General features: G+C 34.0%; 3 protein-coding genes and 2 long non-coding RNA genes across 6 annotated transcripts; 3 read left to right on the forward strand and 2 right to left on the reverse strand.

The window, feature by feature from the left end:
- Window positions 1-17,418: 17,418 nt before the first annotated feature.
- LOC107894157 (uncharacterized) lies at window positions 17,419-19,117 on the forward strand. The gene is made up of 2 exons (XR_001683174.2): window positions 17,419-18,252; window positions 18,533-19,117. It is a non-coding gene; the product is annotated as an uncharacterized lncRNA (long non-coding RNA).
- A 5,185-nt stretch (window positions 19,118-24,302) lies between these two features.
- On the forward strand, window positions 24,303-27,469 carry LOC107894156 (universal stress protein PHOS34). Its single transcript, XM_016819377.2, has 3 exons — window positions 24,303-25,145; window positions 26,114-26,155; window positions 27,104-27,469. The coding sequence occupies exons 1-2, from the start codon at window positions 24,419-24,421 to the stop codon at window positions 26,134-26,136; spliced, it is 750 nt and encodes a 249-aa protein (XP_016674866.1). The 5' UTR covers window positions 24,303-24,418; the 3' UTR covers window positions 26,137-26,155; window positions 27,104-27,469.
- Window positions 27,470-27,872: 403 nt separating this feature from the next.
- On the forward strand, window positions 27,873-30,212 carry LOC107894155 (uncharacterized). 2 transcript variants are annotated; one of them, XR_001683172.2, is made up of 2 exons: window positions 27,873-28,642; window positions 28,738-30,212. It is a non-coding gene; the product is annotated as an uncharacterized lncRNA (long non-coding RNA). The 2 variants fall into 2 exon arrangements; XR_001683171.2 differs by having other exon boundaries at window positions 28,751-30,212.
- A 13,894-nt stretch (window positions 30,213-44,106) lies between these two features.
- LOC107894154 (zinc finger protein CONSTANS-LIKE 1) lies at window positions 44,107-45,492 on the reverse strand. The gene is made up of 2 exons (XM_016819376.2): window positions 44,729-45,492; window positions 44,107-44,634 (listed from the first exon to the last, which is right to left on the reverse strand). Exons 1-2 carry the CDS (start codon window positions 45,350-45,352, stop codon window positions 44,425-44,427), a joined length of 834 nt encoding a protein of 277 aa, XP_016674865.1. The 5' UTR covers window positions 45,353-45,492; the 3' UTR covers window positions 44,107-44,424.
- Window positions 45,493-45,873: 381 nt separating this feature from the next.
- Window positions 45,874-46,643, reverse strand: LOC107894945 (uncharacterized). Its single transcript, XM_016820106.2, has 2 exons — window positions 46,354-46,643; window positions 45,874-46,156 (listed from the first exon to the last, which is right to left on the reverse strand). Exons 1-2 carry the CDS (start codon window positions 46,484-46,486, stop codon window positions 45,969-45,971), a joined length of 321 nt encoding a protein of 106 aa, XP_016675595.1. The 5' UTR covers window positions 46,487-46,643; the 3' UTR covers window positions 45,874-45,968.
- Window positions 46,644-72,089: the final 25,446 nt, after the last annotated feature.

A 72,089-nucleotide genomic window follows, 5' to 3' on the forward strand; every position in this document is an offset into this window, starting at 1 on the left:
ACATTGGCAATTCAAGAAAAAAAAAAGGTAGTTAAGGATTTCAGTAAAAACTTGTGGCATGATTTTTCTCAAAATACCCCTTTGTATGACATGTATACGGACTCACTTAAAAATTCACAGTTTAAGTTTAAAAAATCTAGGCTCTGATACCACCAAATATAACATCTCCAATCCAGCCTAGACGTTAAACCTAAATTCGAAAGACTACATTGACCACCGAAATGGCCTAGCAGAACTATTAGAGTTTAAAACAATTGGTTAAAACATCTATTTTACTTTCTGAAGAAAAGTTAGCAGGTTTCAAAATATTGTAATTTAGTTTCAAAACTAATTGCTTTTAACGATTAATTTATAAAAGTGTTTGTCAAGTTAAATATTTTTCAAAACCTACTTACGTAATAATGCAGAGAAAAAGTGATGTTCAACATAGTTCTAATAAAAACCAAATTTTATGCATAAATAATTAGAATCCATCATATTTTATGAATAAATTTAACACTCAAATATTTATAAACTTCCTCAAATTAACTTTGTTGAAAATCTATACCAATGCTACAGAGACAGATACCACAAACATAACTAGGACTACATCTGGATATGAATGCAATTATGTCTCTATTGTAGCCCTTGTATACCATGCGACTTGCTCCTTCTTCTTCATCATCACATGTTATTCTAAAATCAAATCAAACGTTGAAAAGCATGTTAAATCATGAAGTTTATGATTTGCATGCAACCAAATTCTGCATGGCATCATTCAAAGGCTTAAATTTATGTCATAACCTTTAACATGTTCATATCAAATCCTACTATTATGAATAAAGTCACTAAGCATTTGCTTTTATACCATTATTAACAATAACAATTCTTCAACTCTAAGCATTTTTTTCACAACTCTCTTTCCTCTCCACATTCAATTAGGTATTCAACAACACATCTTAAAACCATTTTTTAATGTACTTGCCAAGAAAAAACATTTTTTAAACAAAAAACTTAATGGTGGAATGTTAATGCATGCATAAGTTGAGCAAAACACCAATAATCAGACATCAAACGTAGCCCCTGTATAAATACAATTTATACCCGATTGTAGTCCTAGTTATTTTTGTGGTATTTGTCTGTGTAGCTTTGGTACTGTTGCTTTTCAACAAAGTTAATCCACCAAATCATATAAATATTAAGGGTTAAATTTACCGTAAACATTAAAAGGCTAAATTTATTATTGGACTAATAAAAAAGGCTCACATTATCTTTCCATCACCCATCTAATGACAACTATCAAAAGAGTAACTAAAATATTTGATTTCAAAAATTTTAATGATTAAATCAGAAAACTTAATAGTTCAAGATCCAAAATAGAACGAAGACACTATTTTAATAATCATTTTTATACTTTACCCTAAAACAACTTAAAATTAGAAAAAATTAATAATTTTATATAATTTTTAATATTATTGATGCATTAATTGGTGCAATCGAAATTAGACATAACGAATCGATATATCTAATATAAAATAAAAGCTTTACCCGTGCAAAATAAATAAATAAATAAATAACAATTATTCTAAAATGGTGCATATCGGTGAGTAAAACTGAAAGCGATACATAACCCACCACATTGGCATCAGCCCATGCCTCTCCCTGGACATGGATAGGATCATGGATAAGAATAGCGAAAGGAAAAGAAATATTTTAAGGTTATATCAGCAGCAGGTAATGTCACCTGCTTAGCTCATGCGCGTCTCCTTTCCTAGCGTCACTCGATATGTAATATAAAGAGCAGATTCATCAACCATTCATAGATGGATAATTTAGTGTCTTTCCTTGCGTTCTGTTTTGGCCGAAAGCTGTTGGATTCTACCCTATGTGAATCATAAATAATACTAGAAAAGACGAAAAATGTTGCAGCTGTGGAAAAAAAAAAAAGAAGAGGTTGAAAAGTATTTTAAAGTGTGAATCAAACGCTGAAAATAAAGCATATATATACTGAAATCAAATCTTAATTTTTGTTGGTAATCATAAGTATTCTTTGTAAATAAAAAATGAAAGCTTTCATTTGTCTTTTTTGTTCATTCATTATGAAGAAGATAGTCGATAGCATGAAAAATATGACTTTTTACTCTCCTATCATTGCTTTACACCTAGCTATATACCAACGTAATTATCAAGTTTTAATATTTATGTGATAACGATTTATAATCTGGTTAACTAATAGATTTAGTTTTAGTTTATATGAGAGGACATAAGTTCGAATGTATTGAAATGTATTATTTTTATATTTAAGGGTTAGAGATCATAAATAATTTGAGATATTGTATTAAAATTATTATTAAAAATAAATTGTACCCAACTACATTTAATTGCTAATATACTTACAAGTCCTTCAACTAGATTATTTTCATGTAACTTCTTATTTTTCCCTCTTTCTTTTTGAATTATATAACTCTCTCTTTTTTTTCATTTATGAGAGTCGTTGACTTTTCACGTTAAATATTTTTTATTTTTCTTGATTGGACATATATCACTATTTTATTAGTTATAAATATTTTTTTATTTTTCTTGATTGGAAATATATCACTATTTTATTGGTTATAAAAGGTTTTAATCTAAATTTATGATTACATGATTAAAAATTATTTTAATCTATTAAGATTTTTAAAAAAAAGTGAAATTGAATATGGGCTATTTAATTTTAGGCCATTTAGGTTTCTCTAAATTCAAGGTATTTTATCTTGAATAATTTAAGATTTAGGTTTGGGATTTGAAATTTGGGTTTTGAGTTTGGCATTTGGGGTTCAGGGTTTAAAGTTTAGATTTAGGGTAAAAAATTATCACAATTATGTATTAATGACTTGGAAAAAATTGTTGAAATATCACTAAATAATTGAAAAAGAACTATATATAGATGATGTGGTGGGAGTGTTCCAAAAAATAAACAACTTTTATATTAGGGCACAATCAACTACTTTTCTCTATTAGCTGGCTAAATCATTTTGTCAAGAACGTTGTATTGGAATTTTATGCTAACCTGCAAAATAAATCCTAAATGCAAACCATGAATATTATATGCAGGTACTTGTGCGAGGGCACCATTTTAGATTCAATCTAGAGCCATTAGTGACTTCCTTCACCATCAACTAATGGATGGTGATCAAACCATTGTTGACTATGATGATCTTTATGTTAGATTTGTAAAATAAATTTGAAATAAAACTTAATAAACCAGAATCTATCATGTCAAATCATCAAGGATAAATGAAGAACAAATCAAGAACAAAACTAGATGCGGAAGTGTACCTGAATCCATGAATTTCTTGAAGTTTTACTAGATCTTGGGGATTTGATCTTCCAAATTAGCACACAAGAAATTCAGAGAATATATGCTCTCTCTTTCCTAATGATGGGATATTAGAAAAGATATCTTGTGTATAATTTGAGGACCATAACCCTAATATTTATAACCTTGGCATATTAGTTTTAATCAAATTCTAATTAGCCCATCATTAATCAGAATTTGATTAGAATTTAATTACTAGAATATCTACACATATTTGACCCATACTTTATTTAATAATTAAAGCCCAATAAAATTTTAACCAAATTAGATCACTTTTAATTTGGGCTAACCTATTATGATAGTAAATAATAATATGTAATTACCCTTATTATATATGTGATGTCCATATCTTCCAACAATCTCCCACTTGGACCATATATATATAATAATTACTTTATAATTACATGTCATTATATAACCTTATGAGCTCAAAATTTTACTATCATATCTAAAAGGTATTCCGAACAATCTCATCCATTAATTATGTTAACATGCGACTTTCGTTACATATATTATAACTAAATCCATCCATGATCATGTATATTAACACAACCAAATGACATAGATCAAGTATGGATGTGTAGCATGGAAATTACATGCAATATGATCTAAACATGTCTATTTCCAACTGGTACTCTTTAAACTTAAGTGAAGTCAGTACCAAAATAATAAACATAATAAATAAACTGAATACTTTATTTCTGATCAGAAAATAACCAAATAATAAATGTCTGAAAACAAACATAAAACAAATAAAATATAAACTCCCACTAAATTATGATATCCTCAAACAATGTAACACCTATATGAGCAGTGTGCTCATGAAAGACCTTGCGTGGTATACCTTCTGTGAGCGGACCACTATCATGGAATTTGTCCCAATGTGCTCTATGGATATTTGACCATTTTGCAATCTTTCTTTTACAACTAGGAACTTTATGTCAATATGCTTTGACTTAGATAAACTCCTGTTGTTATTAGAATATAGCACTGCTGACTTATTGTCACAAAATAATTTGAGTGGTCTTTCTACATTCTCCAAAATACGCAGCCCTATGACAAAGTTCTGCAACCATATTCCATGGTTTGATGCCTCATAGCATGCTACAAACTCTGCTGCCATAGTGAACGAAGCTACAAGTGTCTGTTTGACACTTTTCCAAAATATAACTCCTCCAGCTAATAGGTAAATATAGCCTAATGTACATTTCCTACTATCTTGGCATCCAGCGAAATCAAAATCAAAATCAAAATACCTTATGACCTCCAAAAGATCTGATCTCTTATAACTAAGCATGTAATCTTTTGTTCTCTGAAGATATCTCATAACCCTTTTGGCTGTTATCCAATGGTCTATACCAGGGTTGCTTAAATATCTGCCTAACATCCCAACAATGTATGCAATGTCCAGAATTTTTGCATACATTAAACTCCCAACAACTGATGCATAGGGAATCTTTTGCATTTCCTGAATTTCAAGGCTACTTTTAGTAACAGTCTAGTTTAGACCCTAGTCAAAATAGTGGTTTCGGGACCACAAATCTGAGTTAGAAAATATTTAAATATTATTTTTTATGCTTATGTTATGTGAATTAGCATGTGTGAAAGTTTTGTACAAATATTTGATCAATTGTGCTTAATTTGATAAAAGGACCTAATCACGTAAAATGTAAAAGTTGCCTACTGTTTGTTAAAAGTGCCTATTTGATTTGGCTCATTAATTGTAAGGTCCTTATGATGAAATTTGACCATTGAAAATTTTGATGGACATTAATGACTATTGAATATATGTTTATTATATGTTTTAATAAATGTTAAATTTGTAAATAGGTAAATAAACCTAATATAATAAAATAAAACATGATATTTGTTTCATATTTCCATCATTTTGGCCTAATATATCAAAGAAAAAGAAAAGAGAAAAGCAAGCTAGGGTTCGGTACTATTAAGCTTTGATTTAGATGAAGAAAAGAGGAATTTAGATTTAGACCGAGAAAAGTCAAAAATAATTGAGTAGACGATTCAAATCGACAATTTCGAGTATGAGGTAAGTTCGTACAGAATAAATGATATTATAGTTATCTTTTAATGCTTTGAAGATGCATGAATTGTATAGATGTTTTACTATGGTTTGTGAAAGTGGATAAATCATAGGTATTCGGCACTAAGTGTGCAATTTGAAATAGTTGTGGTTATAAATAGCACTAAGTGTGTGAAATGCAATAGCTTTGGCTATATGAGGCACTAAGTGTGTGATACTAAGGTAGCTTCGGCTATTTGAGATGGCACTAAGTGTGCAGGATCATTTTAGCTTCGGTTAATCATTAAAGCACTAAGTGTGTGAATTCTTAAAGCGTGGAAAGACTTCGGAAAGAGTTAATGTATTCGAATAGGAGGTAAGAATGAAAATGAATAAATATGGGAAAGTTCAGGTATGTACGAAACCTACGTGGTAGATGACACTGTGTGTATAAAGCTTGATAATTTGGTATGAACATATTAATTTGTGATGGAATAGAACTGATAAATGATTCGAGAACTACTAAGTGTCTATTAGATGATGATGTTTTGTATTATATAAAATGTTGGTTAAATTTAGTACGAGCTTACTGAGCTTTTGAAAGCTTACTTTGTGTATGTTTTCATAGTTTTATAGATATCGAAGCTACTGTGAGCTCGGGGATCGTTGAAGATTGTCCCCACACTATCAAACCTTATTTTGGTACCTTTTGAAAATGTATATAGTAAAGTATGGCATGTATAGGCTAAAAGTATTTTGGATATGTTTTGTAATGTTTATACCATTCCATGTGATATGGCTAGCTTGTGTTTAAACTTATGGTTGGGAATGTTATATGGTATGTGAGGCATTATGAATTATATGGTATGTTTTGAATGACCAAAAGAAATGGTCAACGTTGATAAGTTTTGGTAAGTTTTGAGATGAGATTGAATGATGTATTGAAACATATGTTTTGGTATGATTTTAGTTTAGGTTTTGGTATGTTTTGGTTGATGAATTGAGATTGGAATTTATTGATAATGTAAAGGCTTGAATAATGTATGTTTTGGTATAGAGATTGACTGAAATTGGTGTACAAATATGCTTAGATTGGTGCTTGTAGGTTTGACCCAATTGGAGTGGTAATTTGGCTATTTAAATGGCCTATTTATGTCTACACGGGAAGAGACACGGGCGTGTGTCTCAGCCGTGTGTAACATCCTGAAATAGAGCCTAAACGAAATAATGGTTGCGAAACTACAAATTTGAGGTCAAAAAAATTTAATTCCGATTAAGTTTTAAGGTTTATTCATTGATTGAATAATTGTGTGAAAATTTCGTGAAGAAATTTTATGTATAAGTGCCTAGTTTGATAATTAAGACTAAATTGTAAAATTAGTAAAATGTGTGTTCTAGATAATAAAGGGGATTTAATTAAAATGGGTTCTTAAATTGGAGGTCCTTATTTAGTAATTAGACCATTATATTAAGTTTGGACAAAAATGGGCAAGAATAGGACAAATTTGAAAGAAAAGCCTTTAAGGGCGTTTTGGTCATTTAGTAATTAAAAGAATTAAAAAGGGAAAATAAAGCCAAAATTGGTCCATCTTCTTCATGGAGGCCGAATATAGCATGGGGAAGCCATGGTTAGGGTTTCCAAGCTTTTCAAGCTCAATAGTAAGTCCGATCTAGCCTCGTTTTTAATGTTCTTTACGTTTTTAGAGTCCCGGTAACTTGATTTAGCTTATTCTAGCAATAATTCATGCTAGGGTTCATATTTGGAAAAATACCCCTAGGATAAATGTGTTTACTTTGATATTTTATGGTAGAATATGAAGCTTGAAATTATGTTAAACAACTTTTGCTAAGTGATTTTAAGTGAAAACGAGTAAAACGATAGAATCGGTAAAAATACCTAATGTTCGTAAGTACATGATAGAGTGGGAATTTGATGTTGCCATAGAAGGTAAAAATTTTCACGTGTCATAAAACATAAGAAAAATAGATAAATTTTAATTTTCGAGCCTAGGGGTAAAATCATAATTCTACAAAAGTTTAGAGGCAAAATTGTAATTTTGCAAAAGTTTGAGTTAGGGAATGTTTTGAATATTACATTAATTAAATAAGTGAAATATGATATTTTAGATACCGAAAAGTGAGATTTGGACCTAGAATGGGAGAAAAATCAAAAATCGGGAAAGTTGGTAAAATGGTCGTTTTGGTATCGAGGTAAGTTCATATGTTTAATAAGCATTTAATTATGTATATTTGATTGATAAATTGATATTTTGGCGATAAATACTTTAGTATTGAGTTTCAGATATAATGATTAATGTTCGATATTGGAAAGAGAACTTGTATAATTTATATGTAAGACCATATTTTGTATTATGGCTTTGTATGATAACAATAAAGTATTGGCTAGCATAGTTTGATGAGAATAAGTTAAATTGATGATATGATGAGATTGGGAATGTAAGTATGTAAGTTGAGTAGCATTTTATTATTATGCAATTATTGTTATTAGTATTGTTATTATTGAGTTATGCGACTAACCTTGAGAATTTGAGCAAGTATGTTTCAGCTATGACTTGACAAGGCATTGATATCTCAAAGTCCATGGTTGTACCATGGAAATTAAGGAAGAATTGATGGAAAACTCCATGTTCATAACATGGCATTTAAGGAGGAATTGACGGTTAAGGATACCATGTAAAACCATGTCAAGACACGGCATTGGTAAGGCAAGGATCCCGTGTAAGACCTTGTCAAGACATGGCATCGGCATTGATTAAGGACTCCATGTAAGACCACATCAAAATGTGGCATTGGCACTAAGACAAGGATACCATGTAAGACCATGTTTGGAACATGGCATTTGGTAAGATAAGGATATCATGTAAGACCATGCCAAGGCATGGCATTGATAAGTTCTATAAGGCAAGGAAATCATGTAAGACCATGTCAAGACATGGCATTGATAAGTCACTATAAGGAAAAGGTCCCATGCAAGACCATGCCAAGGCATGGCATTGGTGAGTTCATAAGGCAAGGACACCACGTAAGACCATGTCAAGACATGGTAATGGTAAGTTCAAAAAGGAAAATATTCCCGAGTAATCCAAAGAGCAAGTCAAAGAAACGACAAGGTAAGAACATGAAAAAAGAGTACAGATATGCATTTAAGGCTTATTTAATATTGAGATTGTAAGTAATTGATATTACCAAGTATTAAATAAGTGATGAGTTTTTAGTTATGCTTGTGACACTTTATGACATGATTGACAATATGCCTATATTATGAAAGAGTACTAATATGTTAAGTGATATGTTTCAGGTATGTAAGCAAGCTATTAAGTAAGGTGCCTTTTTTATTCTGAGCCTTTGGTAAGGTTACCGATGAGTAAGATGGGAAAGTAAGAACTAAACATTATTTAAGCAAATTATGACAGCATAGTAGTAAGCTAAATTGATTGCTAATGCTTATTATTTTACATGTGAACTTAGTAAGCTTTATAAGCTTACTTCTTTCACTTTCCCATGTTTCAGAGTGCTTAAAAGCAAGCTCAAGTTGGAGGTCGTCGGAGATCACTTCACACTATCGACTATCAAGTTACCAAATGGGTATCTTCGTTTACAAACGTTCTAGTTTATGGCATGTATAGGGACTTAGCCATTTTGTGTGTATTTCCTTATGATATGGCTAAAGAATGGTATGTAAATATTTTATAATTATTAGCTATTGAAATGGCTAATGAAGAACATGTTTCGGTGTTATGTGTGCCTAAATAATAGTTAATACAAAGGAATCATGAAAAAGTGAAATTAGCATTAAAACAGTATTGAACACCAGCAGTGACGTGATCTTGAAAAATCACCAAGAACAGTAGAAATGAAATTAGGTGATGAATGAGATATAGAATTAAAGGTTGTTGAGTCTATTTTCATATAAAAGAAATAGAGTAAGCAAAAGAAGTGTATATTAAGAGATATTTGAATTTTAGTGAAACAGGGTCAGAGCGATTTTTGAATCCCCTGTTCTGACTTTATAAATTAACTAAAAATGGTACAAAAAGAATTAGGAGTTATAGTTTATATTTCTAGATTCCTTAGTGAATCTACTTTCAATATAAATAAACGGCATGGTTATTTGAATTCTGTACAGGGAGAAAATTGATTCGTAGTGAGGAGAGGTCAGAGTAGTCGAACAGTTCAACAGGGGAAATTTTAACTAATGAACTGTACTAATTGGCTGGACCAAAAATTTTGGAAAAAACTAGTAAGAAGATATATGAGTGTAGTTTCAGGGAAAATTCACGAATTTAAATTTTGAGTTTTTTGACTCGAGTTATGATTTATTTAGTGATTATGACGCAGTTGGGCAGTTTTATAAGGAATAATGAAATAAATTGTTTTGATTTGTCTAAGTATTCGAAAAATTTTTAATGTTCCTGGTTTGGTCCCGAACCATTTCAATTGCATGTTTTATGGTCTCGAGGGCCCTTTTTTGGGACATATTGAATGAATGTAAATAAATTAATTTTAAAAGCAAATTTTATGCCCCGAATTAGTAAGTTAAGTCAGGTAACGCCTCGTGCTCGACTACGGCGACTGTCTCGTGTAAGGGGTGTTGCATCGTGTGTAACACACGGTCACGTTACACGGCCGTATGTCCGTTGGGGTACCCTGCAAATTAAAGTCAATATATCTTCTAGTTTTGACATGGCCTAGACACACGACGTGTCTATTGGTCGTACGTGTCACACGGGCTGGCACACGGGCGTGTGGTCAACCGTGTGGCCAGGTTAGTAGCCTCTCTAATTTTCACACGGCTTGGCACATGGGCGTGTCTTGTGGCTGTGTGGACAAGTTAGTAAGTTTGCTCTATTTTGCCACGGCTTAGACACACGATCGTGTCTAATGCCGTGTGAGGCACACGGCCTGTTCACACGGGCATGTGACCTTTGAAAGTTGAAAATTTTTCTAAATTCTGAAACTTTCATATGTTATCGATTTGGGCCTGAATGTATGATTTAGACTTTGTATGCTCATTTTAAAATCATATTGAATATGAATGACTTATATTATTGAAATGAGATGGTATTTGATATATGACTGTTCTGAACTGAGTAATAAGACCGGTAATGCCTCTTAACCTATTTCGGCGACGGTTATGAGTTAAGGGTGTTACATTTTATTGGTATCAGAGCTATGGTTTATTCGGTTTTAAGACTACCATAGCGTATGTGAGTCTAGCTTTACATGCCATATTTGTGAACTGCGATAGTGTGATGAATCCTGATATTGAAAATATGCTTTGATATAGCAAATGGATCCCGAACAAGCCGTAGTGGACGATGTCAAAAGCAATGCACCTGCTCCCACGCAAGGGACGGCTCCATCCGATTCTAGACCGACTATGAGTAATTGTGATGGTGAAGCTAGACAAGCCTTCTATCAAATGATGAACGATTGGTTTAGCCAGTATATTAGAACCAATCCGGTTGTACAACAACCTCCACCTCGGTTAATCCTCCACAAGCTCCTGCTATGCCATCAGTGAACCCAGTTCAGTTAAGTAAGCCTCCGGTAGATAAGATTAGAAAGTACGGGGCCGAAGAGTTCCGAGCTACAACAAATGATGATGCTGAAAGGGCCGAGTTCTTGTTAGAGAACACAATACGAGTATTTGATGAATTATCATTAAATCCCGAGGAATGCATAAAATGTGCCGTTTCACTCTTGAGAGATACAGCATATCACAGGTGGAAAACTTTAATATTGGTAGTTCCAAGTGAGCGAGTTACTTGTGATTTCTTTCAAGCTGAATTCTGGAAGAAATATATTAGTCAGAAATTTATCGACCAAAAACGTAAAGAGTTTCTTGAGCTTAAACAAGGTCGTATGTTTGTTACAGAATATGTAACACCCCTAACCTCAAACCGTCGCCGGAACAGGGTTATAGAGCATTACCGTACCTATTGGACAATTTACAATTAATTCAAAATAAATTACATACATATCCTGATTTAATTATAAAGTCCTTATAATAGACCGTCAAGGTTCAAATCACACGTTAGAATCGAATCGGGACTTGTTCGGATACTCTAAATTTTTTTATACGAACTCAATATAACCCCTTTATAAATATCTAACCTTCCCTACACATTCAAATCGAGACCAATCCAAACAAATCAATTCATGAATTTATACATCTCTAATTCTAACAAACTAATAATATAAAGTTCTAACATTTTTATGTTTATAACAATCTAACATAAGATGTCTAATCGATTCATTTAAATTATCATTTAACAAAATTGCCCAAAGCTATAATATAGACTATGTTTAAGACATATTTAATTGTATGGAATGACCATTACCATCATTTATCATTAATATTTATGTATCAAAATAACAACAAATTACAACCTAGGTACATGACATTTTCGAAAGAGAAAAGTACATTACCACGTATTTGAGTTTGGGATTGGCTTGGATGCTGAGTCGTTAGTCACTTTTGTACCTAACCTGCACACGGAAACAAATCGTACGCTGAGTATGCGCTCAGTGGTATTTCTATAAACCAACATTTATAAAGTACATATATAACACTACTTAAATTCAATAACTATTCAAATATTCACCTTTTAATCCAGAACTCTATTTAATTTCAAACTCAGTATCAATCATTATTTTTCAATAACAATTATTTGTTTATTGTTATTCAATAATAATCAGTTATTCAGTATCAAACAATCAATAACAATCAATTATTCAGTGCAGTAATTTAGTCATTCAGTAACTATCAAATATTCAGTGCGGTAGTCTAGTTATTCAATAACTATCAATTATTCAATACAGTAATTTAGTTATTCAGTAACTAGCAATTATTCAGTACAGTAGTTTACCCTTATTAATATAACTCGGACCTAGACGGATATACGAATCCAGCCAACACACTAGTACGGCACATTGTGCCTCATTGGCTTTGCCGTAGTAAATAGTAACAGTACGGTACTTAGTACCTCATCGGATTAAACCGAAGTAACAGTAACAGTATGACACACAAGGTGCCTCATCGACTCGAAGTCGAAGTAACAGTACGAAACTTATAGTGCCTCGTCGACTTAAGGTCGAAGTATCCCTGAACACTTCCAATCCTATGGCATGCCAATTATATTTGACTCAGTCTGATACAGTTAATAGGGTATTCAATTCATTTATCAATTCACAGTAATTAATCATTTCAATATCCATTTCACAATAATCACAAATTCACATACATTCAATTCAATATCAAAACACTAATACTTACCTTAATATCTTTCCATACACATATAATAATAAAAACAACAATTTAAATGTTAAGTTTGGTTTATAGAAATACAAACCGTAATTCTCAAATTACTCTTCGCCAACTTTCTCCTTTCCTTTCATTGTCGAGGTCTCCGGTATTACGTTAGCAATTAAACTCCAAGCTTCAAATTCCCTATTTCCCCTTTTTCTTTCTTTTCTTCTTTCTCTTCTCTGTTTTCGAATGGTTCTGTTTCTTTTTATGTTTTATTTTGTTTACTTTATCTTTTATTTTTACTTTAGTTTATTATATTATTATATTAACTTAATAAAATTATTATTTCTTAAATAATAAGTAATTAAATATGTATTTTACAATTGTATGTATATGATTTATTACACTTATACTTTACTATCACCATACATTTGTCAACTTACTAATTTATTCATTAATCTAATAATATAATATAAATTAAATATTTATTATGAAATATTTATTTAATAACAAATATAAATATTACAAATGTACACATATATATTTTACATTTGTATTTTATTATCACCATCCACTTATCATAATTTCAATTTATTTATCATATAAAAATCTTTTACAAATTAATAATAAATAATAAAATATCTTTTTACTAATTATATATAAATAATACAAATGTACTCATTTAAATTAATACACTTGTATTTTATTTTTACCTTACACTTGTCTTTTCTTAATTTATTTCATAATATAATAATATAATCAATTTAATTTATAATATAATAAAATAATAACAATAATAATATATTTTATAATTAAACAATCATAAAAATCAAAGATTTTATGTTTTGCCACCTCATTCATTAGAATAGGCTTAATTGCCCATTTGATCCCTACTTTTTTCTTTTAATCTATAATTAAACTTTTACCTTTTATTCAATTTAGATCCTTTTTCCTAATTTCTCTTAATTAAACTAAATTCATCTAATTAAAACTTAATTAGAACATTACTAGACTCACAATTACTCCTAATAATTATTTACGAACCCATTTTGTTAATACGGAGGCCTGATAATGTACTTTTTTGATGCCCGTGAATTTTGGGTCATTATAGAATATGAGTGAGAATTTGTAAGATTGAGTCAGTATGCTCATGAATGTGTATTTACTGAGGCAATAATGTGCAAAAGATTTGAGGATGGTCTGAACAAAGATATCCGTTTGTTAGTCGGGATTCTTGAGATTAAAGAATTTGTTGTGCTTGTTGAACGAGCATGTAAAGCCGAAGATCTCGGGAAAGAGAAAAGAAAACCCGATTCTGAAACTAGAGAAATGCGAAAGAGATCATCGGACAAATCATTTCAATCTGCATCAAAGAAATTTCGAGATGATAATAGCCGTTCAAATGCTTATGTGGGACATTCGAATAGAGATCATGCTAGATCGCATTCGAATTTCAAAGCTCTAGCTACGTCTGTTGTCAGTGTTGGTAATGCAAAGAATGAAAAGCCTGAGTGTAATCAATGTGGAAGACGACATTTTGGAGAATGCTGAGGAAAAAGTAATAATCGAACTTGTTACAGTTGTGTTCATGAGACCACTTTATAAAAGATTGCCCAGATTTAGCTGAAAAAGATAATGTTCAGAATCTGAGGCCAAGTGGCAACGCTTCTCATTGTAGACCTCCCAGAAATACGGGAAATGTAAGCAATAGTCAAAAAGGAACAAAATATACAGCTATTAGATCCGAGGCTCGTGCACCTACTAGAGCCTATGCTATCTGAGCTCGTGAGGAAGCTTCGTTGCCAGATGTGATTACGGGTACATTCACTCTTTATGATACTTCTATGATTGCTTTGATAGATCCTAGATCAACACATTCATATATATGCATGAACTTAGTGAATAGTAAGACTTTGCCTGTAGAGTCTACTAAATTTGTAATTAGAGTTTCGAACCCCCTAGGCAGATGTGTTTTGGTTGATGTTTCAAGACACTTGTTTTCCGGCTGATCTGATGTTGTTACATTTTAATGAGTTTGATATAATTTTTGGTATAGATTGGTTAACTTTGCATGATGCTATTGTGAACTGCAAACGGAAAACTATTGATTTGAGATGCAAGAATGATGAAATAGTCAGAATTGAATCTAGTGATTTGAAAGGATTGCCTGCTGTGGTATCTTCGATGAAAGCTTTGAGTATTGTGAGAAAGGGTTGTGAAGCCTATTTTGCTTATGTGATCGATTCAAAAGTGTTAGAAAGGAAAGTTGAATCAATGTAGAAAGGAAAGTTGAATCAGTGTAGAAAGGAAAGTTGAATCAGTGTCTGTTGTATGTGAATTCCCTGATGTGTTTCCTAAAGAACTTTCGGGATTACCTCCGATCCGAGAAGTTGAATTTGGTATTGAGTTAGTACTGGGAACTACTTCGATTTCAATAGCTCCGTATAGAATGGCTCCGATTGAATTAAAATAATTAAAGTCTCAGTTGCAAGAGTTAACCGATAGAGGATTTGCTAGACCGAGTTTCTCACCTTGGGGTATTCCGATTCTGTTTGTGAAAAAGAAAAACGGTACGATGAGAATGTGTATAGATTATCGTCAGTTCAACAAAGTGACTCTCAAGAATAAGTATCCTCTGCCCCGAATTGATAATTTGTTTGATCAGTTGAAAGGAGCTGCTGTGTTTTTGAAAATAGATTTGAGATCAGGCTATTATCAGTTGCGAGTGAAAGGCTCAGACATTCTGAAAATTGCATTCTGAACAAGGTATGGCCATTATGAATTTTTAGTTATGCCTTTCGGATTGACTAATGCACCAGCTATCTTTATGGATTTGATGAATAGAATTTTCAGACCATATATAGATCAATTTGTTTTTATATTTATTGTTGACATACTGATTTATTCACGTGATGAATCCGAACATGCCTAGTATCTGATAAAAGTGTTATAGATTTTGTGAGATAAACAGTTATATGCAAAATTCAGTAAATGTGAATTCTGGTTGTGCGAAGTTGGTTTTCTGGGTCATATTGTATCAGCATCTGGTATCCGAGTTGATCCGAGCAAAATTTCTGCTATTTTGGATTGGAAACCTTCGAGAAATATTTCTGAAGTTCGTAGTTTTTTGGGACTTTCTGGATTCGTAAAAGGCTTTTCGATGATTGTGACTCAGTTGACAAAGCTACTTCATAAAGATGTGAAGTTTGAATGGTTTGAAGAGTGTTAGAAAAACTTTGATCAATTGAAAACTTTGTTGACTGAAGCTCCAGTATTGGTGCAACCTGAATCGGGTAAAGAATTTGTGATCTAAAGTGATGCTTCATTGATCAAACTGGGATGTGTTTTGATACAAGAAGGTAAAGTCATTGCTTATGCTTCAAGACAGTTGAAGTCGCACGAAAAGAACTATCCGACACATGATCTTGAGTTGGCTGCAATTGTGTTTGCTTTGAATATTTGGCGCCACTATCTGTTTGGTGAGAAATGTCACGTATATTCTAATCATAAGAGTTTGAAATTCTTGATGACACAGAAAGATTTGAATCTGGGACAGAGAAGATGGTTAGAACTACTAAAAGACTATGACCTTGTGATTGATTATCATCCAGGTAAGACAAATGTTGTTGCTGATGCTTTGAGTCAAAAATCATTGTTTGCTCTGCGTGCGATGAATGCTCATTTGGTTCTGTCTGATGATGGTTCAGTTTTAGCTGAATTAAAAGCGAGATCTTTTTTTTTACAACAGATTATCGAAGCTCAGAAGATTAATAATGAGATTTTATCAAAACGAGCTCAGTGTGATTTAGAGTCTGATTCAAAGTTCAGAGTTGATAACGATGATTGTCTGAGATTCTGAGATAGAATTTATGTTCCGAGAAATCCAGAGTTAATTCAGATGATTTTGAATGAAGCTCACAATAGTCGAATATCTATGCATCTGGGTAGTACGAAAATGTACAATGATTTGAAACAACAATACTGGTGGTCTGGAATGAAAAGAGATATCTCTGACTTTGTTTCTAAATGTTTGATCTGTCAGCAAGTTAAAGCTGAACATTAGGTGCCATCTGATTTGTTACAACTGATTATGGTTCCAGAATGGAAATGGGATAGAGTGACAATAGACTTTGTTTCAGGTTCGCCCTTATCTCCGAGAAAGAAAGATGCAATCCGGGTTGTAGTTGATCGATTGACGAAATCTGCCATTTTATTTCGATTCGATCCGGTTACTCGCTTGATAAATTAGCTAAGTTATACATTTCTAATATTGTGAGATTGCATGGTGTGACATTATCTATAGTGTCAGATAGAGATCCGAGATTTACTTCACGATTTTGGAAGAAGTTGCAAGATGCTCTGGGTACAAAATTGCATTTCAGTACTACTTTTCACCCACAAAAGGACGGTCAATCCGAGCAGATTATTCAGATACTCGAGGATATGTTGAGATATTATAAAATAAAAAACATACATACAATAATAAAAAAACTAATGTAAACAATATATAATGAAGATATAATAAAATAACAAAGAATAAACAATATACATGAAAGAATAACAAACCAATATATAATAAAACAATATATACATGAAAGAATCTTTAATAACAAAGAAATAATAAAATATGTTTTTTAAAGAATAAACTATATACATAATAAATTTGAAAGGAAATGCAAATAAATAGATTTACAAGAAAATATGTAAAATAACATGGAATTAACAATGCATATAGAATAAAACCAATTTTAATATAAATTATATATAGTAATAATATATAAGGGTAGTTAAATTAAATATTATCCAAAAATTTGAAATGATATGATATAAAAGAGGATCTTAAAATAATAATCTTATAATTTAAACAAAAAAAAAACAAAGTATAGTTATCAAAGCAATTCGAAATGTATGTAAAAAGAATTTAAAAGATGAATGCCAAATGAATTAAAAAAATAAAAAATAATAATGAATTATGCAAATTAAAGTGAGATAAAGAACCTAATTGAAATAACATCAAACTAAAAGAGATAATTCACAAATAAAATAAACCATTGAAATTGAAATAATGACTAAAGCGCAATGCGCGTGAATGTCCAAGGATTAAAAATGCAATTATCCCAAATTCTTGGACGCACCGTTTAAGCACGGATCAAATCAAAACAGCATATAAATTTCAGAAAAGAATTAAAAAGCAAAAGAAACATAAATAGGACTCAATCAGATGACATCAAAACAGAGAGGGACCAAATGCACAAATAGCCCCTTAAGACGGAAACGCGCATAACAAATGTATATAGAATAAAACCAAATGCGCGGACCCTCAATACTCAAACGGCGCCGTTTCCTTGATTTATAAAATCAGCCTTTTCTTTTTCTTTTTTTTTTAAATCCTAAAATCATTTAAACTATAACCCTAAGAAAAAAAATTAAAGAAATGCTCTGTAGATTTCGGCCACCGTCGCAGGACCATTAAATCTGGTGCTTCATCATGCGCGAGGAGAGTCTTTAACTCCACTCGGGCCATACTCGGAGGCAAAGTCACTCTTTAACATCAGAAAAACGAAAAAAGACCCCATTTAGATCCAATCTCGGAGGAGTCGAGGCTCCAACGATGAACCATAGGTGAGCTCCCTTTTCCCTCTCGTTCTTTTTTACACGTAAATAGATAAATCAAAGAAATATAAACGAAATTGAAAGAAAAACGAGATTCCAAAATCGCCTCTTTAATTTTGATTGCTTTCTTTTCAATATGCGTGTAATCGACCCCTTTTACACTTGATTCTCTGGCTTTTTATAGCCGAATAAAGAGAAATAAGAAAAAATAAAAGAAAATACAATGGCCCTAGATTTTATGTTATGCATTTGTTGTCAATTGCTGGATATCTGCTGTGTTGTTTGCTAGTCCGTTTTGCAGGAACAAAGGTCGTAGTGTTGCTAATGCGGTTAGGCTGTTCATAGAAGCTGCAGTACAGGCTTCTAGAAGCTTCAACTTGCTTGGGCCCTGCGAGCTTACCCCATAGTCGAGCTGCTGGGGCTTGGAGGCTATTGCGGCTCGAGGAAACTTCAGAAACCCTTAGGGTTTCTGAAAGAATTTAGACATCGGGCCCTTTTGGGTTAATTTTATTTGGGCCAAAGGTTTAGATTTGGGCTATTATTTTTGGGCTTTTGTACTTAGGCTAATCAGGCCTTGCTTATTCAGGTCTAGCCCTGCATTGATCTGGACCTATTTAGGTTTTAAATTAGCTCAGGCTCTTTGGGGTTTATTGGGATACAAATGTAAATGGACTGGGACTATTAAAACATTTAGTTTTATTTATTTTATTTTATTTTTTTTTGGTTTTTCTATGGGCCCGGGTGAAATGGGCCTATTACAATCTTCTATGAATGTTATGAAATATTGTTGACCATTCCAGGATGCCGTAGGGAATGGCCCACAAATATCTGTATGAATTAATTTTAAGACGTCTGAAGATCTGTTGGCACCCAATCTCTTGGTTTTGGTCTGTTTTCCCTTAATGCAATCGACACAGACATCAAAGTCTGTAAAGTTAAGGGACTCTAAAATACCATCAGACACAAGGCGTTCAATTCTAACTTTTGAGAAATGACCTAAGCGCCTATGCCATAATGATGCCAAATTTCCTTATTTAATTTACGTTTAATACCACGTGATTCCACATGCAAGGTTTCATTATAGGATGCAACTGTTTATAGCAAATAAAGGTTGTCATAAGTATTTAAATAACCAGTTCCAGTAACATTTAAATTTAAAGACAAATTAAATTGATTGTTTCCGAATGAACAATAATATCCAAAGTTATCCAATGAATAAACAAAAACTAAATTTCGTCTAAATGACAGTACAATAAAAGTGTATTTTAAATCCAAATAAAAACCAGTTCCTAATAACAACCTAAAATTCCCAATCGCTTCCACTTCTACCGATTTTCCATCACCCATAAAGATGTGTCTTTCACCATCACTTGGCTTTCGGTAACTCAGGCAACCCTGCATAGAAACACTTATGTAAGTAGTAGCACCAGAATCTATCCACCAAGTGTTTCTACTGAAGCTAAATTAATCTTAGAATAGACCAAATTAAGAATTATACATTTCTTTGCACGCCAAGCATGATATTTGGTACAATCTTTCTTTACGTGTCCAGACTTGTTACAAAAGAAACAACTCTCTGTAGCTTGCTGTTGTTTCTTTTGAGCTGGACCCTTAGCAGTTTCATTCTGATTTTTTTTTCTTGCCCTTGTCTTTAGGGGCATTGGCCAAATGAGCATTTTCAGACTTATCACGCTTCAACCTTTCTTCCTCTTACACATAATGAGAAATGAGCTTATTTAGGGCCCATTTCTCCTTTTGAAAATTATAACTAATTTTTAAATTAATTAAACTATGCATGAAGTGATACCAAAACATAAGAACAAGCAATTCCTCAAAAAGCTTGATCTTAAGTGCCCTAAGTCTTGAAGCAATATGGAACATCTCCATAATGTACTCCCTTACGTTTCCTTGACCTTTATACTTCATATACATCAAAGAAGTCAGAAGTGATGTCATCTCAACCTTATCGTTTTTAGCAAACATTTTTCAATTTCATCAAGGAAACCCTTGGCCTGAGTAATCTCTTCAGATTCAGTGCCCTTAAAGGCTTCTGGAATGCTGTGTTTCATGATCATTAGACTCATGCGATTTGAACGATCCCACCTCTCAAAATCCCTCTTAACATCAAGGGTGCAGGTTGTTCTTCCCTTAGTGCAAGGTCTATGTCCATACAACCAAGCACTATAAGTAAGTGTCTTTTCCATTCCTTAAAATTAATCCCATTAAGCATGGGTATAGAATTTATATTAGCAGATATTGTGGTAGCAGAAGATGAATTAGCTTAAATTAATATTCATAAGTAAACAATAAATTCAAGATAATGGCTAATCCCATCTCAAGATACCCAACACAGCATTAATATCAAGTCTTTGGACAGTAATATTAACCATAAGCGGTACTCTTGTTGTAGCAATCAAACATTGACAATAAATTATGTCAAACAATGAATTAATCTTTGGACTAACTTGTTGCTCACATAAAATACCTTATAATTTTCACACATTTATCACCACAGATGTCGTTAAAATTCTGCCAAATATTAACTTACCTTTAGGTCAATTAATAAACGCATGAATCACAAAAACATATAATCATCTTAATATTTCAAATAAACTAATCTACACAAAAGAGGTCACTTTGGCGGCATTTTGTTTCAACTAATTTATTTAAAATATTAAATATCCTTAATTAAAAGCCAAAATCTGAATTTATTTGTTTCAAAATATTTACCTTAATTTCATCTTTCAATCAAATTAATAAATAATTATATATATTTATATAAATTTCCAAAACAACATGCATTTATTATATATGTATATAATCAAAATATATATATGAATTAAGTTATGTCTATTTACTGTTAACTTTTTTTTAATCCATCGAAAAAAAATAAAAGAAAAGGAAAACCTTTTTTTTATAAATTCAAAAAAAAATACTTTAATATAAGCCTTCAAAGATCAATATATATCCGAAATATAAAACCCATAAAATTTTATGAATCAATTGTTTAAAGAAGAAACTTTAATCAATTACCAATGATTTAACATGACGAGGCTCAGATGCCACTTGTTAGATTTGTAAAAATAAATCTGAAATAAAACTTAATAAACCAATATCTATCATGTCAAATCATCAAGAATAAATTAAGAACAAATCAAGAACAAAACTAGATGAGGAAGTGTACTTGAATCCATGAATTTCTTGAAGTTTTACCGGATTTTCGGGATTTGATCTTCCAAATTAGCACATAAGAAATTCAGAGAATATCTGCTCTCTCTTTCCTAATGATGGGATATTAGAAAAGATATCTTGTGTATAATTTGGGGACTATAACCCTAATATTTATAACATTGGCATATTAGTTCTAATCAAATTCTAATTAGCCCATCATTAATCAGAATTTGATTAGAATTCAATTACTAGAGTAACTACACATATTTGACCTATACTTTATTTAATAATTAAAGCCCAATAAAATTTTAACCAAATTAGATCACTTTTAATTTGGGCTAACCTATTATGATAGTAAATAATAACATGTAATTACCTTTATTATATATGTGATGTCCATATTTTCCAACATTTTATGCTCATTAAACAATTAGCGGGATGTGGTCACCAAGAAGATGTATGTGTTTCTTCGTAAGGTTTTCTCTTTTGCCCCCTCTGATATTTGGCAAATGATATTTTATGAAATACTAAGCATTTAGAAACCAAGAGGGTTACTTTACCTTTCCCCTCCCTTTATCTTCCAAATCCTTGTCAAGTAAAAGCTCAATATTGTTGACAATGATGAGGTCTTTGAGCCAATGTTGCTTGAATTGAAGTACTCTTGTCAATGGGAGAAAGGAAAGCATGTTGCAGCGGACACTTACGAAGTTGTCTCTGACGATGATACTAAGAATGAAAATGAACCAGGGCTAGTCACAAACCAAGTTGCTATTAGAAAAACATAATGAGTTCCACAATAGAATTTTAAAATTTTTTTATGCATTTAGTATCAACTAAGGTAGTTAATAACAATACAACATCAATAATTTAGTTCTTGGTTGTGTTTTGATCGACATTGATAAGTTGGAGAAGTTGAGTTGCTATTGAACTCGAATTGTTCATAGGTAATTGCACTCCTTTTGTAAAAATGATCATACTTCGAATTACAAACCTTAAAAATCAAGTAATTTAAAAATCGATTTAAAGAGACCTCATAGATCTATGATTTGGCCACTAGAATCTCCCAAAAAGATGGTAAAAAAGTCTCTTAAATTCAAGTCAAAGTTACCCTTATGAAAGTAAGCAATAAGTGTCAAACTTCTTACGTACGGTTGCATTACTTTACAAAAATGATCATAACTTGAGCAATATAATTCAAAATTAAGTGATTTAAAAATTATTACAAAAAGAAACTGGTTATCTGGTTTAAGCATAATAATCACCCCAAAAGCTCATAGGAGCATGTTGAAAGTCTAGTCAAACTTCAACCTTTACTTTCAACCAATTAAATCTTCACCACTATTCTCCAACTTATAGCTCACATGATGTATGGCATTGTTTCATACATGAAAACAAGTATTGAATCAAATTCACTCTTTTTGTAGAACAATTGAATTGATAAGTATCAATTTAATTATCTTCATCTATGTGTATTTTGTTCAACCACTGGTAAAATAGAGAGTTTGGTTTACTTAATCGCTCTAGAGGCCTTATATCTCAATTCATTATGGATGTTTTGGTGACAGCCTGCCTTGATTTTTGCCCTTCATATGAAGCTTTAATGTTCCGTTTGAGAAGCTGTGTGTCCATAAGTTTAAACAGCTATTTCTAGGTTATGAATTTATGATTGAAAACCCTCCATCTGGCATGTCATGTCCCCTTCTTCAAACTTCAATTTCATTATTATTACAGTTTTTGTCTCTTTCTGGTGCCTTTCTCTTCACCTCATTTTCTCTCCACAACTACTATATAACATTGGGTTTCCATCATGATATCAAAACCTCGTATTTTTTAGTATCTAATTAAAACTTTTAAAGCCTTAATTAAGACGTTTTAAAATTTTTGAGACTTCTTTAAATATTTTGAGATAATTAATTTTTTTTTAATTTTGAAAGGTTTAATTTAATTTTTTTTAAACCCCTTGTGGAGGAAGCAATTGAATTCCTTTTTAAAAAAATATAAAAGAACTTAATTATTTTTTTAATTTTAAATAATTAAAATTTGCCAAAATTTTAGAGGGCGAGCCTCCTCCAGCTTCAACCACATTCCATACCCTCCATAATTTAATGCTAAAAAAAAAGCACATAATTATCTATACTCAAATAAAATGTTAAATCAATTGAAGTGTAATTTAGTTGGTAAGGATTTAAAATTTAAATTTTTTCACAAAAAATTTAAATTTAAAATACTATAATTTTACATAATAGTTTGTACTCACGGATGTGCCAAAATCTAACAAACAGTTGACAAGTATTTGAAAATTACTTAAATCAGAAGAAAGTTATTATGGATAAGATATTTTACTAAGGGCTTCGCCGTTTGGCCCAGTCCAAAAAGTCAAACAAACTCCAAATACATGGAAAATGGGTTAATTCCAGCAAAAATACTCTAAATATTAAATTGCTCTTTATTTTTTAAAATTTTCTAATTTAAGTCCTTAAAGTCTCCGTATTGATTATTGATTAACCAAATCATATAATTAGTGCCAGTTCAGATATAACATATAGATCAAAATGTAAAAAGGAAAAAAAAAATCTTCATAAATTTTATTATAACTTTATGACTTTTATAACACGTTAAATTCAAATTATTCATATGATAGGTATACATGTATTTATGATTTTCATTTGTGTTCTAAATATGATTTAAATTTTATCCAAATTGACATTTAATGCTTAAATTAATAATAGGTTGATGGAAGAACTTGCTTTTTCTTTTTATAGTATTGATACTTAATTAAATGTTTTGAAGTCTAAAGACTGATTTAAAATTTAAACAATAGTTTGAGGATGTTTGGAGAAATTAACCCTCAGAAAAACTATTTAAATGAGTAAAGTAAAAGGTTGGCGTATCAATATCGTGTTGCTTAGTGGCGCAGTTTAGAAGTTGGTAACGCATCAGCTGTTTCATACAGCTCTCATCGCAATTTTTTCTGTTTTCCCGCAAAACGACTACTTTCCTTGCAATGAATCCACAACACCATTCTCAATCGGAGCCGGACCTTCCGGTTCCACCCCTCGCTTCTCTCCGGATCCAACCCACGTCGCCACGTGTCCCGTTGACCGTTACTCCTACCACTGGTGCCCAACGTCGCATCGCCATCGCCGTCGACTTGAGCGATGAGAGCGCTTACGCCGTCCGATGGTCTGTTCAGAACTACCTTCGTCCCGGAGACGACGTGATACTCCTCCATGTCCGTCCGACGTCCGTCCTTTACGGAGCCGACTGGGGTTCCGTCCAAGTCCAAACCATCCCTAACTCCACAACTAATCACGAAAATGCCACCGCCGACGAAGAGTCGCAGCAGAAGCTCGAGAACGAGTTCGACCTTTTCACGACGACGAAAGCGAACACGCTGGCGCAGCCGTTAGTGGATGCTCAGATTCCGTTTAAGATTCACATAGTGAAAGACCATGACCTGAAAGAGAGATTGTGTTTGGAAGTGGAGAGGTTAGGGCTGAGTGCGGTGATCATGGGCAGCAGAGGGTTTGGAGCCGCTAGGAGGACCAGCAAAGGGAGGCTTGGAAGTGTTAGTGATTATTGCGTCCACCACTGTATTTGTCCGGTGGTGGTGGTGCGGTACCCCGATGAGGAGGAGACCGGAAAAAAGAAGATTGCCGGAGAAGATGCGGAGCTGCAGCCGGTACCGGAAGAGGAACTTGAGTATTATGATGCGGAGGAGGAGCACAGAGGTTTAAGTTGATTTTATATTTAATTTTATGGTGATCAACAGCTTTAATTGGGTCTTATAATTTATAAAGCTTTCTACAGTAATTTCTGGACTTTATTTTTATTTTTTTGCTTTATGTACATGATGAAGTTCTTGTTAGGGCTCTAATTGAGCTAAGCCAAGGTTGAGAAGCTCGAGTCGAAACTCACTGCTCGAAGGTCGATTTGATCTCGAAATAAAATTGAACTAGGTGATTAAACTCAAGATCGGCCATAGTAAAATTCAACTACTTCAGCTTGGCTTAATTAAGTTTGTTTATACCATTTATGCTCTAACTCAAGCTCCATCCATAAATTAAAAGCTTTATTACGCTTGTGAATTGCTTGAATTAAGTATAAAGATACTCAAACTAGGTTCGCTTGATACCTCAAGCTGCTTGAGACTGACCCAATCAAGTTTGAACTTTTCTCAAGTCGAACTTGAATAGCTTGGGAGCAGACGAGTTTGATTTACGCCCCTAGTTCTTGTTAAAAGTTAAAGAACAGTAGTCCAATTGGAGGAATGAAAACAGTTTTGAGACGTGGTAAGTTGCAGGAGAAATGAGGTTTTTGCTTAGTTTCTTGGATATCGGCTTGGGAGATATTATGGAAATACTGACAACTATTAAACCCATGAACCTGGTGCATAGTTGTAACAGCCAAGAAAGCATACATATGGGGTCTTGAGAATGATCTTGGAGATATGCAATGTTTGTCTGTCCTGCAAATTGGATCAAATATTTGTGCTGAATTCATTGCTTGATGTGAATTAAAGGTTGAATCAGTGCTCTGTTCTTGCTTCTGGTCTAAACCAAAGTAGAGGTATAGAAATATGTGAGGCATGTAGGATGTGATGTTTTTTCTACTCCATAATAGGTTTCATACTGAGGTTAAGCAGTATGGTATTAATATTCAAATCACGTCTCTCACTCGTTCGTATTTTTGTTAGCAGATACTTTATATGAATCAGAATGAGAAGTGCTTACTGATCCAGGTAATTTAAATCTATACTTGATTGAAATCCATTTATGATCTATGTTACCTCAATGTTGTTTTATGTTGTTAGTATTCATACCCATATTCAGATATGTTCTTAGGGCCAGTTCTGCATTACTTTTCAAAAGCACTTCTGGCTCTAAAAACACTTTTGGAAGAAAAGCTGTGCAGAACAAGCTGCTTTTAGTTGAAATTTTTAGCTTTTCAGAAGTGCTTTTCAAAAGCACTTCTGAAACGGAGAAGTTAAAATTTTTAACTTTTCCTCTCCCAAAAGCACTTTTAGTGCTTAATTACTTTTTCACCCAATAATAGAGTACTTTTCTTTTCTTTTTTCTTAGTACTTAATTACAAATGTGTTAAAATCATTAATTAAAAATAAAAAAATATTTTTTAAAATACTAATTACAAATATTTAAGAGTTATATTTAAATATTTAAAATATAGTTTATATACTCTAATTAAATTTTATAAATAATTAATATTTATTGCTTAAAAATATTTATATTTTATATTTTATATATTAAAATATTAACAAGAAATTATAATATATTTTTTTTATATTCTTACTAAAATATAATAATATTAACTAATTTAAATATTATTTAAATGTATATTTGTTATTTGATAATAACATGTCTAAAATGGATATTTTATTTTTCAAAAGTACTTTTTGACAGCAATGTTAAACACTCAAATTTTAAACTAAAATTTTCAAAAGTACTTCTCAAAAGTACTTTTTTACAATACTTTTCAAAAATACTTTTCAAAAGCATTGTCCAACTAACCCTTAGTTGTCATGGGAGCAGAGAACTCATTGATGGGTCTGATTGTAGTAAAGGTTTGTGATTTTAAATGCATGATTTGCAGGCTTTACACTTGTAATGTACACGGTCCTTTGTATGAAGTCTTTCAAAAATTAAGTTTTAAACTTTTATTTGTTGGATAGGGTTGATTGGTGTGCTCAGATTGCAGCCAAGGGTGATGAAAGCTAAAACAAAATGTGAAATGTGGTAGCAAAGAAGCGTTGAGAATCTAGTGTTTGTGTGGAGCTGGGATTTGAATGCTTTGTATAGATGGATAGGAATAGGCCTAGGGCAGTTACTTTTCTTTCTCTCTTTTCACTTTTCAGTGTACTTTTCCTCTTAGTTGCCTGCCTACCACAATTTACTTCTCATTTCTCGTGTATGTAATCTAGTTTCCTTGTCAACTAGTTATAAGCCTTTTTTGAGGATTACCAACTCTTTGTATTCGTTTGCAATTAGACCTGTTCATGAGCTGAGTTATCAATCTAAACTTAAAGGTTTGCTTAAAATTTTGAAGAGTTTTGGTAAATATATTATGCTCGAAAAATAGATTTGGACAAAAAATTAAGTTCGTTTAAAATATGGGTACGACTCAAGCTTAAGCATTTAAGGCCCAAGCTCAACCTGGTTTGGCTTATTTTTAAGTTTATAATCTTTTATATTATGTTATTTTTAGATACTATTTAATCTAGAATACATTAAAAAAATAAACATATACTAAATATATAATACTATTTTAATATAAATATTAAAATAATATTAGGATGATTATATATAAAAAAATAATATGAGATGGTCTAAAATTGTTTTGATTTAGTCCGTTGCAAATATAAATAGGTTTGGGTAAAATTTTAAGTTTATATTTTAGGTTGGGCCCGGTTTAAGTAAACATAAAATATATTAATATCATATTTAAGTTTAGTCTAAACTTGATTTGGCATAGCTCATGAGCACCTCTAGCTGTAATCAAGTTTGAATGGTGATAAGCTTAAGTTCAATTTGAAATTTGTAGATGACTAGGTATAAATTTTTAAGATTAAGCTCGATTCAAGATATAATCAAACTATTCTAGCTCGGTATGATATCAACTTGATTTAGCTCGTTCACATGTTTTTTATACTCAAAATAAAATAACTTAATTTGGGTGGGACTCATTTAAATCGCTTGAACTCGGATTATATATATGTAAATGATATTTTTTATGAAATGGAAAATCAACTTGTGGGATGAAATAAGAGTGTTTAACATCATTCACTATCAAATGTAATACAAACTCTGTATGATGGAGCAGGTTACTATTAATGTAATAATTTTTTTATTCAACTATATATGTATTAATATTAAATTTTAGCAGTAAAATAACTTACAGATTGGTCTGGGCCTTACGTGAAGATGACGGAAAAAAAATGTAAAGCCAGAGCTCTGGGTGAAGGAACTAAGAGATTGCGGTATGTCGGTTCGTCCTATAAACTCCTTTTTAATGGCGGATAAAGACGATTTCGACTTCATTTTAGGATATGAGCTAATTGAAATCCAAGATTTTACCCCCTACCCTCAGAGTTTCAGCTTTCGATTTCGGTCGACTATGACTTCCAGCTTATCCCTTCTCAGAATAAGCTCTAAACTACTCAAACTGTTAGCTCTCTCAAGGATTCCCAGACACCTGCTGCCATCCATTACCGGTATCGTTTCTTTCTAATTACCCACAATTTTTTTTTTCATTAATGAACTGTTAAAATATGAACTTTTTTCCCTCTAATTTTTAATGTGAAAACAGTTGGCTTCTGCAGGAGGATAAATTTCATAAATTAGCTAATTCCATAATCCATGACCTTCAAGAAAAATACTTGAGGCAAGTAAGATTTGCTGATTTTGGAACTTTTCTTTCCTTCATTTTGTGAGGTTTAACACATTGCCTTGCAATTGTTAGAATGAAGTATTGACACTAAAACTTGGGGATTTGGTCACCTATGTGTTGACTAAACAGATCCCTGATCGACAAATTTGGTTATCTTCACCACTAAGGTATGATTCTTTCCCATTTATTGTAATCACAAGATTTGGCTTTGTGTTCTTTGGGATTGGAGATGATGTTCTGTTTACATTTTGTAACCCCTTAATTACTTTGGAATTAACTTAAGGTTGATAGACAGGAGATTTAATTCGTCTTTACCAACCTTCTCCATTAATTTTGTTGGTCCAAGACTTTTTAGATGTATGTAGGGGAAGGTAGCTTTTTTCTTTAAATTATTGGTTGAAACTTTTCATGTGGACATTAGCCAGGTGTTGAACCTGCTTATGTTTGTTTAGATGGTCCCTTGTAGTTGGGTCATAGATCATTGATGGCTAGTTATTTGTGTAAATAATCTGTTGTACAACTAAAGCTTAAATAATTGATTCTAATGCCCCTCTGTTTAGGCCCTTTATTAGGTATTAGCTCAACATTTACAATACCCTAAAATTAATACGTCATTTTGAATCTAAAACTACGCTGCTTCGAGTCTCCGGAAGAATGACCCGTTGAGTGTTGGCGTCCTCATACTATCTCTGCATTTGTAATAATAAGTTGCCATTTCCTTTGTCTCCATCTTTCTTCTGAAAACGCTATGTATAATAAAGGTAGGGAATTGATTTCCGTATATTTGAAACGATAGCCAGAATGTTTATCACCACCACCAGCATACCTGCTTTTGCTGAACATATGTAGGTAATCTCGAACATTGTTCTTTCGTTTATATCAAATATATGTTTGGACTGTAGCTGACAACAATATGTTTAACTACCAGCACTCTGTAGTTCAAGACTGCTTGTGTGTGTTTTACCCTAATTCCTATTTGGACAATTATGTTTGTTGAATTGTAAATGATGATGGCAATTTCATGATCTCAAAGAAAATGGTTTTTTCATGCAGCGGTCCATCCAGGTTCGAATGATAGTTTGTTTTGTGAGTTTGGATGGGCGGAGCGATACGTTTAGTTTAGTTTATTTTTTATCTCATGCTACAATATCGCTACAATATCTAATATCACCGTCACTGCTATTTTTAAATTAATAGTAGGTAAACGCATTGCCCATCCAAACCCATCAAGTTCGAATGATAGTTTGCCTAGTTCTGATGTTGATGTTGGAAGCATTTATCGCCATTGAAGGAGGGTTTGCCTGCAACAAGATATCTTTCTATATTTTTCTTAAACCCCATCTTTGGATGTAAGGATTTTTTATAAAAAGAAATACAACGTCAGCGGTAGAATATCACAAGCATACAATTTTTAGTATTGGAACCCACATTTTGTGTTTCGCAGTGAACATCGATAAGCCAAATATTGGGTTCTCTTTGGAGATAACAGCGTATCTATAAATTAATAAAATAAATCCCAAAATAGCGAATCAAACTCAATTCTTCATTTCAGTTTTACACTTCATGTGAATGTAAATTATTGTCTATAGAATGTGTTGCATACCATTTGTATGATTTTAGTTTTGAGTTAATATTTAGTAAGCTGGTAATGTATTTTATTTATTCTGCAAATAATTTTAAAATTTTATTTAGGTCTTTTTTTTAAATATTTATTTTTAATATTTTATTAATTTCTATAGAAAATTTTTTAATTCTTACTTGTGGAGTCTAAAAACTCTACTAGCAATGTACCAAATATTATTCTATTTAGTTTTTTTTTAAAAAAGAATATAAAATTAGTTTCGTCGGTTTCTCCACTAAACTGGCAAAAGATAAGTGATTTGGTTCCTATTTGTAAAAATAGGAATGTCGGTTTCGTTCATTTGTAAAAATAGGAATGTCGGTTTCGTTCATTTTCAAAAAAAAATTGAAACAAACCAATTAAATAGACCGATTGTTCAATCTTACATATATGAGAAAAATAGTGACATATTGGAACTAAAAGAGATAAATGTGACTATACATAAATTAAACATATTTATATTATTAAAATATTCATTTTTTTTATAAAGGGTGGGGGTAACACAATTTGAATTCGTGCCAAATGGATGTCTAACAAGAGTTTTAACCACCATTTCATTCAAGTCACAACAATATTTAGATTTTATACGGTAAAACATTTATTATTAAATATTTATAAATTATAATATATACTTATCATTAAAATATTAATATAAGTATTTTAATAAAATGATAAGAATATTATTTAAAATTTATTATTAAAATAAAATTATAATATTAAATAATTTATTAATATTGTAATATTAGGTTTGATTGATTGAAGTTAATTTTTAGGTTCAAATATGCCAAAGATTCATGTACTTTATGAAATTTAAAATTTATTGTAACAGCTAAATTTTCAGTAGTGTCGAAAACAGTGACCCGAGACCACTAAAATCTGAAAAGTGGGCTCGCAAAATTTATTAGTTAGTGCTTATGAGCTAATTGAGAATTTAGGAAAGCTATGAAATAGTGATTTGTGTTTTAGAAATAATTAATAGGTTAAATTGGGTCGAAAATGAGGTACTGAGACCTCGATTTCATAAACTGAGCCGTAAATATTTTTATAAATATTTACGGAGTGCTAGTGAATTAGTATTAAAGTTTCGTTAGAAAATTTTAACGTTTTGATAGTTAATTAAATAAAAAGGACTAGATTGAAAAAGGTGTAAAACTTGTCAATTAAAGAAATGGGATTAAATAGCTTAAGTGGTAAGGGGGGACCAAGAGAGTAATTAGACACTCATGGAATAGGCTGGACTGCATGTGTGAAGAAGAAAACAACAAAACTAGTGTGAACAAGGGGTAAAATAGGAAAAGAAAATAAAAATGGACTAAATTGAATCTCTAGACATTTCTTTATTTTTCTTCATCTTTCTTCAGCCAAAAACACCATTAAAGAGTCTTTCTAAGCTGGTTTTTCATATTCTTGCTACAAGTAAGCTCAATTCTTGATTATTTCTTGTAAGTTTTGTGATTTTGATACTTTTACAATTAGGTCCAACTATTGAATTCATTAGTTTTTGATTCTATGAATGATTTTGAAAGTTTCCATGGATAAGTGATGGAATTTTATGATGAATTAACATGGATTTGAAGCTCTAATTTTATTATATGATGATTTTATTTAGTGATTTTGATAAAAATTGATTTTAGGACCTAATTGTGAAAAAGTTAAGAATTAGGGTTTGGTGCTAAAATTCTAAATATAAAAGGTTGTGTAGTAATTTAGAATGATGGAATAAAGTGTTAATTGAGAAAATTTAGTTCAATTGATGGGTTAATCAATTAGGGACTAAAGTGTAAAAATTATAAAATTTAAGGTAAATGTGTAATTTTAAAAATTAAAGGGTATAAATTTGTGAAGTGGAATGATGCTGAAATATATGTGCTAATGAATGAATAATTTTATATTATAGATCAAGAGTGTAAAGAAAATCATGAAAAAGAGAAATTATCCAAATAGTTCCTAAACTATAACAAATTTTACAAACTAGTCCAGGTAAGTTCGTATGGTTAAATTTTAATGTTATTTATTTAATTGACAATTGATATTTATGTTTATTGTTGTAAATTAAGTTATTTCTAAACTATGTATATTAAAGTGAAAGTGCGAAGCGATCAGAACGTAGGATTGAGTACATTCATTCAATGTAAAAAAAAAATTGATGGCAAACTACCCAAGTAAACCAAGGTTCAGCATTTGTTGCGAACTTCTGTGTTTACGTTCTGTTAAAAAAAATTGATGGCAAACTACCCAAGTAAACCAAGGTTCAGCATTTGTTGCGAACTTCTATGTTTACGTTCCGTTTAGCTCACATGAGCTTCAGTCAACTCGTATGAGTTTCAGTTTAACCCTATTGGGTTTCCGTTTAGCTCTTTCGAGCTTTAGTTTAACCCTTATGGGTTTCCGTTTAGCACTTATGTACTTCTGTGCAGCCTTCAAGCTTCTGTATACGATGTACTCATATCCGTAAGACGTTTTCTGATTTGACAAGGTTGGTAAGTGATATATGGAATTAATGTCTGAAGATTTAAAGTTATTTTGATATCGATTTGAAATAAGTGAATTCATTGATTGAAGTTGTGTTTGGCAGGAATAGTATATTGAATGATTTACTTAAATGAATTGTTATAGTATGTTTGGTAAGATTTATGATTAAAGCCAATGAACTTACTAAGCTTCATTAAGCTTACTTTAGGTTTTTTTTTTAATGTTCTTTGTAGATTTTCAAGAAGTTCGGAGGATCGTATCAACACATCAGTTCACACTATCCAGATAACTCCGGTAGATTTTGTTATACAACTTAAGGTTTATATAACATATATAGGGTTAAATTGAAAAGAAGTAAATTTGTAATATGGTTGAGAGTGGTACAAATACATATATGTATGTTTGTATGACTGGCTTGGGCGAGCCTTGGAAACAATAGACCCGCTGTGTATGTCGCTGCGCCCCGTTTCTTGCTTTTGTTTCAGAAGCTCTTCTCACTCAAGTCGACTCTGAACTCATGGTCTCATGTAAAAAAAGAAGAAGAGGGGAAATCACCCAAACAATGGATCAATTCATTCAACAAGATCTGTTCGGATTGGACCAGGGGCGAACGGGAAATGCTTTAGGGAACAACCAAGTACCATCCGACAGTCTTAAAGAGTGAAAGAAGCAGGTATTCATAAGCGGGACGACAGCTCAAAATCGCACATTTAGCTTTGTCTGCCAGACCCTTAGTTTCATATACTTAGTAATAGCTTATAATAATCAATGAACAGAGTTAATATGGTAAGTTTATTGATAAGCCATAAAAGTAACATGTTTTAATCCCATTCTTGATGCGTTGTTGGATGGTTTATTATATAATTTAGTGAATTCGATGCTCCTAATCCTTTAAATTCATGATTCTATACTTAGGTGAGCATAGGGGAGTGAAAAGAGTGGAAAATGGGCCAAAATCAGACAAAACGAGCTATTTTCAAGATCCACATGGCCTGGCCATTCCCACATGGGCTGAGCACATGCCCGTATGATCCATACGGGTTAGTCACACGCCCATGTTCCAGTCCGTGTTGATATCGCTCCCTGTTTCCCAAACACGCCAAAATAGCCAATTTTTAGGGTTTTTGAGCATTCTAAAGTCTATAAATACGCGCTAGAAGAGGACCTAAGGGAACATACAGAGAAGAACGAAGAATTTACTCAAAGAACGCCAACGGATTCAACTCAAAAGCAGGATCTCCTTCAAGATTGAAGATCTCCATTCAATTTCTCTAGAAGTTTTTGGGTTTCTTTATATTTTGTTGTTTTTCTAATTTTGAGATGTTTTCCTTCCAAATTATGAACTAAATTCCCTAGATACCTAGGGAATATGAAACTTGTGATGAATCTTATTATTTGATTTTCTGAATTACATGATAAATACTTGATTCTTGTTCTCAATTATGTGTACTTATTTCATGTCTTAATGTTTTCAGGATATTAATTCATGATTGATGTGCTTATTTCAGTAAAGCAAAAGTCCCTATTTAAGAGTAGATCTAGCATAATTGAGTGAGTTGCATGCAATCCTAGAAATAGGATGACATAAATCTATCGGATTAGAGTCAAATCTAATAGGGGAATCTATAGATCAAGTTAATGTGATAATAGGGGTTTTAATTAAGAAGATATTTTAATTAGTCAGCATAGAGTCAATTGTTCTTATTCTCGAAAGAGATATTAACATAAATTAGGGATTTCTACGGATTAAGGCAAGTGAATAAATCGTTTAATTTAGATTAAGAGTAATAAGTGAAGTCTAGGTGGATTCTTTTATGGGTATTGTCTCTCTTATTGGTTTATTCGATTATTTTCCTACTTTATTCTCTGTAGAGTACTTAATAATTAGTTTAATTAATTTTAGATTAAAAACAACTATTTCAATTTATAGGCTAGGTAATAAAAATATAGTAATTACTAGTACTTTTAGTCCTCGTGGATACGATATTCCCGACTCACCATAGCTATACTACTATTCGATAGGTGCGCTTGCCTTTGTCGTAATTTTAGTTAGTGTTAGTGGCGTATTCATTTATGCAAATGATTTTTATGATGATATATTAGGTCTAAAACTTGATTTTTGGTTTGTATTGGTTGCTTGATTGAGTTATATTGGTATATAAGAGTGTTGTATGCAGGTTGATTGTGAAAAGTATGAGAAAAGTAGCCTTTAAATTGCCTATTTTCGTCCACATGGGCAGAGACATGGGCATGTGTCTCAGCCGTGTGTGACACACAGCCATGCACATGGGCGTGTAGTCTGGCCGTGTGTCCCCTACATCTTAAAATTTAGAAACAGAATCCTCAGAATTGAGCATACGGTCAGAGACACGGGCATGTGTGTGAAGCACATGGCCTAGCATATGCGTGTGTGGCTTTGCCGTGTGAAAATTGCACCTAATTTAAGGAAAATAAATTGGCCACATGACCTAGCATACGGGTGTGTGGTTAGCTGTGAGACCCAAGTCAGGGAGTTACACGGGGTAAGACACAACCTGAAGCACAGGCATGTCATGGGACCACACGGGTGTGTCCCTTGGCCATACGGGCGTATGACCCTTGTACTTAGGAAAAATTTTGAAATTTTATGAAAAACTTTTTGAGTTGCTCATTTAGTCCCAACTTGCTTATAATACTTAAATTGGGCCTCGAGAGTCCATTTAAGGGACAACATGATTAGTCTCAATTATAAATAATAAATGATAAGAATTATGTTTAATTATTCTGTAAACTCCGATAATACTCCGTAACCCTATTCTGGCAACGGATACGGGTTAGGGATATTACATTTATTAGTATCAGAGTTTCGGTTTAGCTAATTCTCAGAATGAATGTAATGTGTAAAGTATTTAGAAATACATGCCATACAAATCTACGATAGTGTGATGTGTATGATCCAATCTAATCTTTTTTTTTCTTATAGATTGTAAAGATGTTTGATAAATCCGAACGTGCTAAACATGATTTAGCTAATAGTAGAATACAAACATCTGAGCATGGGACAAGTAGTAGTGTTCCAATTTCTCCGATGCAAGAACAGGAACTTAGAAATATGTTCTATGGGTTTATGAACAAGTGGTTTAATGAGATGATGCAAGAAAGAAATCAGGCTCAGCAACCTCTTCCCCCTACTGCACCATATGTAGAACCCCCGGTTACTCCTCCACCTCCTCTGGTAACTGAATCTAGTAAGCGTTCTCCAGAATATATTAAGAGTTTTAAGAGAAATGGTGTGTTTCCCAGATGATTATTTGAGATGTGTTGTTTCTTTATTAAAAGAAAAAGCTTATAATTGGTGGGAGACTATAGAGGCTGTGGTACCAGAAGAGAAAATCACTTAGGAATTTTTCCAGAGTGAGTTTAAAAAGAAATATGTTGGTAAGAGGTATTTGGATAAAAAGAAAAGGGAATTCTTTGATTTGCGACAAGGAAATCTGTCAGTAGCTGAATATGAGAGAGAGTTTGTATACCTCAGCAAATATGCTCGAGATATTGTATTAAATGAGGAGGAAATGTGTATTCGATTTAAGGAAGGGCTAAATAATGAGATCAAAATGATGATTGGGGGCACAAAGATACGGGAATTTGTTATTCTGTCAAATCGTGCTCAAAAGATGGAAGAGGTGTACAATAGAAAAATGCAATGGGAAAGAAGAAATAAAGAATCCTATAAGAGAAGCTCCTCCAAGTCATTTACAACATTTTTAGTTAAAAAGTTTAGAGATGATTTTTAGTCGACCCACTTCAATGCCGGAATGATCTAACAAGAACAAGACAACTCAGCAAGAATTTGGGGTAACTATTAAACCTGCAGCTAGTGTGGGTAGTGTACAAAATGTACCGAGGCCTAAATGCAAATACTGTGGGAAGTATCATCCGGGTGAATACAGAAGCAAAATGGGAGCCTGTTTTAAATGTGGAGCTACTATCATTTCATTAAAAATTGTCCTCAACTACAAAAAGAGGAAGATGAACAAAAAGAAAAGTAAATAGTCACTTCTCAAAGAAGTAAACGCTTAAGTCAAAGTAGTGCCACTGGGGCTACCCATTCGACTGTGAGAGATAAAGCTTCTCGGTCAGAAGCTTGGGCACCTGCACGTACATATGCTATCCGAGCTAGAGAAGAAACAGCAGCTCCAAATGTAATTTCTAGTACTTTCTATCTTTTTGATGATTCTATATATGCATTGATTAACCTTGGGTCTACACATTCATATGTTTGCACTGCATTAGCATCAGAAAAGGAATTGTCTGTTGAATCTATTGATTATGATGTTCAAGTCACTAATCCAATAGGCCAAAGTGTAGTAGTTGATCTAGTGTGTCGTGATTGTCCACTGAAAATAAAAGGTTGTGAATTCCCTGCTGATTTGATGTTGCTATCCTTTCGAGAATTTGATGTCATTTTGGGAATGGATTGGTTGATGAAGCATAATGCTATAGTGAATTGTAAAGAAAAATGGATTGATCTAAAATATCAGACAGGTGAAATGATTACTGCTGAATCTAAGAATTCGAAAGAAATGGTCAGGATTATTTCAACTTTATCAACCCAAAGGTTAATACGGAAAGGTAATGAGGCATTTTTAGCTTACATTCTTGATACCTGGATTTTGACTCTAAGCTAGAATGGTTACTAGTGGTTAATGAGTTTATTGATGTGTTTCCTAAGGAATTGTCAGGTTTACCACCAGACCGTGAAGTTAAATTTGTGATTGATGTGATTCCGGGAACAACTCATATATCCATAACACCGTATAGAATGGCACCAACCGAGTTAAAAAAGTTGAAGACATAGTTACAAGAGTTATTAGACAAAGGGTTCACCAAACCACGTATGTCATCTTGGGGTGCACCTGTTTTATTTTTGAAAAAAAAAAGATAGATCTTTGAGACTGTGCATTGATTATAGACAGTTGAACAAAGTTACAATTAAGAACAAATATCCATTCCCATATATTGATGATTTGTTTGATCAGCTGAAAGGTGATGCAGTATTTTTGAAGATAGACTTCAGATTTGGGTATTATCAGTTGAAAGTTAAAAAGTGTGATGTGCTGAAGACTGCTTTCAAAACTCGGTATGGTTATTATGAGTTCTTAGTAATGCCATTCAGTTTGACTAATGCACCTGCTATTTCATGGATTTAATGAATCGAATTTTCCAACCATATTTGGATAGATTTATAGTTGTGTTTATTGATCATATACTAATCTATTCCAAGATAGAATCCGAGCTTGCACAACACTTGAAAATTGTATTATAGATTTTGAGAGAAAAACAATTGTATGCAAAGTTTAGCAAATGTAAATTCTAGCTCCACGTGGTTTGATTTTTGGGTCATATTGTGTCAGCTGAAGGGATTCGTGTGGATCTGAGCAAAGTATCTACAGTGGTGAATTGGAAAATTCCAAAGAATATAATAGAAGTGCTAAGTTTCCTAAGATTAGTAGTATACTATTGTCATTTTATTAAGAATTTCTCAATGATCGCTTCACCGATTACCCGATTACTTCACCGATTACCCGATTACTATAGAAGAATGTTGAATTTGTGTGGTCTGATGAATGTCAGCAAAGCTTTGATCAGTTGAAGAAGATGTTGACAGTGGCTCCAGTTTTGACTCAGCCAGAATCTAGAATTCTGTATGTTGTATACAATGATGCGTTTTTCAATGGTTTGGGTTGTGTATTAATGCAATCAGAAAAAGTAATGGCCTATGCTTCTCGGCAATTAAAATCGCATGAGAGAAATTATCTTACACATGATCTTAAATTGGCCGCAATTGTTTTTGCTTTGAAAATTTGGAGACACTATTTATATGATAAGAAATGTTATGTATATACAAATCATAAGAGTTTGAAGTATTTGATAACTCAGAAAGAGCTGAATTTGAGACAGAGACAGTAGTTAGAGTTGCTAAAAGATTATGATTTGGTTATTGATTATCACCCGGAAAAGGCTAATGTGGTTGCAGATACAATTAGTCGAAAATCGTCATTGTTTGCACTTCGAGCGATAAACGCTCATTTATTTCTTAATGAAGACGATTCTGTATAAGCAGAATTGAGAGCAAAACCTGTGATTCTTCAGTGGATTTGGGAGTTGCAAGATGATAACCCGAAATTGGTGTTGAAAAGACAGATGGTTTGGGACAATTTGAGTTTAGAGTATACCATTGATGATAACGGTATGTTATATTATTGCAACAGAATTTTTGTTTCGAATAATTCTGGTTTGAAAAATGATATTCTTTCTTAAACTCATAGTATCATGTATTCTATTCATTCGAGTTAAAATAGACTTTTCACTTGAGATGTTAGCAGAATTATACATGTCTGAGATTGTAAGATTACACGAGGTTCCAACATCTATTATTTCAGATTGAGATCCGAGATTTACATAGAGGTTTTGGAATAAACTACAAGAAGCCCTAGGTACTAAGCTAAATTTCAGTACAGCATTTCATCCTTAGATTGAGGGGTAATCAGAACTAGTGGTTCAGATTTTAGAAGACATGTTGAGATGTTGTATACTCGAGTTTGGAGATAGCTAGGAAAGGTATTTATCTTTGGCTAAATTTGCTTACAACAATAGTTATCAGTCCAGCATAAAAATGGCACCATTTGAATCTCTTTATGGAAAAAAATGTAAGACTCCATTGTATTGGTTTGAATTGAGTGAATCTAAGTTAGTTGGAGTCGACTTGATCCGAGAAACTGAAGAAAAAGTTCGAATCATCCGGGATAGTTTGAAAGCAGCTTCTGACTGTCAGAAATCATATGCAGATTTGTAAAGAAGAGATATAGAATTTGCAGTTGGCGATCAAGTGTTCTTAAAAGTTTCACCATGGAAGAAAATATTACCGTTTGGCAGAAAAGGGAAATTGAGTTCAAAATTTATTGGACCGTATGAGGTTAATGAAAGAATTGACCCTGTAGCTTATCGGTTAGCTTTGCCTCCAGAACTTGAAAAGATTCATAATGTGTTCCATGTATCCATATTGAGACGATACAGATCAGATCCTTCACACGTGATTCCTCATACTGAAATTGAATTTCAACCGGATATGACTTTTACTCCCTGTATTTTAATTTTGAGACATTTGAATCCCTATATGTTTTCTAATTTAACAATTTTGGTCCCTCTATCAATTTTGCTATTAGAATCATTGGTGTGCTTGTTATAAAAAAGGGTAAAATAACTTTTTAGCCTTCAACATTTACGTTTTTTTTATTTATTTGGTCCTTACTCTTTAAAAAATACATAAACAATTACAAAAATGTTTTAAAAATTCAAAAAAATTTCATATTATCAATAAAAATTAAAAAAAAATTGGGAAAAAGTTAAAACGCTTTAAAATTTTAAAAATATGAAAAATTTAAAAATTTAAAAAAAGTATCATTCATTCTAAAGAAGGAGAAATTTTGAATCAATTCAAATTCATTATCTATTATTATTGTTTATTTCTAATTAAATTAATTTAATTAATAAAAAGATAAATTAAGAAATTAAATCTTTTAGAACTCTTTTATAAAAAAAGTCATATTCTTTAAGGATTATTTTTTCTCTAATTAATTAAATTAATATTAGATAAAGTAGAACACTCTAATGAATAAGTTAAATTTTACAAGAACTCTCTTTTACTTGACAGTTCGACAGCCATTTTACACATCCACAAGTTCAAGAAGTTTAAAAATCCTCTGCAAAAATCTCTGAAGGAATTGAAGAACTTGAAGAGATTTTGACGAACTCCATATCAGTTTTGAAGAAAAGTCGCCTTTCGCTCCAATTTAATCAAGGAAAGGAAGTCAAAATTTGTTTATGAAGAAAGTTGCCTTTTGATAATATTCAACCGAAGAAAAAAAGTTAAAACTCGTTTCAAGAGTAAGTCACCACGACACCTGAAGCAAACTGAACCACCCAAGATTAAGGGTGAGTTTGGATGGGCGGTGCATTTAGCTGCAGTTAGTGTAAAAACAGCGGTGACGGTGAGATTAGATATTGTAACGATACTGTAGCGTGAGACAAAAAGTAAGCTAAACGCACCTCACCGTAGTCAATCGCCCATCCAAACGAAGCCTAAGTCTAGATGACCCTTGGATCCAAACTCTCTTCAGACTCGTTTTCAAGATCAAGTTTTGATGACCATTGAAACAGATATCTCGATTCAAGATCAAGTCTAAAAAATCCTTAAATCTAATCAAATTAAATTAAATTCTCAAGCAATCTCACTAAACTCGACATCAAATCTCGACAACCATTGAAACAAATCATATCCTTTCAAAACCAAGTCTAGATAGACTTTTGGATTGAAGCTCCATCAAATGTATTAAAGAAATTTCAAAGATAATACTCTTGTCTAAATAAATTGACTTCAAATTTTTCAAGTCAATATTTGATTCGAAATTTGCGTATACACACTCCATGAATGACAATAATGTCTCTTCAAACTTTGACCTCTTCGTCTAATTCATATAAAATCATACTTGAATATATATATTTTTTAAAGTCAAATTGATAATAGATAAAAAAATATTTTTTATGTAAATTTAATTATAAAGCATATAAAAAATTTATACAGTATATTTAAATTTAAATTAATTATATATATAATTCGAATAAATTAAAAAACAACTTGTTAAACATTATTTAATATAAACTGAACGAATAGCTCAAACTTTAGAGAGATCTTATTACCATTAGAAGTGTTCATGAGCAACGCTAGACTGAGGCACAATTTAAAAAACTTTCTCAACTTCGAGTTGGTTTCACCCAAATGAACCATTTCTCTATTTAAAATAAATAACAAATTATTTTATATTTAAGTTTAATTATAAAAATTAGTATTGATATATTTCTTTCTAGTTCGATTGTTTTAAATAAGAAAACAAGTTACTTCAGGTTAGCCCAAAGTTAAACATATAAGCCTAAGCTCGTCCTAAAATGATTTGAGCCGATCGATGTACACCTTTTATTACCATTTAAGGATTTTAATTCGATTTTTTTTATATTTTTAAGATGTTTAAAATTTTTAAAATGATTTTATATTTTTAAAATTTAAGAAATTTTTTTCATGATTTTTAAAAATTTATACTTTTATGTTTTTATTTAGAACATAAAAAAATAAATAAAAAAAATTTAGTAATTTTTTAAAAAAGAACTTAAAAAAATAATGAATGGGCTAAATAGTTATTTTAATTTTTTTAACTACTACGTTAAAGTTGACTTTAACAATACAATTAGATAAAATCAAAAAGTATAAAAAATTATTATTTTAAAATTAAAATATAGAGAGTAAATTTTAAATTTTAACAAGATGTAATTATCTCCAATATATTTAAACCTGATTATAAATAACCAATATTTTTTTATTAATTATTTGTTGATGAAAAAAGAAGTTACCCAAGGTCTTCAAATAGGATTAGAAATTTGTTATTTTGTATATTTAAAAAAGGTGAGGTGTTCTAGACTACTCCTGCGAAATTAGGATGGAGAAACGACATATACTAGCTTCAATTTAACATAAGGTTGATGGGATAGAATATTGTTTTTAGTTTTACTTATTATTTTTTTCTTTCCCTTCTGATTAGAATATGATTTTGCACCCAAGTGAATGGTCTAAAATTGAAACTTAAAACACAAGACCCAAGCGTAGTCAACAAGTTAATTGTATTTTGAATATGAAAAATAAAACAAAAAAACGATATTCTTTTCGTCAGTCATTGTCTTAAAGATGATGGAAAGTCAAGGTCAGCAGCAGAATCCTAAGATGAAATCATAACACCATGACCCTATAATAAATATCTGCACACTTGTTGTTGACAACATTTTCTTATGCATATGCCCACCACAACTTCCCCCCAACAATTTTCCACCGCTAATTATCCCCCAATTCCATCCTTTTCATGGGGGTTCATTATCCTATTGTAAATTGAAATTACAGATCCATCCTTTTCATGGGGGTTGATTTATCCTATTGTAAATTGAAATTACAGACTTTTGTTAGTTTCTAACATTCTAGTTTCCCTACCCACCTGATGTGAGAGCTGGCGGGCCATCACCCTTTTTTCTTAATTTATTATTCAAATCAAAATTCTTGGTTCTGGAAGCCTGCAAGTCATACATACCATAAGGAGGCCCCAGATAATTATTAAACAAACACAAAATATCTTCCTTCTACCTCATGTTGAATACATCTACTTAAACACGCATACCAACTAGAGCAGTTAGACTTAGACTACATAAATTTCAATATATAAACACAAACGAAGGCCATATGACTCACAAGTCCTTCATTTCTCACCAACTAAAATAATGGTTTTATTTCTCGCCTCTCAAGTTTGACCAAAATGACCCACACTAGTCACCGTGTGGGCACTAATCTTATTGCTTTGCTTGTTAATAATTAAAAACGGGTCGAGGGATTTTGATTCTTTTCAGTTGGAACTTGGAAGTACTCTAAACTGTTGACGTTCCATATGATCGACTGGCTATCAATTTAATTAAAATTAATATTATACATAACATGTTAATATATTATGTATTTAAATTTAGATGAAATTTAGGATATTGATTCTTTTGAGAGAAATTTTTAAAATGCTGTATGATGAGTAGTAAATTAGGCTCTCAATAATCAAATGTATTATCTTGAGCTCGAGATGGTCCGGGCTTTGTCTCCCAACTCTGCACAACCTCAAGGGTTCACGAAGTGAGATCATCTCAATTTGTAGAGAAAGTACGTACCAGAAGATGCGTAGATAATTAATCGATAGTCACACACAATGTGAATCAAACTACCAACCAAAGTACAACTAGCCCAAGTGATATCATCTCTCCTTGAAAAGGCTACCGTTGATTGATGGTTCGATTCGCATCGTGCGCGACTCCATCAATTAATTATCTATGTGTTTTCTAGCTATGTACTCTCTTCACCAATCTAAGGGTTCCCACCCATGAACCTTTGAACCTTTGAGACTCTTTGCAGAGTTCGGAGAAAAAATTCAATAATACTTTTTGTTTTTAAGGACCTAGCCGACTGATTCTTTGAAAACTTCTTGCGAGGGAGCAGGCCGCTCAACAGATTCCTTAAGTGAACGCCAAATAAAATCTAAAACTGAAGGGAAAAGAAGAAGAAAAACGCTGGGAACGACGTCTGTTTAAGATGATAATGCACTAATTCACCACTGTTAAATTTCAGAATTACAAAACCTCGAAAGATATCAAACTAGTAAAAATCTTAGATGATAAGCACAAATGAATTACAAAATCTCTGACAGAGAGAGATTAAACTAGTAAAATTCTTAGGTGATGAGCACAAACTAATTACTACAAGGGTCAACAATCCCATCAATCATGGACTACCGTTAGAATAGGTTAGATCATCAGAAATATCAGGCCTAACCAACTCAAATCTCAAATTGGACTATTACTAACAGAATTTAGGATATTTGTTACGGGATTTTATCAGAGCTCTAATTTTTACCTAATGACTGCGTACTCGCCGCGCCTCTCGAATCGGATTGAAACTGAACCGTACCCTCCGATTCGATGATCGGTTGGTCTTTTAGCACCCTCATAGAGTCAACAGAAACCGCCTCCTCCTCCTCCTCTGCTCTATTCCGAGTCGCCAATACAGTACGGTAACCGTACCTCCGTTTAGGAGATGAAAGATCCAGATCGTCCTGCAAATAACAATGATAGATGAAAATTAATTAACAAATCCAAAAAAGGAAAAAATTTAAAATGAAATAACAAAGAGAAAACGAGGAAACCAACCTGAGAACGAAGATCTGAACCATTTTCTCTCAACCTTTTCAACGGAAACAAATTTGTCGATTTATAGATCTCTCTTTCGCCATCAGAGGATTCTTCGCTACTGGATGAACTTGAAGCCGGCGGAGGTGTATTTGCAACTGCAGACCACGGCACGACCTGATTATCTTCATCCTCCTGCACATCATCATCGGAAACAGCTCCTCCATCGTTGCCTTCCCCGTCCTCATCATCGTTTTCTGCTTCGGTGTCTTCTCGATCGCCGCCGTCGACGCAGCTCTCGCAGACGGAGACCGTGTGACCAAGCTTTGAACCAGCGGCTCTCCACGGAGTGAGAGACTGGCACGCGTGACAGAGAAGACACCTGACGTGTCTCGCTACCAGGAAGTTGGCTCCGTGCACTTTAGCATCGCAGTCCCAGCACAAACTTGCTTGGTCCGATTCACAATACGTCCTTGCCGCCAAATCACAGAGCTCACAGCTCTTCATTTGATCTACGAAAACAGAGAGAGATGCTTCCGCTCTTTCTTCTTCTTTCGTTTTCTCAGAGAATATTTCTCTTTCGATTTCTTTCAAGAAATTTCTCTTTCTTGGAGCGATTGAAAAAAGGGATGAGAAAAGAACCATCAACCCTGCTGTGGCTTATAGTAACAGCCTTCCTTTTGCTTTCAAATTACAAAGTTGCCTTTTAGAATAATACTCCCAGTATACCAACCATGCTGGCTGTGGCACCACCAATTACAAAATATTGTGTTTACAAAACTATACTTGCATAATTTAAGTTCTCTTTTACTTTTTATACTTGTATAAATGTACAAGATTACTTTTTTCACCTTTGACCTTTATTATTTTTACTATTTTTTTCTTATACCTCATACTTAAATTTTAGATCTTTGTGTTTAAAATTAATTTTAATTCTATAAATAAAGTAGTGGTGGTGTATAGTTTTATAGTTTTCAATCTTCTAATTATCTAGATTTTTTTCAAGGCATAATTATCTAATATTTTGTCTTAATTATTTAATAGTGAATTAAGATTATTTACATTATACATTTTCAATACATAAAACCCTATAATTAACTCAAAAATTTAAATAGAAATTAAAATAAAATAATAATAATTATCTAAATAAGATATATTTTATTTTATTTTCCTATCCGACATACATAAAAAGAAAAAAGGAATTTACTAAAGCTTGTCAAGTAAAATATGAATTAAAATAAAAGGGGGGCAAACATGTCATTTAGGGAATAGTACGGAAAGAGAAAAACTGTAGTGAGGTGTGGGAGCAGAAAACGATCAAAGCTGTGGTATAACATATGCCATGTGTGAGAACAACAGCTTTTGTGGCATATAAATTAACCTCTTCCCTTCTGCTTCGGCCTTTGGCTCCGTTGCCACGGTTTGTTGCATTTGTTTGGGGATTTTTACCTATATAGTATTAAAAAAAAAACTAAAATAAGTCAACTTTAAAATTATATATGGGAATGGTATACGCAGGGTGGTGCCGCCTATAGCAGAGGCGTGACCACCTTGCCACTTCACACCACCTGACACAAAACAAGTAAAAAAAAACAGTATAAAGTTGAAAAAAAAAAGCTAAAACCGAAAAAAAAGGTTGCACATACTGGTGGTGTGCCTGCCACAGGCGGCACCGGTGGTGCCAGTGCCAGTGGCAGCACCGTTGGCCGGATGTGACCACTTGGTCACGGGGGGTTTGGGAGGTTTTGGGGGTTTTGTCTTGTTCCCCTTTGGAACCATATATTATGGTCCCCTAGCTCATTTGGGGAGAAGAAAGGAGAGAAAAGAAAGAAGAAAAGAAGAGAAGAAGAAGAAGAAGGAGCAACCAGACGTGAGCGAAGGGAAGAAAAAAAAAAGAAAAAGAAAAAGAGAAGAGAAGAAAAGGGAAGGAAGGAAAAAGAAGGTTTTAAAGGGTAAAATTTTTTTAAGCAAGTATTTATTGTTGATTTTAATTTGATTTAATTTAGATTTAATTTATAAATTTATTTTTTTGCAATGTGTTATTTGATTAAAAAGATATATATTAAGGTATGTTTGTATTTATTTTATCTTTTTATTCATTCATTCCTAATTTATTTTTAATTTTTATTGAAGTAAAAAAACTTATGTATGTTATGTGTAAAGAACGTTTTATTATTATTATTTTATGTAACTTATTTGTTAAGTGTGTTTCAGGTTAATTAGATATATTTTTTATAAAATTTCTTTGGCATGTTATATTCTGATTATTTTATTTATTTTTATTTTTTATATGATATGATTTTTATACTATTTTACAAAAATAGTATAAAAAAAGAAAATATGAAAAATATATCTTAATGAAAAAATAAAATACGAAAAGAAATAGAATATGAAAAAAATACAATAAAATACTAAAAATAGTATAAAAATAAAATACGAAAATATTATATTTTAAAAAATAAATTTCGAAAATTTTAAAAATATAAACAAAGGGACAAAATTAGGGTTATTTAAAAAACACTAAAATAATACATTTGAAACATTATGTACTAAAATAAGATAAAAAATAAAATACGAATATTTTAGAAATATAGATAATAAAGGGACAAAATTAGGGTTATATAAAAAACACTAAAGTAATACATTTATGTACTAAAATAAGATAAAAATAAAATCTGAATATTTTAGAAATACAAATAATAAAGGGACAAAATTAGGGTTATATAAAAAACACTAAAGTTATACATTTATGTACTAAAATAATAAGATAAAAAATAAAATACGAAATAGTATATTTTAAAAAATAAAATCCGAATATTTTAGAAATACAAATAATAAAGGGACAAAATTAAGGTTATATAAAAAACACTAAAGTAATACATTTATGTACTAAAATAAGATAAAATATAAAATACGAAAATAGTATATTTTAAAAAATAGAATCCGAATATTTTAGAAATACAAAATTAGGGTTATATAAAAAAACACTAAAGTAATACATTTATGTACTAAAATAAGATAAAAAATAAAATACGAAAATAATATATTTTAAAAAATAGAATCCGAATATTTTAGAAATACAAAATTAGGGTTATATAAAAAACACTAAAGTAATGCATTTATGTACTAAAATAATAAGATAAAAAATAAAATACAAAAATAGTATATTTTAAAAAATAAAATTCAAATATTTTAGAAATACAAATAATAAAGGGACAAAATTAAAGTTTATAAAAAAACACTAAAGTAATACATTTATGTACTAAAATAAGATAAAAAATAAAATACGAAAATAGTATATTTTAAAAAATAAAATCCGAATATTTTAGAAATACAAATAATAAAGGGACAAAATTAGGGTTATATAAAAAACACTAAATAATACATTTATTTACTAAAATAATAAGATAAAAAATAAAATACGAAAATAGTATATTTTAAAAAATAAAATTTGAATATTTTAGAAATACAAATAATAAAGAGACAAAATTAAGGTTATATAAAAAATACTAAAGTAATACATTTATGTACTAAAATAAGATAAAAAATAAAATACGAAAATAGTATATTTTAAAAAATAAAATCCGAATATTTTAGAAATACAAATAATAAAGAGACAAAATTAGGGTTATATAAAAAACACTAAAGTTATACATTTATGTACTAATAAATATTTAAAATCCATCAAACATTAAAATTAATAATCGAAATTTATTTTGAAATTGCAGGCATCGCAATGGCTTCATTGATCAAGAAAGATGTTTCTCACATATGTGACACTGTTAATAAGACGGTAAAATATTGTTATTTATTAATAACGGGTTCCATTAAAAAAAGATCTACGTAATTTAACGAAATAAATTATATTATTTTAACTATTTTCTGTAATTTAACACTGTCAGGACTCGTACCGCGTATTAAGGGGCCTGGTGAATGGTTTAGGATATCCACTAAATGCACGACTGATGCCGTACTTGGAGCTAGCTGGATTCGGGTCAGCAGCATTGACCCGGACGTTCGATTTGCGGTATGATTTAATATCCGCATTGGTCGAGCATTGGTGACCGGAGACCCACACTTTTCATTTGCCGTGTGGGGAGTGCACTGTCACTCTGGAGGATGTTGCATTGCACTTTGGGCTCCCAATCGACAGGGATGCCGTCAGGGCGTAAGTGCGATAGCTGAGCCGGCTGCACTTTGTTATAGCCTATTAGGAGCCTCGCCCGGTGATGCTGATTCTACTATTTCAGAGTTGAAATTTACATGGCTAAAAGCCATTTTTCAACATTTATCAGTTAATGCCATTGAAGAAGAATTGGTGTGCGCAGCTCGAGCATACATTATGCATATCATAGGGGGTGTACTAATGCCCAATTCCAACAACAACAAGGTTTATCTCCAGTATTTACCTTTGTAGTTGATTTGCATATTGTTCGCTTGTATAGTTGGGGTTCCGCAGTTCTAACTATGTTGTATCGTGAGCTTTTTCGGACGACAAAGCCTGATGCCATAGACATGGATGGATGCTTTGTATTGTTACAATCACGGGATCTTTATCGGATGCCATTCTCGGCATCGGTTAGTCACCAACCATACGTATTTCCGCTAGTTAACAGGTGATAAAATTTAACTTGTTAGCCATTGACAATTTCTTTATAATGATACTATTCTAACAATACTATATTTACTTGAAAATTATTTTCATAGATGGAATATTTATCCGGGTATCGGGAGGTCGTACACTGTCCCGATATATCATTTAATGATTGAACAACATGCCGAGGAAGGGGTAAGCTATTCAAATATTCATGACATGTAATTGCTTTGTATATCTTACTCGAACGGTGTTAAATTTTAACCATGGTATTAATCATGCAGTTTATATGGATGCCATATCGTAGACCAGAAATTGCGGCTATTATACCTTCGTCTGCCTACGTTGATTCTCAATTGTAGTGTATTAACGCACCAATTATCAGTTTCAATGTAGTCGAGTGGTACCACGGGGATCGAGTACTACGACAGTTTGGTTACATCCAGTATATCCCGGATCCATCAATGCAGGTGGGGGAGGTTCACGGCATCAAAAAAAGAGGGAAACATGAACAGCATTGGAGGGTTACGCACCGGAGCTTTGTTACGGTGTGGGAGAATCGGATGGCTCGAAGACCTCAGATGGATATTTGTTCCGATTTGCGACCATCGTTAGAGTACATACAATGGTACTCGAGTATGGGGAGGCCATATTTACTTGGTGGGCAGTCGACTATAATCCCCCCGCATGTGCAGCGATCTAGGGCATACGAGCCAGTGGCCGATATAGAGCCCGATCCATAGCCAGATCCTGAGCTTGACCCAGAGCCGGAGGCTGAATCTGAGCAATTGTATTCACATTCGGCTAATACTTCTTATCATCTGGATTTCCAGAGCAATGACTATTTACCAGGCTCGTCATTGCATTCACATTCGACCGATACTTCTTATCATCCGAATTTGTCGGGCAATGACTATTTCCTGGGCTCATTAGGGGGCAGATACCATTACGGGTTTGATATCTTTGGGTCGTAACCATCGCAGCGCAGCACTTCTCCCAACCCATATCCACCTCATTATAGCACTACCCTTGGCCCCTATCCGCTGCAGTACTGCACTCCTATTGGGTTGCATCCACCGCAGCATGGCACTCCTCCAGGCTCAAGTTCATCGATGCCATTCAAGCCATATGATTTTTCTTCTATGTATCGGACACCCTCACCTGCGACTGAAGAGGGTGTTGGTGTCGCAATCACCCACAACGTGAACGTCAACCTCCGCAGAAATGTACCCTTAGGACCACACCATCAAACCATCAATTTTAGGGTTCTCTTGGGGTTTTGATATTAAAAAGTTTGTATTTTTTTGATATATTTAATTAGATTAATTGGAACTTTGAAAAGTGGAACAATATTTGACCATAACATAAATTAGATAAATTTGGATATTTTTTAACATTAAAACACTAAAACTTGTAACAAGTCTAGTTTACTAATATAAATTAAATAGATTACAACATTAATCAAATTGGAACAAACTTTGCAATATAATTTTTTTATATAAATTAAATACATTACAACATAAGCTCAATTCCTACCGAATCGTCACAATTGTATAGTTTCGTTGCGGGTATTTTTTTTGGGAATGACCAGCTAACCTGTATAATCCACAACGCTTACCGTCAGATTTCTCCCTAATGTCCATTTCATTGCAAATTCTAGATGATTATGGACGATCTCTCAGATTCTTGCGTAGCCCTCTGTCTGGGACAAGCTCGAAAGTCATTAGAGGCACCTCCCACGTAGACAGGTCAGGCAGGATGGGGAACTTATTTTCCCAGACACGTAACGTGCACTCAAGTGTGTATACATCATCGATAAATTGTTCAACATTAAGGCCACAACATTCGTACATGGATAATGAAGTGTTTAGAATCTCCTGCAATTGCACCGTCTATTCCAGATATCAACTCCATAGGACCTAAGTGGTATGCCGGGTCGACAACCAATGGTCTCCGTAATACGAAACGTTTCAAGGCGTCTTGAATATATTTCTATATTCATCGACCTCGCCATTCGACTATTTACAACCATTACATCTCTAACATCTTCGAAAATACGTGTCTTGCCTCCATTTGGTTGACTTGTTGCTGGCCTATTCTTGGCATCAAGGTAGCCAACCTGTAGAATGTAGTCGAGAAGATAGATGAAATCGGAAGATGTCATGTTTTCAATAACACAGCGTTGACCCCCTCTACTAAGTTTGTGGTCATCTGACTATAATAAAAGCCCTCGTCAAAACTTTGAGCCCATTGCTACGGCTCCATAGTACCCAACCACTGTTGGAAAGATGTATTCGTTTGACCCTCCATGTCACTCTCAAGTCGAATCATTCTTTAGCGGAAAATGTGTGGCTCTAGCTTATACGCTGTATATATATAAAGAAAAGATAAGTTACAGTATTGCCCTAAAACATTAAAACTTATATCGAAAATATAAGGTAATCATTTACCCATTTTCAAAACTTGTCTCTTCCATTCTACATTCTTATAATCTCGATGGAAGTTAGCCGTGATATGTCGAATGTAGTAAACGGATCTCCATGGTACACCGGAACGTTTAATGGTAGTAATTAATCCTTTCCCTCTATCGGAGATGATGCAAATATTATCGTTGCTAATAACATACCTCCGCAAGTTGGTAAGGAAGAATTCCCATGATTTCATGTTCTCCTTATCTACGATGACAAATGCTATCGGGAGCACGTTCTTGTTACCTTCTTGAGCAACCGCAAGAAGTAAGATCTGTGTATATTTTCCATATAGCTAGGTCCCATCCACTTGCACAAACGGCTTGTAGTAGGGAAATGTGCGCACACATGGATTAAAAGTCCAGAACATTCGATGAAAAATTCTTTTTCCTGACTATAATTGGTCATCCGGGCCGTAATAATGTCGTGTCTGTAACTCAATTACAGTCCCCGGTACGTACTCTTGCATAGCGGCTATCCATCCTTGTAGCTCGTTATATGATGCATTAAAATCCCCATACAATTGCTCTATTGCCATCTATTTAGCTATCCACGCCTTTCGATATGATACTCGATACTGAAATCGTGCCTATATTTCGGCTATCAGTACTGAAACTTTAATTGTCAGCATGTCCTTCACCATTGGCATGATACACGTACAGATAGTTTTGGAATCAAGTTTTCGATGATCTTCTGACATACATGTTGATATGCATGTGTGAGGCCCAACAAATTTGCGTATCTCCCACATCTGCGAATTTTGAATAAATGCAACTCGCACCCGCCAATTGCAGCCTTCCGCCTATTTCCAACATTCCCCAATATATAATGTCGGTTTAGACACTGCAACAGTGTAATCCACTGATATATTCATGCTATATTTCTTAATAGCAAAAACACACTCTTATTTTCTTTTGAATCTCTGGCCTATGAACAACTTCTCAGGTTCCGAACTTACGGCCAGCCGGTGAGCAGAAAGTATTTCAGGGTACTCTAGGAATTCAGCTGCATGCGCCGCGTCGGGGTCTATGAGCGACATGTGTGGCCCAGGATTATTGTGTATCACAATGTGTCGCATCTGGTTCTCGATTGATGACGCTTTAATGTTTCTATCGTCATTCATGTCTTCATCGTCAATATCATCGGGGATATCGTCCACATCGGGATTAGTATCACTATCGACCTCTTGATCACAAGGATCACTACTTGTATCCATCATCACCAACCACATTAATATCGGGTGTAACATTAAGATCGATATCGATCCCACGTATAGTCGATTCACTATCAACGTACAATATTAGAGCCACCATGCACGGTTCTTAAGCTCTGTGTTCTTCAACATATGCATTGAGATCATCATTTCACTCCATACCGGCTAACTTAGAAAATAAGTGAATCGGTGCATTTTTGTCACTCCCATTCCCACAGTAAAGAGCGATCATTGTCTCCACATTTTCATCGTCTACAAGTTCCATTTCGGTGAATTTGATGGGATATGTTGAAATTGGAAACTTGTTAAAAAGTTTCGAGATCCTTCTCCCACAACGTCTAACAATTTTTGCGTTAATCCTTCCCTTCATATCATCCAACGAGACATTTCTATTAAATCTCATTGCTATTTGTTGCCGACATTCAAATATGCATCCAACGGTTGTTGTCAAGATGATTTCGTCGAAATAAACGCATACGAAAAACTGATTATCCATCTTCAATACTCAATCCGTTAAAAAATAAACAAAATTTCTCAAAACAATTTCGAATAGTAAATAAATTACTTAAATAAAAAATTAATTAATCAATATGCAATTTTAAATATATTAAAATAAAACATAACATTTACACAAAACACATAATTAATCTAAATACAAAACTTACTAAAAAATCACAATAAACAAAATAATAACTTTTAAAACAAAACATAAAAATAACACTAAATAAACTATATTAATACTAACAAAATATTTTTTTCTTATCATAATCTGTTATATTTAAAAATAACAAAAAAAAGATACCTTTAATTTCTTCTCATTCTTTCTCTCTTTCTTCTCTTCTGTAATCTTTTTTTTTACTGAAATTTTTTTCCTTCTTTCTTTTTTCTTCTGTTCTCCCTCCCCCTCTTCTTCTGCAAGTTTTTTTCACTGATGTGTGCTTCCTTTTAACACTGAAGGGTTTAAATAGAGGATTAGGGTGTCGGTGCCGCCTCTGCCACGTTACCAACTGGTGCCGCCTCTGACAGAGGCAAGACCAGTGCGCCTCTGACAGAGGCAAGACCAATATTTTATTATTATTATTTTTCAGATTCAATTTTTTTTTCAGATTCAATTTTTTTAACAGATTGTGTCAGATGGGAGGGTGGTTACGCCTCTGCCATGGGCGACACCACCCTGCCTATACCATTTTCGTATATAATTTTAATGCTGTATTATTTTAGTTTTTTTAATACTATGTAGGTAAAAAACCCTTTGTTTGGAGAAAAAGAAGATTTTATTTATTTATTTAATATATTTTTTCAAGTAGTAGTAGTGTAGGACTGGTCTTTAGTTTACTTGGGTTAGACCGTGACGTGATGCCACGTGGCATGAGTTGAGCGCCGAGATTCAGATTCTTCTTCCCTGTCCTTTAACGGTTGCAGGGTGGAGAGTAAGCCACGTGGATTGGTGTTTGATTAGGATCCTTTGCGTGTACTGTACGGCTGGTCTCCCGCTGTTTTCCCCATTTCTTCTCTTCATTTGCTGCTTCATATTTATTATATTGGTGGACTCTCTTTATCTTAATAACCGTTATTGATAAATAAGTGGACGTGATTTTAACATTTTGCACTCCACTCCCCCATTATCTACATTCACTTCTATAATACTAAAAAAATGTTATCAGATCTCTTTGCTAGTTTTTTTCCTTCTCAATTACAAAAGTAAGACAAAGTGATGGTCACTAAACTAACTAAAAATTTGACTAAGGCAAGCGCACCAATCGAACAGTAGTATAGTTGTGATGAGACCAAAAATATCGTATCCACAAAGACTAAAAGTACTAGTAATTACTATCTTTCTATTATCTAGCCCAAGAATTAAAGGGATGTTTTTAAACTAAGATTAACGATTTACTTAACTAAGAACACGACAGCGATAAAAGTTAAAAAATACTATTGGAAAATCGATGGAGAAGACAATATCCAAGGAAGAATCCACCTAGACTTCACTTATTACTTCTGAATTAGAAGATTTATTCACTTAACTTAATCCGTAGAAATCCCTGATTTATGTTAATATCTCTCTCAAAACTAAGAACAACTGACTCTAAGTTGATTAATTGAAATCTTTTTCTAATTAAAACCCCTATTGTCGTATTAACTCGATCTATGAATTCTCTTTTTAGATTTGACTCTAATCCGGCAGATTTATGTCGTCCTATCTTTAGGATCGCAATCAACTCCGCTTAATTATGAAAGATCTACTCTTAAACAGGGACTTTTGCTCAACTGAATAAGCACATCAAAACCTGAATTAATATCTTGAAATATTAAAGTAAGGATTAAAACTCATAATTAAGAATAAGAAAAAATATTTATCATATAATTCAAAAGATAATAAGATTCGTATTAGGTTTTATCTTCCCTAGATATTTAGGGAATTTAGTTCATAACAATGGGGGAAAACATCTCAAAATTGGGAAAACAACAAAACATAAAGAAACCAAAAAACTTCTAAAGAAATTGAATAGAGATATTCGGTCTTGAAGTAGATCCTACTTCCGAGTTGATTTCGATGGTTGTCTTTGAGTATTTTATGCTTTCTACTCTCCGTGTCCCTTTTTTGATTCCCTTCTAGGGTGTTTATATAGACTTTGGAATGCTCAAAATATCCCAAAATAAGTCTTTTCTGAATAGAATTAGACTTGGGCTCGACAGAGACAAGGCCGTGTGTCACGCCCGTATGAAGGTACTCAGGCCGTGTGCAATTCTGACGTGTTTTAATATCGACACGACCATGACACACTGGCGTGTGGCCAGCCCGTGTGTCATACACGGGCGTTGAATTACCCGTGTAGGAGTGCCTAGGCCGTGTGAAACACTGAATTAGGCCCATTTTGTCCATTGTTTCTTGCTATTTTCACTTTCTTAAGCTCTCTTGAGTAGAAAACATGAAATTAAAGGATCAGGAGCGTCAAATTCATTAAATCTTATGATAAATCATCCAAAAATATGCCAAGAATTGGGTAAAAATAAGTATATATTATAGTCTATCAAATATCCCCACACTTAAGCATTTGTTTATCCTCAAGCAAAATCCTCACTCACAACTAAAATTCATTCTTCTAAACTTATAATTCTTATAAAAAATGTTTCGAAATAATCCAAAGATAATCATACATTGAGAATTCAACTAAAAGAACATTAAAGTTTTAAACAATCCAAGTTGAACATTTTAATCATAAAATCATCGATATCCCCCTTTATCTAAGTAATTACCTTTAATTCCAAATCGACAAGGGTTGATATCCTCACTAAATATTCACTCAAATCACTCAAAGTATTTAAGGTTCAATAATTAAGCACTTAATAGTCAAACATGAAAAATTATTACCATAGGCTTGCATGAAAAAATTATTACCATAGGTTCAATAATTCACCTAAAATGAACGAACATAGTCAGGTAACTAATCAAATCAAATCTCGATAAAAAGGGAGTTAATAAAAAGGGAAAAATTCTTAACGAATCAAAAAGGATTAAGTTGTGGGTTAATATTAAGAGAAAAATCAAGAAACAATGGCTAAGGCTCAAAAGGGTTCACTACGGGTTAATTATGTAGGTAGGCTTTTTACGGGGTAAGTGGGTTAAAAACTAAGCGCCTTTATCATCTCAGTATATCAAATCAAAGGTGTGGTCTTGACATGCATAATCAAAGCAAGTTCTAGAATAACAAATCGATGTTGACACACTCATAACCAATAAAATAAGTGAGCAAGAAAGATATATGCTCTAAAAGGCTCAAAATCTCATGAAAATTATGGGTATTTGATGTCAATCTTGTAAATTCAAAACTTCAAGATAATACCTCAATTGAGGGAAACAACCTAGCAATTTTAATTCTCAAAAGTCAACTTATCATGCTTGATTCTCTAATGTCTTAAATTTTAAACAATCAATACACAATTACCTATGATTTAATTCAAAACATATCAATAAAAATTATAAATCAATCAGAATTCACTCTAATAATAATTGTCGAAACCATCTTTCAAATTTAAGGAAAAATAGGGAATCGACTTTTTGAAAATAAAACGTGGAGTCGCCACCAATCTTTTTTGTTTAGGTGTGACCTGATCACCTAGAAATTTGGTTATTTTAATAAAGTATTTCTTTTTACTAAAACAACGATTTTGGTCTTACGAAAATATGAGAAAACGAGTTCGGGAGTCAGTTACGCATGAGGAAGGATTAGCACCCTCACTACGCCCAAAATTGGTACCAAATAGATTAAATATTGTCCTTATGCCTAAGGTTTAAAAATGTTTTTTGAAATACGGTTCCTTTTATAAACATTTGAATAGCTTAAGTTGGTCGTCAAAATTCTCTTGTTTCAAAGGAATACAGCATCACATCCAGCACGGTAGGACACGATCCTTTATACCCTCGAAAACACGACAAATTTCGACTTCCAAAAGTTTATATGTTGAAAACCGCAAAAGGATGCCCAATTATTTAGTCCAACGAAAAAAATTGAAACCTAGCACAGTAGGGCACGATTCCTCGAATTTCTAGACATCGGACATTGCCTTATTTTAGAATTTAGAGAACATGAGTGAAATTCTAAAGGAATATTCGATTATTTTGAACAAACAAGAAATCGCATCCCAGCACGATAGGGCACGATTCCCCGAATTGCCAAACATTGAACATTACCTTCGTTTTGAATAATTTTTAAAGACATGAGTGAAATTCCAAAGGAATATTTGATTGTTTTGAACAAACGGGAAATCGTAACCCAGCACGATAGGGCATGATTCTCGAATTGCCAAACATCGAATATTGCCTTCGTTTTAAAGAATTTTTAAATGAATAATTATAAAAATAGCTTAAAACGCGTTAATGTGACTCGAAATAAAACGAAATTAATCTTAAAGATTTGGACCTTATAAAACCATATTTCATAAACCCAAATTAAAAACAATGGTATGGGATAATATACACACATGGGATACAATCAATTAACAAACTAATAATTAAGTATAACTAACCTAAAAAATATAACCCAATTACGATCATGCATGGGGAATAATTGATATAATAATACAATGACGAAAATAATAATATAACAATACATCGCACAAAACAAAATAAAACAATACACACGATAGTATGCCACGATAATATATGAAACCTAATATGATATAATCAATACAAGATATACGAAATAAAATGAAAATAAAGAAAATGTGGTATACAACTAGTTTGAAATAATAATAAACACGTAATGTATAATACATGAATGGATGGATTTTTAAAAAACTAGAGATATACGTAATCCTTTAAATAAGTGTTATAGAACGAATATTTAAGTCAAATAATATACAAGATGTTAAAAAAAATTGAAAATACATATAATAAAGTAGAATTTAATGATGTATAAACATATAAAAATAGTATTAAAATGTGAGATTCTAAATCAAAATAATATGTAGTGAAATATGTTCTAAAAATAACTTATACATAAAGATATATATATATAGGAAAATTTAAAAAGAACTTTATAAAATAAATTAGCATGGGACTTAATATGTACATAGAATTAAATTAATTTTATTATAAATTATATATATAATAGATTTAAGAACATACTTGTATATATAAGGAGAACTATATGTATAAAATACATGGATTTAACAGTATATATAGATTAAATATGGGTATCAATAAATATGTATACATATATGATAATAACTTAAAAGATATATTACATAGGACTATATAATAAAATACCGAAATAAATTTAAAAGAAATCATATGTATACAATAATATAAGGTTAACAATATGTATTTGAAATAAAAATTAACTTTAAAGTAGAGTATATATGTATGTATAATAGTGTATAAAAACATTTACATGAAATAGTGTACAAAATGTGAAAATACAATTATCCAAATTACAATAAATAAGTAAGCAAATGACACAAATGATGCGATTTATACAAATAAACAAACACGAATAAAAAAACATGAAATGAATCTAAAAAGAAACCAAATTGAAATCAAATTAAAATAAAGAGGACAGTTTATAAATAAGATAAACTACTGAAATTAGGGACCCGTGCATAACACACGCGAATTCACAGGGGCTAAAACTGCAAATTACCCCAATCCCGAAACGCTGTGTTAAGGCATGGACTAAAATGAAGATACATGCATATTTCAAGGCTAAATTAAAAAAAAGAAATAAAGTAACTAACAGATGATTGAACCGTTGTGCAAAAAGGGAGGACTAAAAGCACAATTAACCCTCAAGGACCCAGTGCACGGGTTTCAACCTAGCGCGGGTCGGGTCATCGGGCATGGGGCTGCCAAATGGTGTCGTTTCAAAGCCAATGAGCTTGGCTTGAAGTGTTGTCGCTTTATACACCCTCAAGACCAGAACAAAACCCTAAAGGAAACACCTTCCCCTTTCCTTCTTTTTCAAAAACCAAACTAAAAAAAAGGAGCTAAAGCCTATCACTCCCATTCGGCCAACCCAAGGATCCACGCAGTCCAACCACCACCACTGTGATCAGCGGAGAACCACATGCACGTCCCTCGCCTGGAACCTTGGCTTAAATATTGCCGATTTCAGCCTTAGAAATCCGATCCCAAGCTTCGATTTCGGCGAAGTGGATAAGGATTTCGATGGCCTATTCGCAAAGGTAAACCTTTCTTTTCTTATTCTTTTTATTTCTTAACAAAAACAATAGTGAATGGCTCGAGGAGAAAATGAAACAGTTCATAGAGAGCTAAAGCAATTCAGAGAACAAAGAAATCACCTTTGCTATTTGATTGCTTTGTATTGCTTCTGTTCGTGTGCGTAAAAAATATACAATGGCTATTGCATGGCTTTTATAGCCGAAAATAGAGAAAAACGAAAAAGAAAATACAAGTTTCTTGTCGTTTTTTTTCTTTCTCTTTGTTGTGCTGGTGTTTTCATATTTGCTTGCAGGTACGAAGTTCACTGGCATGCGTTGGCCCTTGGTGTGAGGCGTACGGAGGCGCGAACATGGTCGTACGGTGCTGAAGGCGCATGGAGGCTGGGACTGCTGCGGCGCAAGCAGAAACTGCTAGGGTTCTGCCTTGATTTTTTGTTTTTGGGCTGTAGGGTATTTTGGTCTAGGTTTTGGGTTGTGTTAGGTTTAGGCTAAGTTAGGGTATTGGGTCATTGTAATAACTTTGGGCTTTGGACCGTTATAAAACTGGACTATTATAATGTTTTTATTGTAATAATTTTTGATTTTATGCTTATACGGGCCCGGGCTAAATTGACCCGTTACAATAATATGAGAAAATTATTTGAGAACGAGATAGAAATTCAGGGATTTTCTGATAATCATATAAATAACCTCTCCACAGTTAAGATTTATATTGTCTTCAATGTACAAAGATAGATAATAACAATATAAGCATAATATCAGAAGAGAGGGAGAGAAGCGAAACTGCCCTAAATTTTTGGATGAAATCCTTGGAATAACAAAAGCTAGAATTGTATATAAGGCCAATGAAAGGCATGATTCTGAGTTACTAATAAGAAAATAAAAATAACTGTGGAAGAGAATTAAGGGATTACTCGATAATAACCATAAAGATAAACATAAAATATAAAAAATAAGTTTTCAAAAATAAATAAAAGAAAAATAAAATTAAAATTAAAAATAAAAATAATAAAATAAATAGACTTAAAGGTCCTCATTATCGGATGCCTCGTGGGTCGACGGTGCTGAATGACAGATGTGAAGATGGTGGCAAATCTGTCGAAGAGTGGCAACGATGCTATCGAACCACTCAAAACACTGCTGTTCAAAGCGAATGAGTCGCTTGAATATATCTGTCAAGGTGTCAGCAGTGGGGCTGTGACTCTGTGATGGTGGTGGAGGTGGGTCCTCATGAAGGGGAAGAACATCATTAGTAATGTCCTCTGGATCATCCTGACCATCAGAACGAACTAACCGGCACTGAGGGGGATCAAATCCATGACGTCACTCGATCATCCTCTTGTGGATCATACTAGAAATTCCTTGAGGAAACATCTGACCTACTAATATGAGTGTCGATGACATCTCTGGTGTGTCGAGGAGACCGAAGTGTCGAGTGAGACGAGTCACGTAAGGGCCGAGAAAGATGGGGCCCTTCTTATGGCGTTCAGTTTGGTTGCGGCAAGCGAGTGCGATGAAATAAGCCAAATCAAACACATGTCCGGTAGTCATGCTCCATAGGAAATAGGCGTCATAAGTACTAACCACTCCAGTGCTCTCTCTCCGACATGTCAAAATGTGAGCTAGTAGGGTGTGAATATACCATAGGGCCGGAGAGAGGTGCGTTGCCTTCAAGCGACTCACGTCATAGTTAGTTAGGCCTCCCGTGAGCTTAGTCCAATATCGCGAAGGTGAGTAATGAATATGTCTATGAAGCTGAAGAAAGTCCTCGGCGCTCATGAACTCTGGGATGTTCATGTGTTGCACTAGCCCACAAGGCGAAAGGTGATAGTGCCGGGCTCGTCATGGACTAACATGACTTGCTGGACTGAAAATGTGGCACTGAACTCTAAGGTGAGTTCCGAGTAGGTGGGCTCGATGATAGTGAAGAACCTATCCCATGGGGCTGTGGTAATAATCGCGCACACATCATCAACCAAACGGACCTACTCTAGCACGGCCCAATCAATGCAACAACCCACACCGAGGGGTCGTACACTGAGAAGTTGATATAAATCCTCCTGGTTGCTCGATGGAAATTGGAGCAAAGGGTGGCGAGCTTCGGTCGAGGTGCTCGAGGAGGTTGCGCTAGGACCCTTCCGCTTTTTCGAAACGGGGACAGCTACTTTTGACTTGCCTCGTGTGTTCGTCATAATGGGCCTACAAAATGTTTTAGAATGAATGAACACACTTAATAGCGTTATGTAAGGAGAGAATAAAAATTTAAACGAAGCTCCAAAATTGGACGAAAATAAACAGAATATAATATGGCTAAGAAACAGCATGCTTATTAAGAGAAACCTAAGACCAATCCATGAAGCAACAGAGTCAAAAAATGAAATTATAAAACTAAGAACAAGAATGAAAATAGAAGATATGCGGAAGACTAATGGAATTAGCAGAAGTAACAAATGAAATCAAATGACTAAAAATAATGTTTAAAATTTAATGAAGCAAAAACACAAGATTATCATTAAGGAATTAACTAACTAATCAAGAAAAAATGAGTAAATAAAATCAGTAGCGACAAAAAAGAATAAAATAAAGAAACAAAATACAAAATAATAATTAAACAAATAATAATGGAGGAAGACAAGAACTAGGTTTGAGAAGGGGTGACCGACGATAGTGTTGGTAATCAACAGTCGCACAGATGTCGGAGCGGGGCTAGATGGTGCGAGCGGTGGTGGCCGTGGCAAGGGGACGGGATAGGCGTGTGGCGATGGGGCTGGGTTGTGGGGATGGAAGCTTGAGGCGATGTTGGTCGGTGGTGAAGGGATAAGTGAGGAATGGGAAAAAGGGGATGAAAGTGTATGCGCAAAGGGTTGAGGAGTAAACGGCGAGGCTAGGTGGCTCGAACGGTGGTCGGACGAAGGGGAATAGAGCTGCAGTGGCTAGGGTTTGGGGGAATTTAGGGGAGAAAAGAAAAGAATGAAGAAAGGGGCTAATGTTTTTTTTATGGTGACACGATCGTGTAACGGCCCCGTGTTGGGCCACATGGTGTGTTACACGCTCGAATGGCTCGTATCTAGCCCGTGTTCATCGTGAAAATTGAATGACCTTTCGTCACACGGCCTTAGACACGCCCGTGTGTTCAGGCCATGTAGTTCACATGGCCGGGCTCTATGTTTTTCGCTTCTCCCATACCCGTATGGCTCGCCCACACGCCTGTGTAACCTACCACACGCCCTTGTGGATTGACCGTGTCTCGTACACGGCCGTGGATCTTACTCGTGTAACTTTCTAACTTGTTAAAATTCAAAAAATTAAGCTCCAGGTTTCACATAGCCTAGGACAGGCCCGTGTGTCTAGGCCGTGTACTTCCCACGTCTGTGTCGCACGATCATGTAGATTTATCCCAAGCCGTGTGCATGTCAATTTTTGGGAAATTTCAACCCTATTTCCACACGGCCAAGGACACGCCCGTGTGTCCAGGCCATGTAGGTCACTGTACCTGCATAAAAAAACAAGAAAAATAGATAAGATAAACGAGTTAGTAGTGTTAGTACTCGGGTTGCCTCTCGAGGAGCGTGTAACGCCCCAATTTTCGGGAATTTTATGAATGTTGGCATAGGTTTAATTATGTTAGTGGGCCTCTAGAAGGCCCAAGCTTAAGATAGAATCCGGTAATTTTAGTTAATTTTTGTTCCATAAGAAAAAGGGGGTGAAATTATGAAATAGAACCTATGTGAAAATGTTTGAAAATGCTATAGGCTAAATTGAAGTGGCCAAATAAATAGGAGTGCAAAATAGGAGGATTTGCATGACAAACCTCCCATTTTACATGAAGTGGCCAGCCATCATGTTGTTGTAGACAATATGAACACTTGATATCCATAATTCATGGTACAAATTGATAATAGGTTAGGTAAATGTTCCATGATAATGGATTAGGTAAATATTCCATGATAATGGGTTAGGTAAATGTCCCATGATAATGGTTTAGGTAAATGTTCCATGATGGGCATTTCATGTCTTTTGTATTAAAGAATTAAATGGATGAAATATGAAATTTTATTAAAAGAAAAAGGGGTGAAAAAAACAAAGTTTTGTCCATCTTTGATCATCATAGCCGAAAGTTAGAGAAGAGAAAGGAGAGGAGAAAGCTCTTGAATGTTCGGTCACTTGGGGAAGAAAATTGAAGGTAAGTTCATGGTAGTTTGCTTCTATCTTGATGTTCATGAGTTCTTCTTGATTCTACCTTAACTCTTGAAGCATATTTTGGTTTTTAGTTGTGTTGTGAGCATTTAGTCATGAATTAAAATGAAGGAAATGGTTGTTGTTTCATGTTCTTTTGATGAAAAATGGAAGATAGGTGAAGTTGAGCCAAACAAATGAGCATGCATGTGCCTTAGATGCTAAGGGGAAAAATCGGCTAACATGTTGTGCTTTAAAATGATGAAATGGAGATTATACTTAAGTAAAATCATAGATATGTGATGATTGATTGGTGATATACATGTTTAAATAACAAGCATGCAAATTAGGTGTGAAAGAGTGATTTGGTAATAAATCTGCTTGGGACAGCAGTAGTAACGTGACTTTGGAAAATCACCATAAATTGTGGGAGATGAGTTAGAAGCTAAATAAATTATGTAATTAAAGATTAATGAGTCTAGTTTCAAATGGAATAAACGAGAACATATTTTGAATTCTGTACAATGAGAAATTTGATTCATAATAAAGAGTGGTCAAATTAGTCAAACAGTGAAACATGGGAAACTTTAAGAAAAATCTGGTATTGATTGGCCATACCAAAAATTCTTAAAATTTTATGGATAGAAGATATATGAGTCTATTTTCAGGGAAAATTAACGGCACTTGATTTGGAGTTTCGTAGCTCCAGTTATAAATAATTTAGTGACGGTTGCTCAGGAAGATAGCTTGCAGTGAAATTATGATTATGTGGTAAACATTGAAAAAAAATTGTTAATGAGTTGCTTATTGTTTTCTTATAAGCTTACTCTGATCTGTAGGTGTGGTTGGCCGAATATTGTAAGGGGTTAATACGTAGTTCGTATTTGAATAGTTAGATTAACGTGTTAGTAATCCAATTGTAGGCGGTTCGTGTGTGGATCTCGTCAGCATATTGTCGCAAACAGGTGTGTAACTGACACCCTCTCATAGACTAGATTGGCAAAAGCCAAAAAGCCGAAAAGCCGAAATGCCGAAAAGTTGATATTTTGGGAATTTGCGAGTGTACGAATGCTCGTAAGATAGTTGGGTTTGTATATTTGGTGATCTAAAGTAATAAACTGCAGTACGCGTGATTTCGTACATTTTGATAATTTGGACTTAATGGGCCAAAGATCGGGTTCATGGGCCAACGGGCCCAATGCGGTAAGTATGCGCGATAAGTGTTCTGATAGTACGTAATTAGTTAGGATATGCATGAAAACCCTAAAAGCAGCTAAATTACTATAATACCCTTATGTATGGAAAATTACTTTTATACCCCCTAGGTGCAAAATTATCATTATACCCCTAGGGTTAATTTTGACTGAAAAGCATGATGATCTGATTCTGTATGATGTATGCCATGATTATATATCTGTTGCATGTGGACACAGGTTATATTATGGAGGAAGCGTCCTGGTGGCTATGCCACAATTATCTGATCTGGTGGCTCTGCCACATATATCTGTTCTGGTGGCTATGCCACGATTATCTAATCTGGTGGCTCTGCCACATATATCTGTTCTGGTGGCTTTGCCACAATATCTATATCTAGTGACTTCGTCACAATTTCTGGCAGCCTCGCTGCGATTTCTGTGGTGTGTAGCGGTTGGATGGGTCGAGTAGTCTCCCCACATGGTGTAAGGCTGGTACGGGGGTGTTATGGATGAATCTGGGTTGGGTTTCTGCATAAACTTGTAATATCTGTTCTGTTCTGTTATGAGCCTATGGGCTTTATTCTGAAGTTCTGTTCTGGGCTAAGGCCAACTTATTCTGTTTCTGTGGGTTGAGCTGATTTAGACTATGGTTGGGTTATTTTACACACTGAGTTTCCCCAAACTCACCCCTTTTATTTTCATCCACGCAGGTAATCGCCAACTATAGTGGGCTTGGAGCTGTGAGGGAATTCGGAGTGGCCACCCGTTCTGAAAGCTTGATTTTCTTCTAGTGAACTAGACATCCTTTTAATTACGTTTGAGGTTTTGGGCTTTTAAATGTAATAAGGCCGCTTTTTTATTTTTGATGGTTTTTATATGTTTTATTAAGATAGGTAATATTTATATTTAACTGTTGAAATTGGATAACTTTAGAGCACGTTTTCAAAAAAACAGTAATTAATTTCAAAATAACACGAAAACAAGCAAAGCTTCCGCAATGAAGATATTTTCCAAAATTAATCACTTTTCCTAAAAATGACTTAATGAAATCGGTTTCTTATAAATATACATGACGTTAAGGTATGGCAATGGTGGTTTGGTACTTAAGCAGTCCAATGGACTCACCTCCTCTTTTTCAGTTTCCTACCTGGTGCACAGCTTCCATTCACTTTAACCTATAATGAAATCATCTTTTAAAACACTCAGTAAGTTTTCTTTCTGGATCGGAAATGTTTTGAATGCTTCGATGTGGCATGTCGGATTCGGCCATAACGTTTGGGCCAAGTAAGGGGTGTTACATTTAGTGGTATCAGACCCTCGGTTGCAACAACTCAGCTCTGGAATGGGTTTATAAAAAAAACAAAGATTTTCAAAAAGAAATTTTTTTTATAAAGATTGCGAAAAATGCGATTTTCAAAATTTAGATCTTTACAAGGTGGCATTCCGAATCTTCGGCCCAAGCCTATAAGTATTACTCTGAACTTTTCTGAATATTCTCCTGAATTATCTGTCTGTACTGAAACCCTATTAGGATACTCTAGATAGGATGATACTGAAACCATAGGAAAAATTGATAAGAGATTGAAACTATAGCTAGACTTCGATTCTGCGAAAACAAACTTTGAATTACTGTCTGATTCATAAAACATCTGTAATAATCACTGGAATACTAAGTTAATGCATAAAATTCGTAAACAGATAATACGATATGAGTATAATAGCTACTCGTGGAAGAGGCCGTGGACGTGGCCGAGGAAGGGATCGAGTGGTATCTTCGTCCTTAGGACATATGCCAGTGGCAGATGCACCGGTACCATCGGCAACAGAAGTGGAGTCTCATGATCGTGGTGCCGGGGATGACGCTCTATCACAGGCAATGCTTCGTGTTCTGGAAAGGGTTACCTGGACAAGTTCGGGCAACGGAATTCGAGGATCGATTTCTGAACGACTCCGGGCCAACGGAGCTGAGATCTTTAGGGGTGTGTCTGGTATCACCTCAAATGTGGCAGAATATTGGTTGGAGGCCACAGAACGAATTATGGATAACTTGGATTGCTCTGTGGAGCAGAAGCTGAAGGGAGCCGTATCGTTGCTACGGGACGAGGCTTACCAGTGGTGGCTCACTGTGAGAGAAGGAACCCCAGCTGATAGGGTAACTTGGGAACTGTTTAAGATGGCCTTTAAAGGGAAGTATGTTGGGGCGAGTTATGTGGACGCCCGCAGAAAGGAATTCTTGAATCTGGTGCAAGGAGGTAAAATAGTTGCCGAGTACGAGGCCGAGTTTCTGAGGTTGAGCCGGTATGCCGTGGGCATAGTTGCTACAGAGTATGAGCGAAGTGTGCGCTTCGAGGATGGTCTTAGAGATGACCTCAGAGTGTTGATCGCTCCACAGGGGGAGCGAGACTTCACGGTCTTGGTGGAGAAGGCAAGGATCGCTGAGGAGGATAAGCGTGTTGAAAAGCAAAATCGGGAGAAGGATCGAAACTGTTTCTGGAGGGATTCAGGACCCTCGGGTGGTGCAAATAGGATTATTAAGAGAGCAAGAGTGGAGGAACCAGTTCGAGCAGTGCCGATGAATGTGGTCAGACAATCAATCTGTGGAGGCTGTGGTAAGGTACATTTGGGCGAGTGTAGGAAACGCTCTGGTGCTTATTTTCGATGTGGATCTATGGAGCATAGAGTACGGGACTGCCCTCAGAAAGCTGATCAGGTTCAAGTTGCTGAACAGAGGATTGCTCAACCCGTAAGGGTTAGACCCCAACCACCGAGAGGACGTGGACAAGGTAGGGGTAGAAATGGAAACGGTCGAGGTCGGGGGGCACCTGGCAGGGGTGTCGAAAATGCTGAAGCTCGACAGCCAGCTTTGGTGGATGTAGCTCGTCGTTGAGAGGAGGGCGACGCACCTGACGTCATAACTGGTACGTTCTTGGTTTCTGGCATTCCATATACTACTTTGGTGGATATTGGATCTACTCATTCCTATGTTGCATGTACCATATCTGGGTTGTTAGGTGTGCACTCTGAGAAGATGGTGAGTGGGGTATCTGTACTAAGTCCTTTGGGTCACTCGGTTAGGGTAGACAAACTGTATAGGGATGTACCTTTAGAAACTCAATGTAAGATTTTCCTTGGAGATCTGATGGAGTTACCATTCGGAGAGTTTGATCTCATTTTGGGAATGGACTGGCTTGTTAAGCATAAAGCGACTCTGGATTGTGCTGTTAAACGAATGGTGTTAAGGACCACAAAGGATAAGGAGGTTATAGTGATAGGTGAGCGAAGGGATTATTTGTCCAATATGGTGTCGGCATTAAGAGCCGAAAAATGGATTCAGAAAGGTTGTAAGGTCTATTTGACATTCATAAGTCAGTCAGAAGAGGAGGGATTGCCAGTGGATAAGGTTAGGACTATAAAGGAGTTTCAAGATGTTTTTCGGAGGAGCTTCCAGGATTGCCTCCGAACCGAGAAGTGGAGTTTGGAATCGACTTATTGCCTGGAACGACACCAGTGTCTATCGCACCGTATAGAATGGCACCGAAGGAGTTGGTGGAGCTAAAGGCACAAATTCAAGAGTTGTTGGATAGGGGCTTCATTAGGCCAAGCGTGTCTCCATGGGGAGCACCGGTGCTATTCGTGAAGAAGAAGGATGGTACAATGCGGATGTGCATTGATTATCGCCAGTTGAACAAACTGACAATTAAAAAAAAGTATCCACTGCCAAGGATTGACGATTTGTTTGACCAGCTTAGAAGGGCTTCTGTATTTTCTAAGATCGACCTCCGATCTGGATATCATCAGTTAAGGGTCAAGGAAGCAGATATCCATAAGACGGCATTCAGGACTCGGTATGGTCATTACGAGTTATTGGTTATGCCATTTGGACTGACGAACGCTCCTACAGCATTTATGGATCTGATGAATTGTGTGTTCCAACCATTTTTAGATCAGTTCGTAGTCGTTTTTATTGACGATATCCTGGTATATTCTGAAATTGAAGTGAAACATGATGAGCATCTCCGTATAGTGCTGCGAGTGTTAAGGGAGAAGGAACTCTTTGCGAAGTTCAGTAAGTGTGAATTTTGGTTGAGGGAGGTAACCTTCTTAGGACATGTGGTCTCTGCCGAAGGGATTAAGGTGGACCCTCGAAAGATTGAAGCAATTTTGGAGTGGAAGCCACCTAGGACGGTGTCGGAAATTTAAAGTTTCCTAGGGTTGGCAGGATACTATAGAAGGTTTGTGGAAGGTTTTTCTGTGATGGCAGCACCTCTGACAAAACTCATAAGGAAAGGGGTACCGTTTGTATGGACTGAGACCCAGCAGTAGGCTTTTGAAAAGTTGAAGAAAGTTCTGACTGAAGCACCTGTGTTAATTCAGCCAGAGTCTGGGAAGGAGTTTACTGTGTACAGTGACGCATCACATGTAGACTTGGGCTGCGTGTTAATGCAGGAGGGTAAGGTGGTTGCATATGCATCACGACAACTTAAACCTCACGAAAGGGAACTATCTTACTCATGATTTGGAGTTGGCGGCAGTGATATTTGCACTTAAGATTTGGAGACATTACTTGTACGGGGAGAGGTGTATTATATACATAGACCACAAGGGTCTTAAGTATTTGTTGACTCAGAAAGAGCTGAACCTTAGGCAAAGGAGATGGATTGAGTTGCTTAAGGATTATGACTATTTGATCGAGTATCACCAGGCAAGGTTAATGTGGTAGCCGATGCTCTAAGTCGTAGAACTGTATCTGATCTGAGAGCAATGTTTGCTCGTCTAAGTCTGTATGATGATAGAAGTCTGTTGGCTGAGTTGCAAGTGAGGCAAACCTGGGTGGATCAGATTAAGGAAAAGCAGTTGAACGATAAGTCTTTGGTCACTCGTTTTCAACAAGTTAAGGAAGGGGAAACTTCTGAGTTTGGGTTAAATGGCGAAGGAGTTCTGTGTTTCCGAGGAAGAATTTGTGTTCCGAAGGACTTTGATTTGAGGCAGACAATATTGAAGGAAGCTCATGGAGGACTTTGTGCCATGCACCCTGGAGGGAACAAGTTGTATCACGACTTACAAGAATTGTACTGGTGGCCTAGACTTAAGCGAGAAGTAACGGAGTTTGTAGGGAAATGTCTGACATGCCAGCAAGTGAAAGCTGAGTATCAATTACCCTCTGGACTATTACAGTCAGTGAAGATACCACTTTAGAAGTGGGAGAGGGTAACCATGGACTTTGTAAGTGGGCTGCCCTTAACACCATCAAAGAAAGACTCGGTGTGGGTGATTGTGGATAGGTTGACCAAATCGGCCCATTTCATACATGTTCGTACTGACTTTTCACTTCAAAAGTTAGCCAAGTTGTATGTGGCGGAGATTGTGCGACTTCATGGTGTCCCAATTTCAATTATTTCTGATCAGGATCCCAGATTTACATCTCGATTTTGGCAAAGGTTACATGAGGCGTTAGGGACGCGATTGAATTTTAGTACGGCTTTCTATCCCCAGACTGATGGTCAATCAGAAAGGGTTATTCAGATTCTGGAGGACATGTTGAGGGGATGCGTGATTGACTTTCGAGGTAGTTGGGAGGATTACTTGCCGTTGGCAGAATTTGCGTACAATAACAGTCACCAAGCGAGTATTCGAATGGCAACGTCTGAAGCACTGTATGGATGCAGGTGTCGTACACCTAGTTGTTGGACTGAACTAGGAGAGTGACAAGTTCTTGGACCAGAGTTGGTAGCTAATACTGAGGATAAGGTCAGAATAATTAGGGACCGGTTAAAAGAAGCATCTGATAGGCAAAAATCGTATGCAGATTTGAAGCGTAAGGAGATTGAGTACTCAGTAGGTGATATAGTCTTCTTAAAGGTTTCTCCTTGGAAGAAGATATTAAGGTTCGGTAAGAAGAGAAAGTTAAGTCCGCGGTTCATTGGGCCTTATCGGGTTTTGAAGCGAGTAGGCCCAGTGGCTTATCAGTTGGAATTGCCTCCAGAGTTAGACAGGATTCATGATGTTTTTCACGTCTCCATGTTAAGGCGTTATCATGCTGACCCTGCTCATGTCCTGCCAGTTGTAGAAATTGAAGTTCAGACTGATTTGACTTTTCAGGAGGAGCCTATGCAAATATTGGCTCGAGATGTTAAGGTCCTCAGAAGGGAATCTGTCCCATTAGTGAAAGTACTTTGGTGTAATCATGGAAGGGAAGAAGCTACTTGGGAATTAGAAGAGACTATGCGTCAACAATACCCTCAACTCGTTGGATCAGGTAAATTTGGAGGACGAAATTTCTTTAAGGAGGGTAGAGTTGTAACGCCCCAATTTTCGGGAATTCTGTGAATGTTGGCATAGGTTTAATTATGTTGGTGGGCCTCTAGAAGGCCCAAGTTTAAGATAGAACCCGACAATTTTAGTTAATTTTTGTTCCATAAGAAAAATGGGGTGAAATTATGAAATAGAACCTATGTGAAAATGTTTGAAAATGCTATAGGCTAAATTGAAGTGGCCAAATAAATAGGAGTGCAAAATAGGAGGATTTGCATGACAAACCACCCATTTTATATGAAGTGGCCACCCATCATGTTATTGTAGACCATATGAGCACTTGATATCCATAATTCATGGTACAAATTGATAATGGGTTAGGTAAATGTTCCATGATAATGGATTAGGTAAATATTCCATGATAATGGGTTAGGTAAATGTTCCATGATAATGGTTTAGGTAAATGTTCCATGATGGGCATTTCATGTCTTTTGTATTAAAGAATTAAATGGATGAAATATGAAATTTTATTAAAAGAAAAAGGGGTGAAAAGAACAAAGTTTTGTCTATCTTTGTTCATCATAGCCGAAAGTTAGAGAAGAGAAAGGAGAGGAGAAAGCTCTTGAATGTTCGGTCACTTGGGGAAGAAAATTGAAGGTAAGTTCATGGTAGTTTGCTTCTATCTTGATGTTCATTAGTTCTTCTTGATTTTACCTTAACTCTTGAAGTATATTTTGGTTTTTAGTTGTGTTGTGAGCATTTAGTCATGAATTAAAATGAAGGAAATGGTTGTTGTTTCATG

This window comes from Gossypium hirsutum, chromosome A13 (genome assembly GCF_007990345.1).
Source record: "Gossypium hirsutum isolate 1008001.06 chromosome A13, Gossypium_hirsutum_v2.1, whole genome shotgun sequence".
NCBI classification, from domain to species: domain Eukaryota; kingdom Viridiplantae; phylum Streptophyta; class Magnoliopsida; order Malvales; family Malvaceae; genus Gossypium; species Gossypium hirsutum.

Excerpts from the sequence above, each read along its gene's own strand:
- LOC107894156 (XM_016819377.2), top strand. The coding sequence starts at position 24,419 with ATGAATCCACAACACCATTCTCAATCGGAGCCGGACCTTCCGGTTCCA. Across the intron at positions 25,146-26,113 it reads TGCGGAGGAGGAGCACAGAG|ATACTTTATATGAATCAGAA; the intron begins GTTTAAGTTGAT and ends TTTTGTTAGCAG.
- LOC107894154 (XM_016819376.2), bottom strand. The coding sequence starts at position 45,352 with ATGGTTCTTTTCTCATCCCTTTTTTCAATCGCTCCAAGAAAGAGAAAT. Across the intron at positions 44,635-44,728 it reads GTTCAGATCTTCGTTCTCAG|GACGATCTGGATCTTTCATC; the intron begins GTTGGTTTCCTC and ends TGTTATTTGCAG.
- LOC107894945 (XM_016820106.2), bottom strand. The coding sequence starts at position 46,486 with ATGGTTCCAAAGGGGAACAAGACAAAACCCCCAAAACCTCCCAAACCC. Across the intron at positions 46,157-46,353 it reads CTGTGGCAGGCACACCACCA|GTAAAAATCCCCAAACAAAT; the intron begins GTATGTGCAACC and ends AATACTATATAG.